Source organism: Rattus norvegicus, chromosome 1 (assembly GCF_036323735.1).
Source record: "Rattus norvegicus strain BN/NHsdMcwi chromosome 1, GRCr8, whole genome shotgun sequence".
Classification (NCBI taxonomy): domain Eukaryota; kingdom Metazoa; phylum Chordata; class Mammalia; order Rodentia; family Muridae; genus Rattus; species Rattus norvegicus.
Window position 1 is genome coordinate 77,704,407 of NC_086019.1, and position 60,948 is coordinate 77,765,354.

Genomic DNA, 60,948 nt, shown 5'->3' on the forward strand with positions numbered 1-60,948 from the left:
GAACAACAACCAGGTCTTGTACTCAGCTCTGCATCAGAACACATGCTGCAGACTCCCTATACTCCTGTACCTATCTCCAGCAGTTCACACAGATACTTCTCTATAAAATTACTTTCCCTGAAAATTTGTTTTGTATCAGCCTCTAACTCCAGGAGACACTCCTAAGATCCAGATAGGGTAACCAAAAAAGAAGAAGTTAATACCCACCCAACAAAGGTAAGATCACATTTCAATACCTAGAATTATGATTTTCTCAGTGCCAGATACTTAGGTGGCAGCATAAAAACAAATCTATAGCAACAAGGACAGTGTTCCATAGAACCTAGATACCCTACCAGAGATGGTCCCAAATATTCCAACATAACGGAAGCACAAAGAAAAGACCTTAAAAGTCATTTTGTGAATAATGTAGAGAGCCTATACAGGAAATAATTAAATCTCATAAAGAAATTTTTAAAGACACAAACAAGTAGAGGAAAGAAATAAATGAATCTGCTCAAGAACTGAAGGTGAAAATAAAACAAAGAAAATCTAAAATGAGGAAAATCTGTAACTGAAAAGTATAGAATGGAACAAGAGCAAGAGAGACAAAGTTTGCCAACAGCATACAAGGACTGAAAAAGAAAACGGAAGGCTCTGAAGACACCATACAAGAAAAGAATACACTTAGCAAAGAAAATGTTAAATCTAAATAAATACTGACACAAAACATATAGGAAATCTGGCATCCTGAGTGAGGTAACCCAATCACAGAAAGACACACATGGTATGCACTCACTGATAAGTGGCTATTAGCCCAAATGCTTGAATTACCCTAGATGCACAGAACACATGAAACTCAAGATGGATGACCAAAATGTGAATGCTTCACTCCTTCTTTAAAAGGGGAACAAGAATACCCTTGGCAGGGAAGGGAGAGGCAAAGATTAAAACAGACACAGAAGGAACACCCATTCAGAGCCTGCCCCACATGTGGCCCATACATATACAGCCACCCAATTAGACAAGATGGATGAAGCAAAGAAGTGCAGACCGACAGGAGCTGGATGGAGATCGCTCCTGAGAGACACAGCCAGAATACAGCAAATACAGAGGCGAATGCCAGCAGCAAACCACTGAACTGAGAATAGGACCCCCGTTGAAGGAATCAGAGAAAGAACTCGAAGAGCTTGAAGGAGCTCAAGACCCCTTATGAACAACAATGCCAAGCAACCAGAGCTTCCAGGGACTAAGCCACTACCTAAAGACTATACATGGACTGACCCTGGACTCTGACCTCATAGGTAGCAATGAATATCCTAGTATGATCACCAGTGGAAGGGGAAGCCCTTGGTCCTGCTAAGACTGAACCCCCAGTGAACTTGATTGTTGGGGGGAGGGCGGCAATGGGGGGAGGATGGGGAGGGGAACACCCATAAAGAAGGGGAGGGGGAGGGATTAGGGGGATGTTGGCCCGGAAACCGGGAAAAGGAATAACACTCAAAATGTAAATAAGAAACACTCAAGTTAATTAAAAAAAAAAAACTCAGATGACAGAAAATGCTGGCAAGGATGTGGAGAAAGAGGAACACTCCTCCATTGTTGGTGGGATTGCAGACTGGTACAACCATTCTGGAAATCAGTCTGGAGGTTCCTCAAAAAATTGGACATTGGACTGCCTGAGGATCCAGCTATACCTCTCTTGGGCATATACCCAAAAGATGCCCAAACATATAAAAAAGACACGTGCTCCACTATGTTCATAGCAGCCTTATTTATAAAAAAAAGACAAAATGTAAAAATTTTAAGAAAGGAGTAAGATTAGAGATAGAAATCCAAAGGTTCCTGTTGCAGGACATTTGATCACACTGTGAACCCTGGGATCGTGTTTCTAATTGTGGTGTATCTCAGCTCTGAGCATACACCTTTAGTCCCTCTGGCTGTAATACAGACAAAACCTTAGATCACACCTTTAGTACCTAACAATGAAGGTAAATTTATTTTGTAGAAGGAAGCATTCATGCTTAAAAGTGATTTTTAATTGAGTGGCAAGCAAAGTGGCAAATCAGAGAAAGATCTAACATATTAGGATATGCCTGACAAGGATGGGACGCTACTTGAGGGACACTGCAGAGAAAAAGAAGAGGCAGTTTTGCTGGAATGGTCTTACAAAAAGAGGTTTCAGAGATAGAACAAACTAGATACAGGTGAAGACAAAATGAGACAGAGGCGGAGAAGGAGCCAGAAGTTTAGAACATATTGCCAAAGTTTGTATGAGGACAAACAGAGCAATTTAGGAGAGACTGGGAGAGAAACCAGTTTGAATCAGGAACTTTGGAGGAGAGGTTGAGCTAGAATAGCTGAGTTGAATCAGTCATCCAGAGATGAGAAGAAATAACACAGGGTGAGTGTGTAGTAAGAGAAGCTAAAAATATCTAGACCTCCATCAGATTGTACGGAGGCTTGAAGCTTAAAGAACAGGCCTATGTTAGCATAAGGAGACAGTAAGCTCCCAACATGACAATAAATTCTAAAATAATAAAAGTAATTTTTACAGACCCTGAAAGTGTTTTTTATTAAAAAATTACATAACCTAAAGAAAAATATCCCTATCGAGGTACAATAAACATATAGAACACTAAATGAACTAAACCAGAGAAGAAATTTTCCACTATACATAATAATCAAAAACTAAATATAGAGACACCGCCCAGACCTGAAGGGACCCAATCAACAGTTCTCTGGACCCAAATCCTGTGGGAGGGAGAGCTAAACCTTCAGAGGGGCAGACACACATGGAAAACCGGAAGAGACTACACTCTGCCCATATTTCTGACTCCAGAGGAAAACACCTAACATCATCGGGGACCCTGGTGGGCGGGGGCTCCGGGAAAAGGATGTGCAGGCCCTCTTGATTGCATTCTGCTGCCTACAAGAAACACACCTCAGACAAAGACAGACACTACCTCAGAGTGAAAGCCTGGAAAAAAACTTTCCAAGCAAATGGTCTGAAGAAGCAAGCTGGAGTAGCAATTCTAATATCGAATAAAATCCATTTTCAACTAAAAGTCATCAAAAAAGATAAGGAAGGACACTTCATATTCATCAAAGGAAAAATCCACGAAGATGAACTCTCAATCCTAAGTATCTATGCCCCAAATACAAGGGCACCTACATACGAAAAAAAAAAAAAAAACCTTACTAAAGCTCAAAACACACATTGCACCTCAATAATAGTAAGAGATTCCAACACCCCACTCTCATTAATGCACAGATCATGGAAACAGAAATTAAACAGAGACGTAGACAGACTAAGAGAACCATGAGCCAAATGGACTTACCAGATATTCATAGAACATTCTATCCTAAAACAAAAGGATATACCTTCTTCTCAGCTCCTCATGGTACTTTCTCCAAAAGTGACCATATAATTGGTCAAAAAACGGGCCTCAACAGGTACAGAAAGATAGAAATAATCCCATGCGTGCTATCGGACCACCACGGCCTAAAACTGGTCTTCAATAACAATAAGGGAAGAATGCCCACATATACGTGGAAATTGAACAATGCTCTACTCAATGATAACCTGGTCAAGGAAGTAATAAAGAAAGAAATTAAAGACTTTTTAGAATTTAATGAAAATGAAGGTACAACATACCCAAACTTATGGGACACAATGAAAGCTGTGCTAAGAGGAAAACTCATAGCGCTGAGTGCCTGCAGAAAGAAACAGGAAAGAGCATATGTCAACAGCTTGACAGCACACCTAAGCTCTAGAACAAAAAGAAGCAAATACACCCAGGAGGAGTAGAAGGCAGGAAATAATCAAACTCAGAGCTGAAATCAACCAAGTAGAAACAAAAAGGACCATAGAAAGAATCAACAGAACCAAAAGTTGGTTCTTTGAGAAAATCAACAAGATAGATAAACCCTTAGCCAGACTAACAAGAGGACACAGAGAGTGTGTCCAAATTAACAAAATCAGAAATGAAAAGGGAGACATAACTACAGATTCAGAGGAAATTCAAAAAATCATCAGATCTTACGATAAAAGCCTATATTCAACAAAACTTGAAAATCTGCAAGAAATGGACAATTTCCTAGACAGATCCCAGGTACCGAAGTTAAATAAGGAACAGATAAACCAGTTAAAAAACCCCATAACTCCTAAGGAAATAGAAGCAGTCATTAAAGGTCTCCCAACCAAAAAGAGCCCAGGTCCAGACGGGTTTAGTGCAGAATTCTATCAGACCTTCATAGAAGACCTCATACCAATATTATCCAAACTATTCCACAAAATTGAAACAGATGGAGCACTACCGAATTCCTTCTATGAAGCCACAATTACTCTTATACCTAAACCACACAAAGACTCAACAAAGAAAGAGAACTTCAGACCAATTTCCCTTATGAATATTGACGCAAAAATACTCAATAAAATTCTGGCAAACCGAAACCAAGAGCACATCAAAACAATCATCCACCATGATCAAGTAGGCTTCATCCCAGGCATGCAGGGATGGTTTAATTTACGGAAAACCATCAACGTGATCCATTATATTAACAAAATGAAAGAACAAAACCACATGATCATTTCATTAGATGCTGACAAAGCATTTGACAAAATTCAACACCCCTTCATGATAAAAGTCCTGGACAGAATAGGAATTCAAGGCCCATACCTAAATATAGTAAAAGCCATATACAGCAAACCAGTTGCTAACATTAAACTAAATGGAGAGAAACTTGAAGCAATCCCACTAAAATCAGGGACTAGACAAGGCTGCCCACTCTCTCCCTACTTATTCAATATAGTTCTTGAAGTTCTAGCCAGAGCAATCAGACAACAAAAGGAGGTCAAGGGGATACAGATTGGAAAAGAAGAAGCCAAAATATCACTATTTGCAGATGATATGATAGTATATTTAAGTGATCCCAAAAGTCCCACCAGAGGACTACTAAAGCTGATGAACAACTTCAGCAAAATGGCTTGGTATAAAATTACCTCAAATAAATCAGTAGCCTTCCTCTACACAAAAGAGAAACAAGCCGAGAAAGAAATTAGGGAAACGAAACCCTTCATAATAGACCCAAATAATATAAAGTACCTCGGTGTGACTTTAACCAAGCAAGTAAAAGATTTGTACAATAAGAACTTCAAGCCTCTGAAGAAAGAAATTGAAGAAGACCTCAGAAGATGGGAAGATCTCCCATGCTCATGGATTGGCAGGATTAATATAGTAAAAATGGCCATTTTACCAAAAGCGATCTACAGATTCAATGCAATCCCCATCAAAATACCAATCCAATTCTTCAAAGAGTTAGACAGAACAATTTGCAAATTCATCTGGAATAACAAAAAACCCAGGATAGCTAAAACTATCCTCAACAATAAAAGGACTTCAGGGGGAATCACTATTCCTGAACTCAAGCAGTATTACAGAGCAATAGTGATAAAAACTGCATGGTATTGGTACAGAGACAGACAGATAGACCAGTGGAATAGAATTGAAGACCCAGAAATGAACCCACACGCCTATGGGCACTTGATTTTTGACAAAGGAGCCAAAACCATCCAATGGAAAAAAGATAGCATTTTCAGGAAATGGTGCTGGTTCAACTGGAGGTCTGCATGTAGAAGAATGCAGATCGATCCATGCTTATCACCCTGTACAAAGCTTAAGTCCAAGTGGATCAAGGACCTCCACATCAAACCAGATACACTCAAACTAATAGAAGAAAAGGTGGGGAAGCATCTCGAACACATGGGCACTGGAGAAAATTTCCTGAACAAAACACCAGTGGCTTATGCTCTAAGATCAAGAATCAACAAATGGGATCTCATAAAACTACAAAGTTTCTGTAAGGCAAAGGACACTGTTTTTAGGACAAAACGGCAACCAACAGATTGGGAAAAGATCTTTACCAATCCTACAAGAGATAGAGGGCTTATATCCAAAATATACAAAGAACTCAAGAAGTTAGACCACAGGGAGACAAATAACCCCATTGAAAAATGGGGTTCACAGGATAGCTAAAGCTATCCTCAACAATAAAAGGACTTCAGGGGGAATCACTATCCCTGAACTCAAGCAGTATTACAGAGCAATAGTGATAAAAACTGCATGGTATTGGTACAGAGACAGACAGATAGACCAATGGAATAGAATTGAAGACCCAGAAATGAACCCACACACCTATGGTCACTTGATTTTTGACAAAGGAGCCAAAACCATCCAATGGAAAAAAGATAGCATTTTCAGCAAATGGTGCTGGTTCAACTGGAGGGCAACATGTAGAAGAATGCAGATCGATCCATGCTTATCACCCTGAACAAAGCTTAAGTCCAAGTGGATCAAGGACCTCCACATCAAACCAGACACACTCAAACTAATAGAAGAAAAACTAGGGAAGCATCTGGAACACATGGGCACTGGAAAAAATTTCCTGAACAAAACACCAATGGCTTATGCTCTAAGATCAAGAATCGACAAATGGGATCTCATAAAACTGCAAAGCTTCTGTAAGGCAAAGGACACTGTAGTTAGGACAAAACGGCAACCAACAGATTGGGAAAAGATCTTTACCAATCCTACAACAGATAGAGGCCTTATATCCAAAATATACAAAGAACTCAAGAAGTTAGACCGCAGGGAAACAAATAACCCTATTAAAAATGGGGTTCAGTCTGTGGATGTAAAATAGCTTGTACCTGCTTTATGATACGTAGTAGTGACCGTGCTTTATCAGAGCTGTTTTTAATGATGTTGCTCAGAATGTTTTCTTTCCAGATGATGATTGAGAAGCTAATTTAAAAAAAAATGGTGCCAGGTACCACAAGAGTAACAGAACTGTGCTGTTTTCTCGGGTTTTGTTTTTTTACTTTTTTTTTTTAATGGAGTGTGCTGGATGTCTCTACAGTTTTGTTCAGATGACTGCAGAACCTGGAAAAGCTGTTGCTGCTGTTGATGCATAACACACTGCTATTATTAGTCTTTTTATATAAATATAAATATATATATATAGATATATAATTTGAATATTTTGAAACTTTACCTGTGCTGTCAACTTTCGAAAAAAGTATCCCCGTTTACTGTGTTGAGTTGGCACTGTACAGAAATTAACAGCCATATTGGTCTAGAAATGTTGAACTTAAGTTTTTTCCATTTGTACAGGGGTAACACACTGTATTAAATATGTAAGGTCTTATATACGTGGGTTTGATTACAAAAACTAATAAAGTATTCTCTAAATTAAAAAAAATGGGGTTCAGAGCTAAACAAAGAATTCACAGCTGAGGAATGCCGAATGACTGAGAAACACCTAAAGAAATGTTCAACATCTTTAGTCATAAGGGAAATGCAAATCAAAACAACCCTGAGATTTCACCTCACACCAGTAAGAATGGCTAAGATCAAAAACTCAGGTGACAGCAGATGCTGGCGAGGATGTGGAGAAAGAGGAACACTCCTCCATTGTTGGTGGGATTGCAGACTGGTAAAACCATTCTGGAAATCAGTCTGGAGGTTCCTCAGAAAATTGGACATTGAACTGCCTGAGGATCCAGCTATACCTCTCTTGGGCATATACCCAAAAGATGCCTCAACATATAAAAGAGACACGTGCTCCACTATGTTCATTGCAGCCTTATTTATAATAGCCAGAACCTGGAAAGAACCCAGATGCCCTTCAACAGAGGAATGGATACAGAAAATGTGGTACATCTACACAATGGAATATTACTCAGCTATCAAAAACAACGAGTTTATGAAATTTGTAGGCAAATGGTTGGAACTGGAAAATATCATCCTGAGTGAGCTAACCCAATCACAGAAAGACATACATGGTATGCACTCATTGATAAGTGGCTATTAGCCCAAATGCTTGAATTACCCTAGATCCCTAGAACAAACGAAACTCAAGACGGATGATCAAAATGTGAATGCTTCACTCCTTCTTTAAATGAGGAAAAAGAATACCCTTGGCAGGGAAGGGAGAGGCAAAGATTAAAACAGAGACTGAAGGAACACCCATTCAGAGCCTGCCCCACATGTGGCCCATACATATACAGCCACCCAATTAGACAAGATGGATGAAGCAAAGAAGTGCAGACCGACAGGAGCCGGATGGAGATCGCTCCTGAGAGACACAGCCAGAATACAGCAAATACAGAGGCGAATGCCAGCAGCAAACCACTGAACTGAGCATAGGTCCCCCGTTGAAGGAATCAGAGAAAGAACTGGAAGAGCTTGAAGGGGCTCGAGACCCCAAAAGTACAACAATGTCAAGCAACCAGAGCTTCCAGGGACTAAGCCACTACCTAAAGACTATACATGGACTGACCCTGGACTCTGACCCCATAAGTAGCAATGAATATCCTAGTAAGAGCAGTGGAAGGGGAAGCCCTGGGTCCTGCTAAGACTGAACCCCCAGTGAACTAGACTATGGGGGGAGGGCGGCAATGGGGGGAGGGTTGGGAGGGGAACACCCATAAGGAAGGGGAGGGGGGAGGGGGATGTTTGCCCGGAAACCGGGAAAGGGAATAACACTTGAAATGTATATAAGAAATACTCAAGTTCACAGGTCTTCCTGGTTGCTGCCGCTGCAGAGAGCCCCTGGGCAGCACCCCACGAGCAAACCTGAGCCTCGGGACTACAGGTAAGACCAAATTTTCTGCTGCAAGAAAGCTGCCTGGTGAGCTTGGGACACATGGAAGCAGAATTTCTCTAGGACCCAGCACGTTCTGTGTTTACCGGAAGTCCCACACCCGCGGATCCCGGCCCGCAGCAGCTCTCTGCTCCCAGACCCGGTGAGAGAGAAACCCAACCGCCTGGTCAGGTGGGCACTCCTGAGGCTGCAGAGCAGAAGAGACCACCAACACTGCTCACCCCTGCCCACATACCTGGCCCAAGAGGAAACTGTATAAGGCCTCTGGGCTCCCGTGGGGGAGGGCCCAGGAGCGGCAGGACCCCGCCGGACCCTGAAGGAAACAGACCGGATAAACAGTTCTCTGCACCCAAATCCCGTGGGAGGGAGAGCTAAACCTTCAGAGAGGCGGACAAGCCTGGGAAACCAGAAGAGACTGCTCCCTGCACACACATCTCGGACGCCAGAGGAAAAAGCCAAAGACCATCTGGAACCCTGGTGCACTGAAGCTCCCGGAAGGGGCGGCACAGGTCTTCCTGGTTGCTGCCGCTGCAGAGAGCCCCTGGGCAGCACCCCACGAGCAAACCTGAGCCTCGGGACCACAGGTAAGACCAAATTTTCTGCTGCAAGAAAGCTGCCTGGTGAACTCAAGACACAGGCCCACAGGAACAGCTGAAGACCTGTAGAGAGGAAAAACTACACGCCCGAGGCAGAACACTCTGGCCCCATAACTGACTGAAAGAAAGGAAAACAGGTCTACAGCACTCCTGACACACAGGCTTATAGGACAGTCTAGCCACTGTCAGAAACAGCAGAACAAAGTAACACTAGAGATAATCTGATGGCGAGAGGCAAGCGCAGGAACCCAAGCAACAGAAACCAAGACTACATGCCATCATCGGAGCCCAATTCTCCCACCAAAACAAACATGGAATATCCAAACACACCAGAAAAGCAAGATCTAGTTTCAAAATCATATTTGATCATGATGCTGGAGGACTTCAAGAAAGACATGAACACACTTAGGGAAGCACAGGAAAACATTAATAAACAAGTAAAAGCCTACAGAGAGGAATCGCAAAAATCCCTGAAAGAATTCCAGGAAAACACAATCAAACAGTTGAAGGAATTAAAAATGGAAATAGAAGCAATCAAGAAAGAACACATGGAAACAACCCTGGATATAGAAAACCAAAAGAAGAGACAAGGAGCTGTAGATACAAGCTTCACCAACAGAATACAAGAGATGGAAGAGAGAATCTCAGGAGCAGAAGATTCCATAGAAATCATTGACTCAACTGTCAAAGATAATGTAAAGCGGAAAAAGCTACTGGTCCAAAACATACAGGAAATCCAGGACTCAATGAGAAGATCAAACCTAAGGATAATAGGTATAGAAGAGAGTGAAGACTCCCAGCTCAAAGGACCAGTAAATATCTTCAACAAAATAATAGAAGAAAACTTCCCTAACCTAAAAAAAGAGATACCCATAGACATACAAGAAGCCTACAGAACTCCAAATAGATTGGACCAGAAAAGAAACACCTCCCGTCACATAATTGTCAAAACACCAAACGCACAAAATAAAGAAAGAATATTAAAAGCAGTAAGGGAAAAAGGTCAAGTAACATATAAAGGGAGACCTATCAGAATCACACCAGACTTCTCGCCAGAAACTATGAAGGCCAGAAGATCCTGGACTGATGTCATACAGACACTAAGAGAACACAAATGCCAGCCCAGGTTACTGTATCCAGCAAAACTCTCAATTAACATTGATGGAGAAACCAAGATATTCCATGACAAAACCAAATTTACACAATATCTTTCTACAAATCCAGCACTACAAAGGATAATAAATGGTAAAGCCCAACATAAGGAGGCAAGCTATACCCTAGAAGAAGCAAGAAACTAATCGTCTTGGCAACAAAACAAAGAGAATGAAAGCACACAAACATAACCTCACATCCAAATATGAATATAACGGGAAGCAATAATCACTATTCCTTAATATCTCTCAATATCAATGGCCTCAACTCCCCAATAAAAAGACATAGATTAACAAACTGGATACGCAACGAGGACCCTGCATTCTGCTGCCTACAGGAAACACACCTCAGAGACAAAGACAGACACTACCTCAGAGTGAAAGGCTGGAAAACAACTTTCCAAGCAAATGGTCAGAAGAAGCAAGCTGGAGTAGCCATTCTAATATCAAATAAAATCAATTTCCAACTAAAAGTCATCAAAAAAGATAAGGAAGGACACTTCATATTCATCAAAGGAAAAGTCAACCAAGATGAACTCTCAATCCTAAATATCTATGCCCCAAATACAAGGGCACCTACATACGTAAAAGAAACCTTACTAAAGCTCAAAACACACATTGCACCTCACACAATAATAGTGGGAGATTTCAACACCCCACTCTCATCAATGGACAGATCATGGAAACAGAAATTAAACAGTGATGTAGACAGACTAAGAGAAGTCATGAGCCAAATGGACTTAACGGATATTTATAGAACATTCTATCCTAAAGCAAAAGGATATACCTTCTTCTCAGCTCCTCATGGTACTTTCTCCAAAATTGACCATATAATTGGTCAAAAAACGGGCCTCAACAGGTACAGAAAGATCGAAATAATCCCATGCGTGCTATCGGACCACCACGGCCTAAAACTGGTCTTCAATAACAATAAGGGAAGAATGCCCACATATACGTGGAAATTGAACAATGCTCTACTCAATGATAACCTGGTCAAGGAAGAAATAAAGAAAGAAATTAAAAACTTTTTAGAATTTAATGAAAATGAAGATACAACATACTCAAACTTATGGGACACAATGAAAGCTGTGCTAAGAGGAAAACTCATAGCGCTGAGTGCCTGCAGAAAGAAACAGGAAAGAGCATATGTCAGCAGCTTGACAGCACACCTAAAAGCTCTAGAACAAAAAGAAGCAAATACACCCAGGAGGAGTAGAAGGCAGGAAATAATCAAACTCAGAGCTGAAATCAACCAAGTAGAAACAAAAAGGACCATAGAAAGAATCAACAGAACCAAAAGTTGGTTCTTTGAGAAAATCAACAAGATAGATAAACCCTTAGCCAGACTAACGAGAGGACACAGAGAGTGTGTCCAAATTAACAAAATCAGAAATGAAAAGGGAGACATAACTACAGATTCAGAGGAAATTCAAAAAATCATCAGATCTTACTATAAAAACCTATATTCAACAAAATTTGAAAATCTTCAGGAAATGGACAATTTCCTAGACAGATACCAGGTATCGAAGTTAAATCAGGAACAGATAAACCAGTTAAACAACCCCATAACTCCTAAGGAAATAGAAGCCGTCATTAAAGGTCTCCCAACCAAAAAGAGCCCAGGTCCAGACGGGTTTAGTGCAGAATTCTATCAAACCTTCATAGAAGACCTCATACCAATATTATCCAAACTATTCCACAAAATTGAAACAGATGGAGCCCTACCGAATTCCTTCTACGAAGCCACAATTACTCTTATACCTAAACCACACAAAGACACAACAAAGAAAGAGAACTTCAGACCAATTTCCCTTATGAATATCGACGCAAAAATACTCAATAAAATTCTGGCAAACCGAATTCAAGAGCACATCAAAACAATCATCCATCATGATCAAGTAGGCTTCATCCCAGGCATGCAGGGATGGTTTAATATACGGAAAACCATCAACGTGATCCATTATATAAACAAACTGAAAGAACAGAACCACATGATCATTTCATTAGATGCTGAGAAAGCATTTGACAAAATTCAACACCCCTTCATGATAAAAGTCCTAGAAAGAATAGGAATTCAAGGCCCATACCTAAATATAGTAAAAGCCATATACAGCAAACCAGTTGCTAACATTAAACTAAATGGAGAGAAACTTGAAGCAATCCCACTAAAATCAGGGACTAGACAAGGCTGCCCACTCTCTCCCTACTTATTCAATATAGTTCTTGAAGTTCTAGCCAGAGCAATCAGACAACAAAAGGAGATCAAAGGGATACAGATCGGAAAAGAAGAGGTCAAAATATCACTATTTGCAGATGACATGATAGTATATTTAAGTGATCCCAAAAGTTCCACCAGAGAACTACTAAAGCTGATAAACAACTTCAGCAAAGTGGCTGGGTATAAAATTAACTCAAATAAATCAGTTGCCTTCCTCTATACAAAAGAGAAACAAGCCGAGAAAGAAATTAGGGAAACGACACCCTTCATAATAGACCCAAATAATATAAAGTACCTCGGTGTGACTTTAACCAAGCAAGTAAAAGATCTGTACAATAAGAACTTCAAGACACTGAGGAAAGAAATTGAAGAAGACCTCAGAAGATGGAAAGATCTCCCATGCTCATGGATTGGCAGGATTAATATAGTAAAAATGGCCATTTTACCAAAAGCAATCTACAGATTCAATGCAATCCCCATCAAAATACCAATCCAATTCTTCAAAGAGTTAGACAGAACAATTTGCAAATTCATCTGGAATAACAAAAAACCCAGGATAGCTAAAGCTATCCTCAACAATAAAAGGACTTCAGGGGGAATCACTATCCCTGAACTCAAGCAGTATTACAGAGCAATAGTGATAAAAACTGCATGGTATTGGTACAGAGACAGACAGATAGACCAATGGAATAGAATTGAAGACCCAGAAATGAACCCACACACCTATGGTCACTTGATTTTTGACAAAGGAGCCAAAACCATCCAATGGAAAAAAGATAGCATTTTCAGCAAATGGTGCTGGTTCAACTGGAGGGCAACATGTAGAAGAATGCAGATCGATCCATGCTTATCACCCTGTACAAAGCTTAAGTCCAAGTGGATCAAGGACCTCCACATCAAACCAGACACACTCAAACTAATAGAAGAAAAACTAGGGAAGCATCTGGAACACATGGGCACTGGAAAAAATTTCCTGAACAAAACACCAATGGCTTATGCTCTAAGATCAAGAATCGACAAATGGGATCTCATAAAACTGCAAAGCTTCTGTAAGGCAAAGGACACGGTGGTTAGGACAAAACGGCAACCAACAGATTGGGAAAAGATCTTTACCAATCCTACAACAGATAGAGGCCTTATATCCAAAATATACAAAGAACTCAAGAAGTTAGACCGCAGGGAAACAAATAACCCTATTAAAAAATGGGGTTCAGAGCTAAACAAAGAATTCACAGCTGAGGAATCCCGAATGGCGGAGAAACACCTAAAGAAATGTTCAACATCTTTAGTCATAAGGGAAATGCAAATCAAAACAACCCTGAGATTTCACCTCACACCAGTGCGATTGGCTAAGATCAAAAACTCAGGTGACAGCAGATGCTGGCGAGGATGTGGAGAAAGAGGAACACTCCTCCATTGTTGGTGGGATTGCAGACTGGTAAAACCATTCTGGAAATCAGTCTGGAGGTTCCTCAGAAAATTGGACATTGAACTGCCTGAGGATCCAGCTATACCTCTCTTGGGCATATACCCAAAAGATGCCTCAACATATAAAAGAGACACGTGCTCCACTATGTTCATCGCAGCCTTATTTATAATAGCCAGAAAATGGAAAGAACCCAGATGCCCTTCAACAGAGGAATGGATACAGAAAATGTGGTACATCTACACAATGGAATATTACTCAGCTATCAAAAACAACGAGTTTATGAAATTCGTAGGCAAATGGTTGGAACTGGAAAATATCATCCTGAGTGAGCTAACCCAATCACAGAAAGACATACATGGTATGCACTCATTGATAAGTGGCTATTAGCCCAAATGCTTGAATTACCCTAGATCCCTAGAACAAACGAAACTCAAGACGGATGATCAAAATGTGAATGCTTCACTCCTTCTTTAAATGAGGAAAAAGAATACCCTTGGCAGGGAAGGGAGAGGCAAAGATTAAAACAGAGACTGAACGAACACCCATTCAGAGCCTGCCCCACATGTGGCCCATACATATACAGCCACCCAATTAGACAAGATGGATGAAGCAAAGAAGTGCAGGCCGACAGGAACCGGATGTAGATCTCTCCTGAGAGACACACCCAGAATGCAGCAAATACATAGATGAATGCCAGCAGCAAACCACTGAACTGAGATCGGGACCCCCGTTGAAGGAATCAGAGAAAGGTCTGGAAGAACTTGAAGGGGCTCAAGACCTCATATGAACAACAATGCCAACCAACCAGAGCTTCCAGTGACTAAGCCACTACCCAAAGACTATACATGGACTGACCCTGGGCTCCAACCTCATAGGTAGCAATAATAGCCTAGTAAGAGCACCAGTTGAAGGGGAAGCCCTTGGTCCTGCCAAGACAGAACTCCCAGTGAACATGGTTATTGGGGGGAGGGTTGTAATGGGAGGAGAATGGGGAGGGGAAGCCCATTTAGAAGGGGAAGGGGAGGGGTTAGGGGGATGTTGCCCTGGAAACCGGGAAGGGGACTAATAATCGAAATGTAAATAAGAAATACTCAAGTTAATAAAGATAAAAAAAGAAAGAAAAAGCTAAAGCACACATGAAAATATGGGAGACTTCAATGTTTCATACTCACCAATTGGCAGGTCATTCAAGCAGACATTAAACAGAAAACTAATGAAACTAAACAAGGTTATGAATCAAATGGACTTAACAGAAACTTACAGAACTTTCATCGGAACATAAAAAGAAATATTCATTCTTTTCATGACCTGATGGAATCATGTCCAAAATAGGCCCTATTGTCAGGCACATATCAACCTTCAACAGAGAGAAGAAAATTGAAATAGCTCCTAGTATCTCAACAGAACACCATGGATTAAAACTGGACTTCAAAAACAACCAAAGCTACATAAACCTTAAAACCTTATGTAAACTGACTGACTCTCTACTAAATAATAAATGGGTCATGTAAGAAATAAAAGGGAAATTAAAAACCATCTATAAACTGGTACAACCATTCTGGAAATCAGTCTGGAGGATCCTCAGAAAATTGGACATTGAACTGCCTGAGGATCCAGCTATACCTCTCTTGGGCATATACCCAAAAGATGCCCCAACATATAAAAAAGACACGTGCTCCACTATGTTCATTGCAGCCTTATTTATAACAGCCAGAAGCTGGAAAGAACCCAGATGCCCTTCAACAGAGGAATGGATACAGAAAATGTGGTACATCTACACAATGGAATATTACTCAGCTATCAAAAACAACGACTTTATGAAATTCGTAGGCAAATGGCTGGAACTGGAAAATATCATCCTGAGTGAGCTAACCCAAACACAGAAAGACATACATGGTATGTACTCACTGATAAGTGGCTATTAGCCCAAATGCTTGAATTACCCTAAATGCCTAGAACAAATGAAACTCAAGACAGATGATCAAAATGTGAATGGTTCACTCCTTCTTTAAAAGGGGAACAAGAATACCCTTGGCAGGGAAGAGAGAGGCAAAGATTAAAACAGAGACTGAAGGAACACCCATTCAGAATCTGCCCCACATGTGGCCCATGCATATACAGCCATCCAATTAGACAAGATGGATGAAGCAAAAAAGTGCAGACCGACAGGAGCCGGATGTAGATCGCTCCTGAGAGACACAGCCAGAATACAGCAAATACAGAGGCGAATACCAGCAGCAAACCACTGAACTGAGAATAGGACCCCCGTTGAAGGAATCAGAGAAAGAACTGGAAGAGCTTGAAGGGGCTCGAGACCCCATATGTACAACAATGCCAAGCAACCAGAGCTTCCAGGGACTAAGCCACTACCTAAGGACTATACATGGACTGACCCTGGACTCTGACCTCATAGGTAGCAATGAATATCCTAGTAAGAGCACCAGTGGAAGGGGAAGCCCTGGGTCCTGCTAAGACTGAACCCCCAATGAACTAAACTGTTGGGGGGAGGGGGACAATGGGGGGAGGGTGGGGAGGGGAACACCGATAAGAAAGGGGAGGGGGGAGGGGGATGTTTGCCCGGAAACTGGGAAAGGGAATAACACTCGAAATGTATATAAGAAATACTCAAGTTAATAAAAAAAAAAACCATCTATAATTTGATGAAAATTAAGGCAAAATATATCCAGCTTTATGGGATACAATGAAAAAGGACTAAGAAGTCATTGTTTTTCATAGCTGAATAGTATTCCTTGTGTAATGTACCATATTTTCTGTATCCACTCCTCTATTGAAGTATATCTGGGTTGATTCCAGCTATTATAGACAAGGCTGCTATGAACATAATGGATCATGTGCCCTAGATATATCTTGGAGCATCTTTGGGGGATATATCCAAGTATAATATAGCTGGGTAGTCAGGTAGTACTCTATCCAATTTTCTGAGGAATCACCAGACTGGTTTCCAGATTGTAGTACCAGCTTGGAATTCCACCAACAGTGGTGGGGCATTTCTCTTTCTCCACATTATCACCAGTATCTGCTGTCACCTGAGGTTTTGACCTTAACCATTCTGACTAGTGTGCTTTGCTCAGGGGCATTTTGATTTGCATTTCCCGAATGACTAAGGATGTTGAAAATTTTTGGTGCTTCTTGGCCAGTCTAGACTCCTCAGTTAAGAATTATGTTTAGCTCTGTATCACATAATCGTTTGTGTATTTACATTTCAAATGTTATCCCCTTTCCTCGTTTCCCCCTTCCCCAGCCTCTATGAGAACTCACTCCCTCCCACCCACTGACTCCCACCTCAACAAACTGGCATTCTGTTATACTGGGTAAATGGCCCTTCATAGGACCCAGAGGTTCTCCTCCTATTGATGCCAAACAATGCCATCCTCTGCTACATTTGAGACTTGAACCAGTGGTACACCCCCCATGTGTCATCATATTAAAAAGATTGACATTTAAATATACAGTAATATCCAGGGCAAAAACACTAAACTTGTTTGTGTTGTTAAAACAGAAAATAGGACTTGTCATCACCCAAAACAATGAGTTGCCTAGATATGCTCTGCTTCTGTTCAGTTCACATCCTATTGAAAGGGATTCATGCAGGTACAATCTTCAGAAAACTCTCTGATGGTCAATGTTTATTCAGGAATACAAGGAGTAATAGAAGGGTAGAAAGATTTGATAAAAGTTTACCCATTAGAACAGTCTTGCTTCAGAGTCACTATTTGCTTCCAGGATAGTAAAAAGATATTTCTAAGTAACACTTCCTCACAGGCAGTACCGCAATGGAAAATGAGCAAAAACAATATAGGAAAACAAAGATAATGTAGAATAGGTGGGTCAGCACAAGTTATTAAATTGAAAAAAAACTGAGGATCGGGAGGAAGATCATGATTTAGAATTCAAGTATTAAGATTACTTTCTCATTACTATTGAATGTTTGTAAGGTAGAGTTCCAGGGACCAAACCAACGACCACAGAGTACACATGGGGGAACCCGTGGCTCCAGCTGGATTTGCAGCAGAGGACTGGAAGGAGAACCGCTTGGTCCTATGGGGACTCAATGACCTAGGGTAGGGGAAAGCTCAGATGCTGACCAAGAGTAAGTGGGAGGATAGAAGGGTACCCTCATAGGGTAGGGGAGAAGGGAGCAGATGGGGGTTTGTGGAGGAGATACTGAAAGGAAGGATAAAATTTAAAATAAAAATAAATAATTCTAACCAATAAAAAGAAAGAAAGAAACACAGCATGGCATTTTTATGGAGCTTGTTGAACCTTTAAACCTCAATCTTTATCATATAAATTAAGTATGGATCTGTGAAGAACTGTGTAATTTGGATAGAGCTGGATTAAATATATTTCTGATTTTGTCTGTTTATTGATCCTCAAAACAACAGAAGAACAGGCTAGTTTAGATAATCCATTCATGTCACCAGTGTGAAGTAGTCCATACTGTACGTGGTCTGTGGATCTCGGTGACTACAAACATGAGCCTGCCTCTCCCTGACTTGTACTTTGTAATACAATGTCCCGTTGTCCACAGTAGCACCAGTTGTACTATTACTGGATGTCTCACTGTGAATCATCTGACACAATCCGCTGACATAATTTCAAATTATATTCACATAATCACCTTGCTGAAACATTCCAAGGAACAAATTAAGCAAAGGGGATTCCTTACAGGCATTCACAAACATGAATGATATCATGGAACATGAGAATGAGTTATCCTCCGAAGTATTTACCTACCTGTGTTTATCACATGGGCTATGACTACCAGTTGCAGAGCCCCAGGGAAGAAAGTGCTTAAGATTCCTCCAGGACTCAGGACCAATCTGAGAAAAAAAATGAATCCTGAATATGCAACAAACCTCTCCTTCGCCTACAGAAATAAAACCTGATCGAAATTTGATGTGCTGCTATGCATGGCAATTCACTGTTCACACTGCCCAGGTTTAGGGCAGGAAAAATATGTTCATTTTGATGGAAGTCGTCTTCCTCTTCAACACTGCACTTCTCGTGACAAATTCCATTGATCCCAAGTGCTTTTGGAGAATAAATTTGAATGAAGTCAAAGAACGAGACATGGATATGAGTTGTGACTTCATCCTTGGAGCAGTCCAGTTGCCTATGGAGAAAGATTATTTCAATGAGACTCTGGATATCCTGTAAGTGCATTTGTATTTTCCATGTAAATGACAACTTGAATATTTCTTTAGTGCTCTGAGGATGAAGATTAGGCAAATCCGTGAGTCTTCTGTCCTGTTTTTAAGTCTGAACACCAAGAAACAACCTTAATTCTTTCACAGATTCATTCTTATTTTCTCCTTTTAATTAATCCAGTGGAGGTTTGGGTTCTTTCCAGGTGGCCTCCAATGGACAGCCTGGAAGCCGAAGAAGAAAGGACTATCTACGTTCATCCTTCACATAACGCCCTCCTAATAGCAGTTTAGGTTGGACTGTAGGCAGTGATGACTTATTGAAATTTATCCTGTAATATTTCATTGAGCTTTATCCTAAGTACATGCAAATAAATAGCTATGAATTCTGCGGACAGTCCTTCCATCAGTGTGCTGCTCCTAGAGCATATGCTGGTTCCAGTAATATTCATGGTGCCTATAGTTACCACGGTCTTTACATTCATGCAAACTTACTCTCTCAAAGTCATTGCATGTGGTCACTTCTTGCCTCCTAAAAAGCATCATCAGTGTCGGAAAGAGATCTTTACACTCAGAAATTTGTGCTTCATATGAAGGCCTGGATAGATATTTTTGTACGTATATGAGCAAGGAATATTTTGGTCCTTAGAGCATAAGAAATCCAAATGTTTTAAAAGATAAAATCAAAATACACCTGTGGCTTTGCGCTTTACACTGCTCATGTACAATTGCTGGCTTTTATGTTTTATAAAGTTCAGTTCAGCACTCTCTCTTTACACTAAAACATATTTGGAACCTATGTAATCAAATGATATGTTTGCATTCCTTGAATATCGAGGCGATCGATAACAGTGGTAACTGCTTATGTCCCTTGTCACCAGCATGGGTGACAATCATGGTATGGGGTAGTAGGAACATGAGAATAGTGATACAGGAATTGTCTATTAGGTTTTCTTTGTTGTTTTTTTTTTAAGAAACATGTCTTCCCTTTTCAAATCTAAGTTGATAAATCTCTGATGATTGGAAGATATCTATATCTTGTGGTACTTTTTCAGTAATTTTAGTAAATATAGGTACACATGTTACCTACTTGGTGTCAACATCCATTTTTTGGACTGCTGAAACTTCTTTTAAAACAGCCTATTGACTACTCAGCTACACAGACTGCTTAAGTAACTGATGTTTCCTAAAGTTTAGTTGTAGCAAGTAGTTTGAGCATTGTACAAGGTTTACTCTCAAATTTCTTTTGTGTATTAGTGAAATTTTTAAATGAGATTTTAGTGTATGGTAATAAAGTATGTTCTAAAAGGTTCTATCTAACAGTCTATTTTTAAAGTATAGAATGAAAACACCAAAGAGGTAGAACTTGTGATGAAAACCTGATTTTATTTATATTTAATCATTAAATATATAGGTGTATATTTAGTGTTTATTGACCAGATTATGTGAAATGATAAGGATGGGACAGGAGATATTATTCTTTACATAAATATAAACACAATATGGTATTATTCCATTCCCACTGTCTTGTGGCCCACTGTTATTACAAGAAAATGAACATATTCTATATAATTTATACCAAAATCTCTATTTTATAAATATATAATACTGGCACATACAAATTTTATGGCAATTCCCTTATTTTCCAAGCTTTCAGTAATATTAGAGTGTTGTTTTAGTGTAACAGAGAAAGTTATTAAAGATTTTTCCTAGAAATTAAGTTACAATGATGACAAGTACCCAGAGTGACTATATCACATTCTTTTGTAAATATAAAGTAGGTGAATGATAATTGGGTGGCGGGAAAATTCCTTAATGTAAACACTATGTACTGGGCACAAATGTATATCTGCACATTAGAAATAAGGATAGTCAAAAGTAAATTATCTTATAAAACACTTGGATGTATTGCCCTCTTGTGGTGTAAATAATCTTTGCTCAAATACATGTTAACATATCCACAGACACTAATTATGTACAAAATGCATGCTTGACATTTGAGTTTCTTTTAAAGTAAGTCTTTAGAAAATATTTTGTTTAAGCAAAAGATTTAAAGAAAAAAAACAATAAATAAATATGAGGGGAGGTGATAGGCATAGTGGCCTCTAAGCAGAAGTTATTTTAAGTACTGGGAGCAAATGTTGCTACAGAAAAACTATTATGAACCGATAAATCGTGTTTTCACTTGCTTAATCAATTTAGTTAATTTCACAAGAAAATATCATGAACTCAATGGCTCTCATAACAGATGTATTTTTATATTGTTCAGTAATTTCAAAATGAAAACATGGTCAAAATTACTATTTTGCCCATATTTGTGGTTTTCTCTTTATATTCTGATCAGGCACTCAAAATAAAAGATGAAAGCCTCTTTGTGGAAGAGATCAATAATATATCTTTTTTATGGGCGACACACTGTCATGAACTATTAAAGTGTTTGCTATTTTCTAGTATCTCATGCCAACCCAGTCTCACAACAAAAGCCATTTATTTTCATCTTTAGAGGTCAGATGCAGAAACTTCTAGTGCAGAATAGTGCTTTTATAGAGTACAAATGATCATGTATAGACATCTGACCATAATAAACACTCTACTTACTCTTTTACAGAAAAACAACTAGAAACCACAAATATGATTTGGCATTGGCCTTTTCAATGGATGAAATCAACAGGAATCCTGATCTTTCACCAAATATGTCTTTGATTATAAAATACCCTTTTGACTATTGTACAAGAAAAACTGAAATACTTAAGATTTTTATCATGAAAAACATTATGACGCTATCCCTAATTATTTCTGTAATGAAGACACTATATGTTCGTTTCTGCTTACAGGACCCTATTGGAGGACATCTTTAAGGATTCTTGAACTCATGGAACTGTGCTTATTTCCACGTGTAAGTTATCAAAGGCCAGGAATTCTTAACATCATATCTCTTTGGGAGACTTTGACAGATTCTAAGAAAGTTCACAGATGAAATTTGCCTTAAGCTAATGTCAATCTATGCTGTGGTTCCAGGGTACTTCCAAATCAGAGACATGATAGGCCTTCAGCTAGGGCCCACCTCCAGAAGCTGACAGCTTCCAGAGAAGAGGAATAGAGACCATAAAGAATTGAGTCTGTCATGGTGGCAGAGAGAAACTTCAAGTCTTGACTGACTGGCAGTCAGAATGTTTCTTTCTTCATAAAAATCTCAGTAAGCAAAGATTGATTCACGTTGTTCAAAAACATAGAACACTTTATTTCTGCCCCCAGATATGTGTTACCTTCACCTTGATCATAGGTTTAAGTGATCATTGGTAAACTGTGAAACAGCAGTTATCATTTACCATCACGTGGTTCTATAAGTGCAGTCATCAGTGGTAAACGGTGATGGAACAGAATTATATTTTACAAACATTCTCTCTACAACCCAACTTTTAAGTATCTGGCGTATTTTTGCAAAGGCATGACAGACCATTCTTAGCCTAGCAGCTTGTGACATTTCAGTGGCACTAGACAGGAAAAAAAGCTCCCATCCAGTCCATGGAGTTAGCCATTTCACTACCAGTTATGAGCAGGCATTAAGGATCAGTGTACCAATTGCCCTTAGAACATCTGACAGAAATTTCAGCAACATACTGCTATAATTGTTATAAATCACATTCTTTAATAACCTAATGATTTAATCATGTCTTTGTGGAAATTATTGCTATGTCTTCTTTGTTTTTTCTTTTGTTTCCTCATCATAAGATACAAGAGTGGACCTTCACAAGTAAACTTGTCTAAGAAACAGGGCTTATGGGGTTCTGGTACCTCATGCTTTCATATTTTCCCACAATATTGTTTTTTCATCAATATAAGGTACTTCGTATGGAGGACATAACTCCATTCAATCTAAGTTTGCTTCTGTATAGTTTCCTTAAGAGATACAACATATGAGTTCTATATATTTTGTCACATAATTACCTGGATATTTAGTAGGATGAGCTTTTAATCTGATTGGCTGCTAACAATTTTAAGCTGCCAAATTTGTTTTAACTTTTAAATTTACTTTGTTCTGATTATCTGTTTCCTGAGGAGGCACAGAGGCATAAATCTGCATAATACTTTGGAGCCTTAGTGTAAAATATGATCTCTGGCATCTTTTCAAGTAGGGAAAGATAAGAATTTGTTCCTAAAAGCTAAAACAGTATTATGAATAGGAATTTCCTGTTAAATCATAGATGTATTTCTGGATTAAATGCATAAATTCCCTTTATAAAAATATTAGTCAAATATCTCCAAGTTGTAAATATATTAAAATCTCTCCAAACATTGAAAACATAGATATAAAGAATAAAACTGAAAGGTAGAAAGGCAGTTATTATAATATATGAATAGGTTTTGTTACATCTTTGTCAAAAAATTATTACACATTTTTTAAGTGCACTCCACCTCATGCTGCTCTCTGTGTTATAGTTCGTTCAGATTTCCTATGGACTCTTCCATTCCATCTTCAGTGATAATGAACAATTTCCATATCTCTATCAGATGACCCCAAAGGACACATCACTAGCATTGGCAATGGTCTCCTTCCTACTCTACTTCAACTGGAACTGGGTTGGCCTTGTCATCTCAGATGATAATCAAGGCAATCAATTTCTCTCAGATTTGAAAAACCAGAGCAAAATCAAGGAAATTTGCTTTGCCTTTGTGAGCATGCTCGCAATCGATGAGATTTCATTCTATCATAAAATGGAAATGTACTACAAGCAAACTGTGATGTCTTCCACAAATGTTATTATCATTTATGGGAAAACATACAGTATTACTGAATTGAGCTTCAGAATCTGGGACTCTCTAGTTAAACAGAGAATATGGATCAGCACAAAACAATGGAATTTACCTACCAGTAAGAAGGATTTAACTCATGACACATTCTATGGGACTTTTACATTTCAACACCACCATGGTAAGATTTCTAGCTTTAAAAATTTTGTACAGGCATGGTACCAACTCAGTAGCACAGATTTATATCTAGTAATGCCAGAGTGGAAGTACTTTAAATATGAAGGCTCAGCATCTAACTGTAAAATACTGAGGAACTATTGATCCAATGCCTCCTTGGAATGGCTATTGGAACAGGAGTTTGACATGGCCTTTAGTGAAGAGAGTTATAACATATACAATGCTGTGTATGCCATGGCCCATGCCCTCCATGAGATGACTCTGCAACACGTTGAAAATCAGGCAATAGACAATGGGAAAGGAGACAGTTCTCACTGCTTGAAGGTAGAGTTTTTTCTACTGGATGATGGTTGGTGTCTTCATTTTCATAGCCATTTAGAGACTTTCAGATGCCCACACTAATGAAATAGGAAATACTTTTCAAAATAGGTAAGTTTCTGAACATTTTTCCTAAAGACAAAGGACTGTCATAAATGTGAATGGAAAAAGAATGCACAGTTTATCAATGAAAATTTGTGTTTCATACAGAAGACCTAAATATCCATCAGTATACCCCTTCCATATTGGATATAAACAGTCCTTCCTCATGAAGGACTCATGATGAGAAGATGAGGGTTTTTTTTAATTTATATCTGTCAAATATTTGGAAATCATTTTAAGGAATGGATTTCATTAGGATTCTCCAGTGTTTCTGCCCCCAGTGTGGGCTCTGGGTAACCTACTTGGTTTTCCAAGAGAAGTTAAAAAAGAAATAGTGTTGGTAATCAATTCCATCTATAGAAATGTATGTATATGTGGGAATGTATCTTTCTCACTGTGTGCATATATATGTTTTACCTTTTCTGTGTCTATATTTATGTTGCTTTGTACATACATGCTGATCTCTCTGTATGACTCTGGAAGTGAGCAACAATTTTTTCTATGTATGATTTTCATTCTATAAGTGTATTTATATGTAGGTGTATGTTTCTTTGTGTATCATTGTATGTATTATTTGTTTGTGAATATACATATTTGTATATGCTTTACTGTATATGTATCTGAACATTTCTTTGTGTTTATATTGGCCTTTGCCTGCCTTTTTGTCAATAGGGGTGAGTATAAATTTCTCTGTGGTCAATATCATAAGGGGCTGGTACTTATTTATTTATACCTCTCCCCATATGTGGCTGTCATTTTTATATGCGTGTATGTGTGTGTATGTCTGTGTGTGTTTGTATGTGTGCCAGTGTATATATTTTGCATGATCTCATACCTATAGTTTTAGTTGAGTGCAAATGTATGTCTTTTGTGTGTCTGAATGTTTACATGCATGTCAACTTGTATTTATATTTGTGTGTAGATGTGTATATATCTGTATTGTAAGTGTGACTCAGAAAAGATGTGAGTCACTCTCTGTGTTATCATGTGTGTGTTCATTTGTGTCTGTGTGTGTTTGGTTGCATATCTGTGTTTGGTTCTGCAATTTTGTCTGTGTTTGGAGGTATTCTCTGAGAGAACTGAAATTCTTAGAAAATTATGATAATTTCATTTATCCTATTGCTTTTGCTTTGATTTCTGTCTTTCATTCTTTATATCAAGTTGCCTTTACTATGAAATCAGAATACATTTTGGATTGAAGGAATGGTATATATATATATATATATATATATATATATATATATATATATATACCACATATATATATGTGCAATTCTTGTCCTTTAGCTAAACTCCTTTCTGAGAAGAACCCACTTCACTAATCCTCTTGGGGACAAAGTGATTATGAACCCGAGAGAACTATGGCAGGAAGACTATGACATTTTTCACATTTGGGATTTCTCACAACACCTAGAGATTAAGGTGAAGATAGGAGAGTTCAGCCCACATTTTTCATATGGTCGACATTTACACTTATCTGTAGACATGATTGGGTTGGTCACAGGAAGTAGAAAGGTGGGTGTGTACTAACTTATTAATTTATAATAAACAGTAAAAAACACTGTTAAGTGGATATATTGCAACATATTGAAATGAAATATTTTGTCACTTCAGGAACCCATTTCTAGGCTCCTTATTATGTTTCTATTTTTCATTTTTGTCATATTTTTACTAATTCTTTGAAGATTTCATACATGCATAAAATATACTTTTGTCATATCAGAACCATTTTCTGAAATTTCACAAATATAAAACTGTTATTAACCACTGTTTGATATTCTTTCCTTTAAATTGAACAATATTCTCTTTATATAATGTTGTTATTACACAGTAGTCTACTCCCTTACCTTAAACCTCTGGAGCAGATGTTAATGAGTGAGACTAATGTTAAAGTTATGAAGCACTCCACTATGTTCATCGCAGCCTTATTTATAATAGCCAGAAGCCCTTCAACAGAGGAATGGATACAGAAAATGTGGTACATCTACACAATGGAATATTACTCAGCTATCAAAAACAATGACTTTATGAAATTCGTAGGCAAATGGTTGGAACTGGAAAATATCATCCTGAGTGAGCTAACCCAATCACAGAAAAACACACATGGTATGCACTCATTGATAAGTGGCTATTAGCCCAAATGCTTGAATTACCCTAGATGGCTAGAACAAATGAAACTCAAGACGGATGATCAAAATGTGAATGCTTCACTCCTTCTTTAAAAGGGGAACAAGAATACCCTTGGCAGGGAATAGAGAGGCAAAGATTAAAACAGAGACTGAAGGAACACCCATTCAGAGCCTGCCCCACATGTGGCCCATACATATACAGCCACCCAATTAGACAAGATGGATGAAGCAAAGAAGTGCAGGCCAACGGGAGCCGGATGTAAATTGCTCCTGAGAGACACAGCCAGAATACAGCAAACACAGAGGCAAATGCCAGCAGCAAACCACTGAACTGAGAATAGGACCCCCGTTGAAGGAATCAGAGAAAGAACTGGAAGAGCTTGAAAGGGCTCGAGACCCCATATGTACAACAATGCCAACCAACCAGAGCTTCCAGGGACTAAGCCACTACCTAAAGACTATACATGGACTGACCCTGGACTCTGACCTCATAGGTAGCAATGAATATCCTAGTAAGAGCACCAGTGGAAGGGGAAGCCCTGGGTCCTGCTAAGACTGAGCCCCCAGTGAACTAGACTGTTGGGGGGAGGGCGGCAATGGGGGAAGGATGGGGAGGGGAACACCCATAAGGAAGGGGAGGGGGGAGGGGGATGTTTGCCCGGAAACCAGGAAAGGGAATAACACTCGAAATGTATATAAGAAATACTCAAGTTAATAAAAAAAAAAAAGAAGCCATTAAAAAAAAAAAGTTATGAAGCACTAAGAGTCATAATTGCTAAGCCTTGTCATACCCAAAAAAGTTATCCCATGTAATAGAATATATATTTTATATATTTATATAATAATTTATATATTTATATATTTATATAATATATAATAGGATTTGACATGTTGACTAATGAGCACAATTACAAAAATTCATGCTCACAGATACATCACCTTTTAATAAATTTGAAGAACCCCTTCACATTTTTTAAGAAAGAAGCACAAAAGGTCAAAGGAACATGAACACAGTACTAGGACAACAGACAAAGAAATAGCTATTTAAAAATATCAAGTGCAGCATTAACAGCAAGCAGACAAAGTAACAAATAATTTTCAGTTATAATTGAATATTTTTGTTGGCATTCTCTAAATTAAATCAAAGACAACAAGCCTGTTTTATAAGACATCCCTTGGTTGTCTGCAGGGGGTGTGGAGACTCATTCACATACAAGAGGAGAATTTTCTTTTTAAAAAATGGAGGAAAACACTATAATATGTAATAAGAGGGAAAGTTAGAGAACAATACCTTTAATAGATATGTATGGAATCTTTCTTGATTAAAACACCTACCAAAAGAACACAACACACAACAGAAAGATCATTCTCTGAGAAGAGGGAGAATTTAATCCAGGATGAAAGCATCGTTTAACATATACAAATCTGGGGTTGGGGATTTAGCTCAGTGGTAGAGCGCTTGCCTAGCAACCGCAAGGCCCTGGGTTCGGTCCCCAGCTCCGAAAAATAGAAAAATAGAAAAAAAATATACAAATCTATTAAGTATAATACACCACACATTATAGAATCTCATTATTTTCCAAAAGTTTTCAGAAATAGATTTTTTAAAGACTTAATTCATTTATTATAAATAAGTACACTGTAGCTGTCTTCAGACACACCAGAAGAGGGCATCGGATCTCTTTACAGATGGTTGTGAGCCACCATGTGGTTGCTGGGAATTGAACTCAGGACCTCTGGAAGAGTAGTCAGGTGCTCTTAACCACTGAGCCATCTCTCCAGTCCTCAGAAATAGATCTTAACCAAGCCCAACATTCACTCAGAGTTAAAGCAACAAAACAAGTGATAAAAGAGAAGAAACACATATTGATAAGACAACATTTTCTTTTGCAAAACTTTTGGCAATATATGCAAAGAAACTCATTATTCACAAATATCAGAAGTATGTATGTAAAGACTTTAAATTTATGGAGAACTATGCAAGCTCAATAATTTTCTGAATTACATATCAAAAATTGCTGGATTATTTATTATTACCTTATTTTACAGAAACCTAAAAACGAAATAGAATTTGTATCTCAATGTTCAATTTATTTATTCATTCAACAAATAGCTATTGCAGAATAATTGTCCCATGAAATAGTATCATAAGCAATTTTATAGTGATAAAACCCTTGTTCTCATAAAATTTAGGTCTTAAATATCCAGTTTCTGTAAATTTTCCAAGTAATTAAGTAAAAAGTTAGATACTGAAAAGAAAGAAAGTCAGAAGTAATGTCAGGTAGTTTTTTGTTGGTTCATGTTTTTATCCAAGCACTTTACAAGCAGAAGTCTAAAAATCTCTGTTTCTTGCCAGTCTGCACCATATTGTGAGTCCAAACAAGTTATATGTGATATTGAGATATGATCTTAAAATAAATTAACATAAAGTACAGAAGTATTCCCATTTCCCTTATTCTACCTCAAAATAGTTTTTAAAATACTACAAAGTGTTAACATAAATTTTTAAAAAAATGATGAGGGACAAAAAGGAGTAAATGTACTCAGATCTTCACTGGGAGTATTAATCTACCAATACTCCATGGTAAGACCCTGTTTCAACAATATCATAAACATAGGAAGAAGTCTTCAAATCTTCAATTAAATTTAAACAATTTAATTCTTATTCAGCTTTTTTCCAGTATTGGTAGCCACTGTAGAGCATGTTGACTTCATGAAACACTCCATATTCAAGGTGACTGCACATCAATTTATCATTTCCAAACATATTAAACCTGTGTCCCCATAGTTAGCTACTTTTTGTATATACTTTCTCATGCTTTGCAATGCTAATTTATTCAAGGTCCTATATGATATCTGTGATTTAAGGACTTATTTTTCCTGTTTCAGAGGTCTTCAAATTCTTTTTTTAAAGATTTATTCATTTATTATATATAAGTACACTGTAGCTGTCTTCAGATACACCAGAAGAGGGGATCAGATCTCTTTACAGATGGTTGTGAGCCACCATGTGGTTGCTGGGAATTGAACTCAGGACCTCTGGAAGAGCAGTCAGTGCTCTTAACTGCTGAGCCATCTCTCCAGTCCCAGGTCTTCAAATTCTAACTTGCTTCCCTGTTACTTTAATTAAACTGTGATCATAAGCCATGTAAGGAGGAAGGGGTTATTTAATGTATGGCTTATAGTCATAGAAAGACAAGTGTGGGTATCTGGAGACTGAAACTAAAGCATAGATATCAAAAGAATACCACTTACTGGCTCTTCTGCCCACAGTGAGATGGGCACTCCTATATCAATTACCAATTAAGTAAATGCTTCAAAGGTATGAGGACAGGCTATTGTTGGCTGAGAAAGCATCATATGAATTACAATTTCCTCTGTCTGTTCACACTACTTAATGCCAAATTGAAAACAATTAACTAAGAAACATCAGGTTGCAATCTCTGTAGTTTTTGTACACAGCTCACTATCAGCTATTTTTCCAGATATTCAGAAACAATTCAACATTTCTTCAATGTATATCCAATATTCATAGCTGGACATAAAATAACAATGGGCAGATGGAAACATTCATCAGTCAATGTACATAAAATAAGTGTATTGAAATATTAATGTGCTAATATAAAACATAAAAGAAATAGCTAAAAGTCATCATCAGAATGTATCTAATTTTTTTTCTCAGATGCCATCCTCTTTGTGCAGTGAAGATTGCAGTCCTGGATTCAGAAGATTCTGGAAGGAGGGAATGGCAGCCTGATGCTTTGTTTGCAGACCCTGCCCTGAAAATGCAATTTCTAATGAGACAAGTGAGTGTTTGCTGCTCTGATAACTCCTGCAAATATAAATTCCTCTTCTACCACACTGGTATGATGAAATCAACTAAAAGTCAACTGCAAATATAAAATGTCTCACTTTTCTAATTTACTAGTTGTAGATATAAAAATCATTAACAAAATCCTGCCAAAAACAAACACACACACACACACACACACCCCTTGTGCTTTGACCCACATATTGACTCATTGCAAATTCATTGCATATTACATTTCCATAAAGAAATACTTGAGAAAATACTGCATTTCAGAGAATACTTCACAAGATTTTCGCAGTATTTAATCTATTGTAAAACTACTTGTACATTGGGTTTTATTCACAATTTTTAAAAGAATTAATTTAGTCATAACTCATGAATATATCTGTTATATATATGATTATACACACCATGTACATATAGAACCAAATGTTATATCAAATCCACTCGACTATGTCATGAGACTGCTAGGTACAAAATCCATGTTCTCTGTAAGATTAGTGTAGAAGACAAAAGTATTTTCAAATTTATGAGAAACTGCAAATATGTAAAATTCAAAGCCAGATATGAATGTCCCATGCTACGTCTCGCCAGCAAGAATGACGCAGGACACAAAGGATCCTTCTGCAGAAATAGCTTTAATGCATCTTGAGAGCGAGAGCACAAGCTTACAGTACGGAGACCCCGAGTGAGGGAAAGACCATCCCTTATATAGGAAACTATCCTCGCCTAGGACGTGTCACTCTCTGGCTGGTCGCTGCCAGATGTGCCAGATGACGTACCACAGCATACGTGTCCCCCTGAGTGAGGAATTTACCAGGCGCTTGCATATTGCCCTTTTATTAGGTGCATCCTGCCGGATGTCGGCGACATCTTACAATGGAGAATGTGAGGACGGCCCTCCACATATGAAGTCATGCATTCCAACATACACTATGCTTGAAAATAATTTTAAAAGTATAATGAAATTATTTTAGATGTAAAAACAAATAAGAATTAATATTTATATCAATGAACTCCACAAAAAATACACAATTTTTTATTACACTAATTTCTTATGTGTGTGTGATGGGTAACACATGTATAGGTACACATGTGAACAAATAATACCTCTAAAGTTAAATTTACATGCACTTTGAGATACCTTACATGGGTACGAAGATCTGACCTCAGGTTCTCTGGTAAAGCAAAACATTTTATTTACAGCTAATGCAACTTTTAAGGTTTTGTATAGCTTATCAAATAATAGTTCTTCACAAATGCCTTGTTCTGGACAACAATTCTGAAAGCCAAAAAAGCACATCAACGTTCTATGAAATGACATAAAAATTAAGTGCAATTAGCATCACAATTCATATTATAGCCACTATGGGAATTGCAACTTTGAAATGGGGTACTATTGCTTAAGACAAACCACCTGGGTTACCACTCTTGCTCAAGTATTCCTCTGTTATGTTGCTCTTTCTATTTGTCAATACTGACTTTATCCTTGAATACGTTCACAGACACTGAGTCAAATAGAAATGGAGATGAGGCAAGGATGAAAATGCTCAGCATTCCGAACAAAGAAGGAATAGAGGTAAAGGACTTCTAAGTACAAAGTATCTACAGAGACATTTTTCCCTTCAGTGCTAATATTAGTGCAGCTCCTGAACAATAAAACAATAATCAGAAATTTTATTTATTTATTTCCATATGAGGTCCATCTGAGGGCTTATTTCTTTAATATTTTCTACTTTTCAAACATTAATATTATATTATCTCTCATTCTCCACCTTCTTATGACATATGACGCAAATCATTTAAATTCAACATGAACAAAGACATATAAATATATACACATGAAAACAGCCTACCTGTACAATTTAGTGTTGCCTCCATGTCAATGAGTTAGAGCTAGTGAATTCTCAAGTGCCGATTACAGGTCTTGTCCCAGTAGAAGTCAGAGACTCATTGTGTCATAGGGAATGAATTCCTAAGAGAGTCAACGATCCCAGGAAACTGAGTTTTGTATTTATAAAATATAGGAAAACACATTGTGATTTACAAAAGTATCATCTCTGAATTCAATAATTTACTTGATTTCAACATAGAAATAAAAATGGTTTAGGAAACCTTTGTGAAACATTATAAATGATAAAATCAACAAAGTTAAATAAATAAACAAATAATTGCCTGGTTTTATTTTCCTTTACATCTTTATGAACATTATGAGTTGAAGGCAACCCTGTGTAGCAATGTCCTTCGAATTACATTCTCAGCTCAAAGGCAGCATTGCCAGGCTTCTTTCAACACCGTTATTTGAAATAACTTGTCTATAAAATTTTTAAAGCAGCACTCATTAAACTTTCCTTTGGACATCAGATATGGATCAGTGTGTGAATTGTCCAGAACACTAGTATGCCAACAAAAAGCAGAACAAATGCATTCAGAAAGGTGTGATCTTTCTAAGCTATGAAGACCCCTTGGGGATGGCTCTTGCCTTAATAGCCTTCAGTTTCTCTGCATTCACAGCTGTTGTACTTTGGGTCTTTGTGAAGCACCATGACACTCCTATGGTGAAGGCCAGTAACAGAATGCCCAGCTACATATTAATCATATCACTCATGCTCTGTTTTCTGTGTTCCTTTTTCTTCATTGGCCATCCTAACAGAGCAACCTGTATCTTACAGCAAGTCACATTTGGAATTGTGTTCACTGTGGCCATTTCAACAGTTCTGGCCAAAACCATCACTGTGGTTCTGGCTTTTAAAATCACAAACCCAGGAAGAAGGCTGAGAAACTTCCTCATATCGGGGACACCCAACTACATTATTCCCATATGTTCCCTATTGCAATGTATTCTGTGTGCAATTTGGCTGGCAGTTTCTCCTCCCTTTGTTGATATTGACGGACACTCGGAGCATGGTCACATCATCATCATGTGCAACAAGGGATCAGTTACTGCATTCTACTGTGTCCTGGGATACTTGGCCTGCCTGGCCCTTGGAAGCTTCACTGTGGCTTTCTTGGCAAAGAATCTGCCAGACACATTCAATGAAGCCAAGTTCTTGACCTTCAGCATGCTGGTGTTCTGCAGTGTCTGGGTCACCTTCCTCCCTGTCTACCACAGCACCAAGGGCAGGGTCATGGTTGCTGTTGAGATCTTCTCCATCTTGGCATCCAGTGCAGGGATGCTTGGATGCATCTTTGCACCCAAGATCTACATCATTTTAATGAGACCAGACAGAAATTCTATCCAAAAGATCAGGGAGAAATCATATTCCTGAACAAATATTTCAGGAATTCTGTCATTTGTAAGTTGGTACATACCCACCAAATATAGGGTTACAGTACATGTATCTAGTTTTAGAATCACTCTCACTGGTTCTTCTAGAACTTGTATGTGTATACAAGTGCAGCTGCAAGAGAAAGGCATCCAGTGACTATGGAGTTAGACAAGGAGACAGTTGTAATAAACCTGACATAGGGGGAGGAACAGAAATCAGATATTCAGCATGGGCACTACATTCTCTGCACAGTAGAACCAAATGCCCATATTCATAAAAACACTAATAATAGCTTCCTTAAATGCATTTTATAGAAAAATATAAATAAAACCCTGGAAGCACATCATCACTCTCTGCAAATATTCCGAAATTCAGTGCAATTGGAATATTTCTCCTTTTAAATTATTTTTTATTTTATTAAATTTATTTTACAGACCAGATTGTATCCACCTCCTGATCCACCCTCTGACAGTTCCCCATCTCATACCTCCTTCCCCATCTCCATGAGAATGTCTCCACCCAACCCAAACACCCCATACTTTCCCACTCCCTGGAGCCTCCAGTCTCTTGAGGGATAGGTCCATCTTTTCTAAGTGAATCAGATCCGGAAGTCCTCTGCTCTATATATGTTGTGGGCCTCAAATCAGCTGGTGTATGCTTCCTGGTTCATGACCCAGTGTCTGAGACATCTCGGGGTTCCAGGTTAGTTGAGGCTGTTTGTCCTCCTACAGGGTTGCCCAACACCTCAGCTTCTTCCAGCTTTTCCCTAAGTCAACCAAACGGGTCAGCAGCTTCTATCCATTGAATGTGTGTTAATATCTGCATCTGACTATTTCAGCTGCTTGTTGGGTCTTTTTTGGAACATTTCCTTTTTTAAAAACTTATGATTTTTCTTTATTCTCTGAGAATTTCATATCTGAATGCAACATATTTCTACCTTATACAACCCGCACTCACCACCTCAATTCCTCCTGAATCCCTATGCAACATATCTCCCCCTAATTCTATGTCCTCTTTCTTTTTCTTTGCCTTTTTAAAAACAATAACCATTGAGTCCAATTAGTGCTCCCAAATATGGATAGATGTAAGGTATCCACTGGAGCATGGGCAACCTATTAAGTGGCTGCATTTTTTTCTTATTATCATTAAACATGTAATTGTTTTTCTTTTCAATTTTAATTGATATTTTATTTACTTTTCGAATGTTATCCCCTTTTGTGGTTTCCCATCCATAAATCCCCTATCACATCCCTCCTCTCCCTTCTTCTATGAGGGTGTTCCCCCACCAATCCACCCACCCCTTACTGCCTCCCCACCATGACATTCTCCTACAATGGGGGGTCCAGCCTTGGAGCTTGGTTTCTCCTCTCATTGGTGCCCAACAAGACCATCCTCTGCTACCCATGTGTCTGGAGCCATGTTCTGTTAACTTATACACTTTGGATGGTGGATTAGTCCGTGAGAGCTCTGGATGGTTAGTACTGCTGTTCTTATGGGGTTGCAAAACCATTCAGCTCCCTCCATCCTTTCTGTAATTCCTCAAATGGGAACCCCTGTTCTCAGTTCAATGGTTGGCTGTAAGCATTCTTCTCTGTATTTGTCATGTTATTGCACAGCCCCTCAGGAGGACAGCTATATCAGGCTCTGGACAGCATGCACTTGTTGGCATCAGCAACATTGTCTGGGTTTGGTGGCACAATGTATATGGGCTGGATCCCCTTGTGGGGCAGGCTCTGAATGGCCATTCCTTAAGTCTCTGATCCAAATTTTGCCTCCATATTTCCTCCTATCAATATTTTTGTTCCCCATCCTAAGAAGGACTGAAGCATCTGCACATTGGTCGTCCTTCTTGTTGAGCTTCATGTGGTCTGTGGATTGTATCATTGGATAATCTGTGCATCCTAACTAATATACACATATCAGTGAGTGCATACCATGTGTGTTTTTTTGTAATTGCGTTATCTCACTCAGGATGGTGTATTCTAATTACATCCATAACCCTATGAATTTCATGTAGTCATTGATTTTAATAGCTGAGTAGTACTCCATTGTACAAATGAACCACATTTTCTGTATCCATTCATCTGTTGAAGGACATCTGGGTTCTTTCCAGCTTCTGGCGATTATAAATAAGGCTGCTGTGGCCAGAAGCTGGAAAGAACCCAGATGCCCTTCAACAGAGGAATAGATACAGAAAATGTGGTACATCTACACAATGGAATATTACTCAGCTATCAAAAACAATGACTTTATGAAATTCATAGGGAAATGGATGGAACTGGAAAGTATCATCCTGAGTGAGGTAACTCAATCACAGAAAAACACACATGGTATGCACTCATTGATAAGTGGCTATTAGCCCAAATGCTTGAATTACCCTAGATGCACAGAACACATGAAACTCAAGAAGGATGAGCAAAATGCAAATGCTTCACTCCTTCTTTAAAAGGGGAACAAGAATACCCTTGGCAGGGAATAGGGAGGCAAAGATTAAAACAGAGACAGAAGGAGCACCCATTCAGAGCCTGCCCTACATGTGGCCCATACATATACAGCCACCCAATTAGACAAGATGGATGAAGCAAAGACGTGCAGGCCAACAGGAGCCAGATGTAGATCTCTCCTGAGAGACACAGCCAGAATATAGCAAACACAGAGGCGAATGCCAGCAGCAAACCACTGAACTGAGAATAGGACCCCCGTTGAAGGAATCAGAGAAAGGAGTGAAAGAGCTTGAAGGGGTTCAAGACCCCATATGTACAACAATGCCAAGCAACCAGAGCTTCCAGAGACTAAGCCACTACCCAAACACTATACATGGACTGACCCTGGGCTCCAACCTCATAGGTAGCAATGAATAGCCTAGTAAGAGCACCAGTGGAAGGGGAAGCCCTTGGTCCTGCCAAGACTGAACACCTAGTGAACGTGATTGTTGGGGGGAGGGTGGTAACGGGGTGAGGGGAGGACGGGGAGGGGGAGGGGTTAGGGGGATGTTGGCCCAGAAACCGGGAAAGGGAATAACAATCGAAATGTAAATAAGAAATACTCAAGTTGGTTGGGGATTTAGCTCACTGGTAGCGCGCTTGCCTAGCAAGCGCAAGGCCCTGGGTTCGGTCCCCAGCTCCGAAAAAAAGAAAAAAAGAAATACTCAAGTTAATAAAGATATATATATATATATATATATATATATATATATCTTACAGAACACCAAATTGATTGTCCAGAAATAAAGCTTTCCTCCCCATAATCGTAAAAACACTAAACGTACAGAAAAATCAAAGGCAGACCAATCAGAAATACATTCTACTTCTCAACAGAGACTATAAATACTAGAATGCTGGAACAGATGTTTTATAGACTCTGAGAAACCACAGATGTGAACCTAGGCAACTATATCTACCAAAAATCTCAATCATACTAAATGGAGAAAAAAGTTATTTCAAGACAAAACCAAATTTAAACATTATCTGTCTACAAATCTAATACTATAGAAAATACTTGAAGAAAACTCCAAACCATGGCTATTAACTACCCACAAGAAAAGATTTGAAATAAAAATTCACACCATTGAACATCAGCTACTTCTTGGGTCTTTCAGAACATTTCTTAAGCTTGCTACAGTGGGGTTTATATGTAATAATGTTTTACCACACTTGTTTGATTGTTGTTGGCTTTTCATGGCATTGTAATTTAGGAATATCATCTTCCCTATAGTACACTAAAGTGTAGGTCTCAAAGAAATGGTGATATGTAAATGAGAAAATAGATGACTGATCCTAAAGCCAATAGAATCTGGATGTAGGGTTTTCTAATGAAAAGAGGGATTCTGTTGATGGGTGGGGGAGCACCCTCATAGAGGAAGGGGGAGTGGAATGGAATGGGGAATTTGCAGAGGGGTAATCTGAAATGAGGATAACATTTGAAATGTAAATAAACACACAGGTCCCTGCTCCCAAACCCCATGGGAGAGAGAGCTCACCTCCAAGACAGGTGGGCACTCCTGAGACTGCAGGGCAGGAGAGACGGCCAGTACTGCCCACCCCTGGTGACATCCCTGGCCCAAGAGGAAACTGTATAGGGCCTCTGGGAACAGGAAGACAGGGGCACTCAACGCTGCGATCCACTCACCACCCGGATCTGTAGAGACCCGGTCAAACAGCTCCCTGCACCCAAATCCCGTGAGAGAGAGAGCTAGACTTTCAGAGGGGCAGACACGCCCTGGGAAGCCAGAGGAGACTACTCTCTGCCCACACTTCTGACTCTACAGGAAAATGCCTAGAGCCATCTGAGCCCCCTGTGCACAGGGTCCCAAGCGAAAGCGGGGCAGGCCTTTCTGGTGGCTGCCCTCACAGAGAGCTGAAACCCAACTCTGAGAAGCAACTCCAGGCTTGAGACCAGAGATAAGACCAACTTTTCTGCTCCAAGTGACCAGCCTAGTGGACTCAGAACACACGCCCAAAGGAACACCTGAAGACCAGTAGACAGGAATGACTACATGCCTGAAAGCAGAACACTCTGTTCCCAAAACTGGCTGAAAGAGAACAGGAAAACAGGTCTACAGCACTCCTGAAACACAGGCCTATAGGACAGTCTAAACACTGTCAGAAATAGCACAACAAGGTAACACCAGAGACGTGATGGCAAGAGGCAAGCGCAGGAACCCAAGCAACAGAAACCAAGACTACATGGCATCATCGGAGCCTAACTCTCCCACCAAAGCAAAAACAGAATATCCAAACACACTAGAAAAGCAAGATCTAGATTTAAAATCACATTTGATCATAATGATGAAGGACTTCAAGAAAGACATAAAGAACTCCCTTAGAGAAACACAGGAAGACATAAATAAACAAGGAGAAGCCTACAGAGAGGAATCACAAAAATCCCTGAAAGAATTCCAGGAAAACACAATCAAACAGGTGAAGTAATTAAAAATGGAAATAGAAGCAATAAAGAAAGAACACAGGAAAACAACCCTGGATATAGAAAACCAAAAGAAAAGACAAGGAGCTGTAGATACAAGCTTCACCAACAGAATACAAGAGATAGAAGAGAGAATCTCAGGAGCAGAAGATTCCATAGAAATCATCGACACAACTGTCAAAGATAATGTAAAACACAAAAATCTCCCAGCCCAAAACATACAGGAAATCCAGGACACAAGGAGAAGAATAAATGTAAGGATAATAGGTATAGAAGAAAGTGAAGACTCCCAACTTAACGGGGCAGTAAATATCTGCAACAAAATTATAGAAGAAAACTTCCCTAACCTAAAGAAAGAGATGCCCATAAACATACAAGAAGCCTACAGAACTCCAAATACATAGGACCAGAAGAGAAATTCCTCCAGTCACATAATAGTTAAAACAGAAAATGCACAAAACAAAGAAAGAATATTAAAAGCAGTAAGGGGAAAATGTCAAGTGACATATAAAGGCAGACCTATAAGAATCACACCAGACTTCTCACCAGAGACTATGAAAGCCAGAAGATCCTGGACAGATGTCATACAGACCCTAAGAGAACACAAATGCCAGCCTGGGTTACTGTATGCAGCAAAATTCTCAATTAACATAGATGGAGAAACCAAGATATTCCATGACAAAAGCAAATTTACACAATGTCTTTCTACAAATTCAGCCCTAAAAAGGATAATAGATGGAAAACTTCAACACAAGGAGAGAAATTACAACATACAGAAAGCAAGAATATAATTTCCTTGCAATGAAACCAAAAGAGAAACAAACAAACATAATCCTCCTACAACAATGAAAATAACAGAAAGCGATAATCACTATTCCTTAATATCTCTCAACATCAACGGAATCGATTCCCCAATAAAAAGACATAGAGTAACAGACTGGATATGTAAAGAGGACCTGGCATTTTGCTGCCTACAGAGACACCTCAGAGACAAAGACAGACACTACCTCAGAGTAAATGGCTGGAAAACAATTTTCCAAGCAAATGGTCTGAAGAAACAAGCTGCAGTTGCCATTCTAACATCAAATAAAGTGGACATTCAAACAAGAGTCATTAAAAAAGATAAGGAAGGACACTTCATATTCATCAAAGGAAAAATCCACCAAGATGAATCCTCAATCCTAAATATCTATGCTCCAACTGCAAGGGCACCTACATTCATAAAAGAAACCTTACTAAAGCTCAAAGCACACATTGCACCTCACACGATAATAGTAGGAGATTTCAACACCCCATTCTCATCACTGAACAGATCACACAAACAAAAATTAAACAGAGATGTAGAGAAACTAACAGAAGTTAAAAAACAATTGGATTTAACAGATATTTACTGATCATTCCATCCTAAAACAAAAGGATATACCTTCTTCTCAGCACCTCACGGTACCTTGTCCAAAATTGACCATATAATCAGTCACAAAACAGGTCTCAAGAGATACAGGAAGATAGAAATAATCCCATGCGTGCTATCAGACCACCATGGACTAAGGCTGGTCTTCAATAGCAACAATAATGACAGAAAGCCCACATATATATGGAAGTTGAACAATGCTCTACTCAATGATAACCTGGTCAAGGAAGAAATAAAGAAAGAAATTAAAGACTTCTTAGAATTTAATGAAAATGAAGGTACAACATACCCAAACTTACGGAACACAATGAAAGCTGTGCTAAGAGGAAAACTCATAGCTCTGAGTGCCTACAGAAAGAAACAGGAGAGAGCATATGTCAGCAACTTGACAGCACACCTAAAAGCTCTAGAACAAAAAGAAATAAATAAACCCAAGAGGAGTAGGGGGCAGGAAATAATCATACTCAGAGCTGAAATCAACCAAATAGAAGTGAAAAGGACTGTACAAAGAATCAATAAAAGCAGGAGCTACTCATTGAGAAAATCAACAAGGTAGATAAATCCTTAGCCAGACTAACCACAGGGCACAGGGAGTGAATCCAAATTAACAAAATCATAAATGAAAAGGGAGACATAATAACAGAATCTGAAGAAATTAAAAAAATAATCAGATCCTACTACTATTTGAAAATCTGGAGGAAATGGACAATTTTTTAGACAGATACAAGGTCCCAAAGTTAAATCTGGAACAAATAAATCATCTAAACAACCCCATAACTCCTAAAGAAATAGAAACAGTCATTAAAAGTCTCCCAAGCAAAAAGAGCCCAGGTCCAGATGGGTTCGGTGCAGAATTCTATCAGACATTCATAGAAGACCTCGTACCAATACTGTCCAAACTATTCCACAAAATTGAAACAGACGGAGCACTACCAAATTCCTTCTATGAAGCCACAATTACTCTTATGCCAAAACCACACAAAGACCCAACAAAGAAAGAGAAATTCAGACCAATATCCCTTATGAATATTGATGCAAAAATAATAAAACTCTTCCAAACCGAATCTAAGAACACATCAAAACAATCATCCATCATAATCAAGTAGACTGCATCCCAGGGATGCAAGGATGGTTTAATATATGAAAATCCATCAACATAATCCACTATATAAACAAACTCAAAGATAAGAACCACATGATCATTTCGTTAGATGCTGAGAAAGCATTTGAGAAAATTCAACACCCCTTCATGATAAAAGTCCTAGAAAGACCAGGAATTCAAGGCCCATATCTAAACATAGTAAAAGCCATATACAGCAAACCAGTAGTTAACATTAAACTAAATGGAGAGAAACTTGAAGCAATCCCACTAAAGTCAGGGACTAGACAACGCTGCCCACTCTCTCCCTATTTATTCAATATAGTACTCGAAGTCCTAGCCAGAGCAATCAGACAGCGAAGGAGTTCAAAGGGATACAAATTGGAAGGGAAGAAATCAAAATATCACTATTTGCAGATGATATGATAGTGTTCTTTTTTTTTAAATAAGGTTGTGGTAGATACTCTATATGGACTACTTCTGGCCTGTAGACACACACACATACACACACACACACACACACGGGTGAGGGGGGATTGCTATAAATGAATATAAAAGTATGAATTAAATGTAATAAATTTTTTCTTTTTCTTCTTTTTTTTCTGCATCTTTATTAAATTGGGCATTTCTTATTTACATTACAATTATTTCCCTTTCCCGGTTTCCAGGCCAATATCACCCTATCCCTTCCACCTCCCCTTCTATATCGGTGTTCCCCTCCCCATCCTCCCCCCATTACCGCCCTCCTCCCAAAAATCCCATTCACTGGGATTCAGTCTTGGCAGGACCAAGGGCTTCCCCTTCCACTGGTGCTCTTACTAGGCTATTCATTGCTACCTATGAGGTTGGAGCCCAGGGTAAGTCCATGTATAGTCTTTGGGTAGTGGCTTAGTCCTGGAAGCTCTGGTTGGTTGGCATTGTTGTTCATATGGGGTCTCAAGCCCCTTCAAACTCTTTCAGTCCTTTCTCTGATTCCTTCAATGGGGATCCCATTCTCAGTTCAGTGGTTTGCTGCTGGCATTCGCCTCTGTATTTGCTGTATTCTGGCTGTGTCTCTCAGGAGAGATCTACATCCGGTTCCTGTTGGCCTGCACTTCTTTGCTTCATCCATCTTATCTAGTTTGGTGGCTGTATATGTATGGGCCACCTGTGGGGAAGGCTCTGAATGGGCGTTCCTTCAGTCTCTGTTCTAAACATTGCCTCACTATCCCCTCTCAAGGGTATTCTTGTTCCACTTTTTTTTTTTTTTTTGGTTCTTTTTTTCGGAGCTGGGGACCTAACCCAGGGCCTTGTGCTTCCTAGGCAAGTGCTCTACCACTGAGCTAAATCCCCAACCCCTCTTGTTCCCCTTTTAAAGTAGGAGTGAAGCATCCACATTTTAGTCATCCTTCTTGAGTTTTATGTGTTCTGTGCTAAAATTTAGTGTAATTCAAGCATTTTGGCTAATATCCATTTATCAATGAGTGCATACCATGTGTGTTTTTCTGTGATTGGGTTACCTCACTCAGGATGATATTTTCCAGTTCCATCCATTTGCCTATGAATTTCATAAAGTCATTGTTTTTGATAGCTACATAGTATTCCATTGTGTAGATGTACCCCATATTCTGTATCCATTCCTCTGTTGAAGGGCATCTGGGTTCTTTCCATCTTCTGGCTATTACAAATAAGGCTGCTATGAACATAGTGGAGCACGTGTCTTTGTTATATGTTGGGGCATCTTTTGAGTATATGCCCAAGAGAGGTATAGCTGAGTCCTCAGGTAGTTCAATGTCCAATTTTCTGAGGAACCTCCAGACTGATTTCCAGAATGGTTGTACCAGTCTGCAATCCCACCAACAATGGAGGAGTGTTGCTCTTTATCCACATCCTCGCCAGCATCTGCTGTTGCTCGAGACCCCATATGAACAACAATGCCAACCAACCAGAGGTTCCAGGGACTAAGCCACTACCCAAAGACTATACATGGACTGACCCTGGACTCTGACCTCATAGGTAGCAATGAATATCCTAGTAAGAGCACCAGTGGAAGGGGAAGCCCTTGGTCCTGCCAAGACTGAACCCCCAGTGAACATGATTGTTGGGGGGAGGGTGGTAATGGGGGGAAGATGGAGAGGGGAACACCCATATCGAAGGGGAGGGGATATGGGAATGTTGGCCCGGAAACCGGGAAAGGGAATAACAATTGAAATGTAAATAAGAAACACCCAAGTTAGTAAAGATGAAAAAAATAAAAAATAAAAAAAGAAGGAAGGCCAAAGTGTGGATGTTTCAATCCTACATAGAAGGGGGAACAAAATCATCCCTGGAGGCAGAGGAAGGGAGGTACTTGGGTGGGAGAGGGGAAAGGGAGGGGAAAAGGGAAGGCAGAATCAAGCATGAGAAGAGACAGGAGAGAAGTTCAGGGGTCTAGAAAATGAATAAAAATATGTAGCAATGGGAGTGGGGAGCGGGGCAAGTGGGGAAACTACAAGAATGTCCCAAATGCCAGGGATTTGAGAGGCTCCCAAGACCCAGTGGGAATAACATTAGCCAAAATACCCAACAGAGTAGAGATAGAACCTGAAGAGATCACCTCCAGTAGATGGATATGGCCCCCAGTCAAGGGATGGGTCCATCCACCCATCTCAAATATCTTTAACCTAGAATTGGTCCTGTCCAAAGGAAAGATGGACAAAAAATGCAGCAGAGGCTGAAGAAAAGGCCATCCAGAGATTTCCCCACCTTGGGATCCATCTCATCTGTAGACACCAAACCCAACATTATTGCTGATGCCAAGAAGGGCTTGCAGACTGGAGCCTGCTATAGCTGTCCTCTGAGAAGGTTCCGCCAACACCTGCCTAAGACAGATATAAATACTCACAGCCAGCCACTGAACTGAGCCCAGAGACCTCAATGGAAAAGTAAGGAGAAGGACTGAAGGAATTGAAGACGATTGCTTGACATTTCCAAAGAGAGAACATCCAAATTAATAAAATCGGAAATAAAAGAGGGGGACATAAGAACAGACACTGAGGAAATCCACGGAGTCATAAGAAAATACTTTTAAAGACGTACTCCACCAAAGTGGAAAATCTAAAAGAAATGGATAATTTTCTCAATAGGTACTACTTACCAAAGATAAATCAAGATCAGGAAAAACAAGTAAATAGACCTATAACCAATAGTGAAAATAGAAGCTGTTGGCATTCTGTCTAAGCTCCACCCCCACAGTTACCTGGCAACAGCCATATATGCTCCACCCCACAGTTACCTGGCAACAGCTAGGCATGCCCGACACTATAAAAGGGACAGCTTGCCCCCTCCTCATTCTCTTGCTCTTGCTCTCTTGTTCTTGCTCTCGCTCTTCCCTTCTTCCCCTGCTCTTGCCCTCTTCCCCTTTGTCCCTTCTCTCCCCATTCCCCTCACCCCTTCTTTCCACGTGTTCATGGCCGGCCTTTACTCCTCTCCTCTTCTACTCTTCTTCTTTCATTAAACCTTTCCAGGCGGAACCATGTTGGCCCATTGTGTTTTGTCTGGAGGCCAGCCTTGATTTCTACCCCAACAGAAGCAGCCATTAAATGTCTCCCAATCAGGGGGCTGGAGAGATGGCTCAGAGGTTAAGAGCACTGACTGCTCTTCCAGAGGTCCTGAGTCAATTGCCAGCAACCACAGGGTGGCTCACAACATCTGAAATGGAATATGATGCCCTCTTCTGGTGGGTCTGAAGACAACTACAGTGTACTCATAAATAAATAATAATTTTTTTTAAGTCTCCCAACCAAAAACACTCAGGGTTAGACAGTTTTAGCACAGAATTCTACCAAACTCGCAAAGATGAGCTAATGCCAATATTCCTCAAATTATTCCATAAAATAGAAACAGAGGAAACATTACCCAATTCATTTTACTTAGCCATAGTTACCTTACTACATAAACATATATCCTGATACCTAATCTCAACAAAGAAAGATTTCAGAGCAATTTCCCTTATGAACATAGATGCAGAAACACTTGCAAGCTGAATCCAAGAACTTATCAAAAAGATTAAGTAGGCTTCATCCCAGAAATGCAGGGATGGTTGAGTAAATGAAAATCCGTCCTGGAAGGTAGCTGGGAGGGCCCAGCTGAGCGCGGGCAGGGACACGAGGGTTGGTTGTCCTTCCGGTGGGCACGGGACAGTGTCGGTGAGTAGAGTCAGCCAGCTTCCCCTTCCCCCCAACCCCCACGTCTCTGCCTTCCGGCTGCTGCCTTAGTGGGTCTCAAGTGTAACAGCCGCTCTCTCAGGCAGGATCACTGCGATGGCGGGCCAGGGAAAGCCGCAGATCCAGTTCAAGCTTGTCCTTGTGGGCGATGGAGGCACCGGGAAGACAACATTCATGAAGCGCCACTTGACCGGAGAGTTTGAGAAGGAGTATGTAGCCACCCTGGGCGTGGAAGTGCACACACTAGTCTTTCATACCAACAGAGGACCCATCAAGTTCAATGTGTGGGACACAGCCGGCCAGGAGAAGTTCGGGGGCCTGCGCGATGGCTACTATATCCAAGCCCAGTGTGCCATTATAATGTTTGATGTAACATCCAGAGTTACTTACAAGAACGTACCTAGCTGGCATAAAGATCTGGTCCGTGTGTGTGAAAACATCCCCATTGTGTTGTGTGGCAACAAAGTGGATATTAAAGACATGAAAGTGAAGGCAAAGCCTATTCTCTTCCACCGAAAGAAGAATCTTCAGTACTATGACATTTCTGCCAAAAGTAACTATAACTTTGAAAAGCCTTTCTTCTGGCTTGCCCGAAAGCTCATTGGAGATCCTAACTTGGAGTTCGTTGCCATGCCTGCTCTTGCCCCACCTGAGGTGGTCATGGACCCAGCTTTGGCAGCACAGTACGAGCATGATTTAGAGGTTGCTCAGACGACTGCTCTCCCGGATGAGGAAGATGACCTGTGAGAAAGTGAAGCTGGAGCCCTGCGTCAGAAGTTTATTTTTATAGGCAACTGTCCTGTGATGCCAGCCAGCAGTGCAGCGCGTGTACCACCTTATTTCTTATTTAGCAAAAAGAGATCGTGTACTTCATTGGGATGCTGAAGGAGATGAATGGGCTTCGGAGTGAATGTGGCAGTTAAAACACACCTTTTTTTTTTTTTTTTTTTTTTTTTTTTTTTTTTTGGACTTTAGCTGGTTGGAACAACAGAGTTGTTTCCTTCCTGGATTTCAAAGATAAAGACTGTTACAGTCGCATCAAAATATTCAGTGGTGAAATCTTGTTTGTAACTGTCATTCCCATTCTTTTCATTTAGAATCAGAATAAAGTTGTATTTCAAATAATCTTTTTTAAAAAGAGAGAAAAAAATCAGTAAATATAATCTACCACGTAACAAGCTAAAAAGAAAAAAAAATACATGATTATCTCTTTAGATGCAGAGAAGGCCTTTGACAAAATCCCACACCTCTTCATCGTAAAAAGTCCTTGAGAGGTTAGGGATACAAAAGATATGCCTAAACATTACAAAGGCAATATACAGCAAGCTGATAGCAAATACCAAATTAAAAGGAGATAAATTCAAAGCGATTCTATTAAAATAAGGAGCAAGACAAGCTGTCTACTCTTTACTTATCTATTCAATATTGAAGTTTTAGCTAGAGCAATAAGACAACTGAAGGAAATCAAAGAGATACAAACTAATTTTTAAAAGTCAAAATATTGATATTTGCAGACAATATAATAACAAATTCTACTAGGGAAGTCCTACAGCTGATAAATACTTTCAACAGTAAAAGATCTGGATAAAAGATTAACTTTAAAATATAAGCAGCCCTTACAAATAGCAAATGGACTGAGAAACAAATTAGGGAAATGCCTTTTACAATAGCCTCAAATAATGTAAACTATCATGGGGTAGCTCTAACCAAGCCAGGGAAAGACCTGTATGACAAAAGCTTCAAGTCTTTGAAGAAAGAAATTGAAGAAATCAGAAAATGGAAAGATTTCCCACGATCCTGGGTCAGTAGGATTAATATAGTAAAAATGGCCACCCTATCCAAAGCAATCTGCAGATTCAATGCAATCTTCATCAAAATTCCAACACAATTCTTTAAGACCTTGAAAGGACAATTCTCAACTCCATATGGAAAAACAAAAACACAGGATAGAGAAAACAGTTCTGAACAATAAAAGAGCCGATGGAGGTATTACTATCCCGATTTCACATTGCACTACAGAGCTGTAATAAAAACTACATGGTATTGGCATAAAAACAGATGCAGTGACCAATGGAATCAAACTGAAGACTCAGTCATAAATCTACACACCTATAGATACCTGTTGGTTTTTTTTTTTTAAAAAGAAGCTAGAAATACACACTGAAAAAAAGAAAGCATCTTCATCAAATGATACTGGTCAAACCGGATGTCTGCATGTTGAAGAAGCAAATAGATCCATATTTATCACCCTGCACACAGCTCAAGTCCAATGGATTAAAGACCTCAACATAAAGCCAGACATACTGAACCTGATATAAGAGAAAGTAGGGGATGATAGCCTTGCACACATTGGCACAAGAGACAACTTCTTTAACAGAACATCAATAGTACAAGCACTAAGGCTGACAATAAAATGGGACCTCGTGAAACTGAAAAGCTTCTATAAGGCAAAGGACACTGAATATGGACAAAGAGGCAGCCTACAGAAAAAAAAAAAACTTTTACCAACTCCTCATCTGATAGAGGTATAATATCCAAAATATATAAAGAACCCAAGAAACTAGATATTAAAAAACCAAACCAAAGAACCTAATGAAAAAATAGTAATGGTATAGATCTAAATAGAAAATTCTCATTAGAGGAATCACCAATGGCTGAGAAACACTTAACAAATGTTTAACATCCTTAGCCATCAGAGAAATGCAAATCAAAATGACTCAGATTGCATTTTACACCCCTCAGAATGGCTAAGATCAAAAACACAAGTAACAGCTCCTATTGGGAAGGATGTGGAATAAGGGAATAAGGGTTGCATTCTTCAGCTGCTGGTCAGAATGCGAGCCAGAAGGCTGGGGATCAATTTACCTCAAGGCCCACTCACACCATCTTAGGTATATACCCCAGGGACCCTCCATCCTGCCACAGAGATACTTGCTTAACTGTGCTCATTGCAGCTTTGTTCATACTACCCAGAAAATGGAAACGATCTAGAGGTCTCTCAACTGAAGAATGGATAAAGACAAGGTGGTGGTTTACATAATGGAGTATTACTCAGCTGTAATAACACTTAAAATGACATAAAATTTTCATACCAACGGATGTAACTAGAAAAAGCCATCTTGAGTGAGGTGATCTTAACTCAGAAAGATAAATATGGCGTGCGCTCACTTACAAACAGATATTAAACTGTTAAATAAATGATAATCAAGCGACAATCCACAGATCCAGAGAGGTTTGATACAGAGGACTCTAGGGAATGGTTGCACAGATCTCTTTGGGAAGGAGAAATAGAATAAATGTTTTGGGTAGCCTGGGGCATAGAGGATGACAGTGGAGATAAGGGGGGTAGGAGGGATGGGATAGGGGGTTTATGGACAGGAAACCAGGAAAGGGGATGACATTTGAAATGTAAATAAAAATCTAATAAAAAAGTGAGGATAAGATAGAGGGATTGGGAGAGAGTGGGGGGAGAGAAAGCTAGAATTGGGGAGCATGGGAGCTGACCTAGTACAGTGGAAACTTCCTGGGATCTCTGAAGATGACCTAGAGAGGACTCACAGTAATGGAGCATATGAAGTCTTAACTGGCCATGTTTTGTGGCCAGACAAAGCTTCTAGTGGTAGGACTGGGTCCCTTGGGTTGAATTCTTGCCTGGGAGGTGGGTGGAATCCAATAGAAATCCCTACACAACCCAGGCTGATACTAGAACAGAAGGTGGCTCTCTAAAAACTGATACTGGGGCACCACTGTCAAGGACAATATCCACACAGCTCATTTAAACATAGAGGTGCCAGCATGGAGCCTTCATCTCCATTTTATAGCCTCTTTGACTCAAGAAAGAGAATTACAAAAAGAGAAACCTAGACACCAACCCAGCCATAAAACCCTCAACCTCTAATCTGTACTGCCCGAAAGATGTGTTGGGGCAATGGTGGTGCAGAAGTTTTGGGAGTGGCCAGGCAATGTCTAGTTTAACTTGAAGCCCACTCCATGAGAGGGAGCCAATGCCCTACACTTGCCCCCGGGCTGAACCCTTGTGGGGCCGAGTCAGCCGTTATGTTTCAGGAAGGTAGCTAGGAAACTTGCCCCCGGGCTGAACCCTTGCCACATTAGAATCCACCAATTATATCCCTGTAACCATACATCTGCTTCTGTATGCTTGCTTCTGCTCCCCAGAATCCTATAAAAACCCCATCCTTGGTTCCGTGGGGCGCGCCAGTCCCCCGAGTGACTGAAGCGCCCGCAGGTGCCTGTGCCTGTGTATCCCGACAATAAACCAAATCCTCTTGCTGATTGCATCCTGTGGTGTCTCGGTCTGGTCTTTATAGAGTTGGAGGGTCTCCATCCCGAGGGAAAGTTCTCCCTGAGAGCATTTCAGGAGGGGGCGAGTGATCAGGCTCCAGGGAAAGGTGCTGTAATTTCACGACTGCTTTCCTGAGAGCCTTTCAAGTTTAACATGCAATGGTCCTGTGGCTCTGGTTACAGATCACTCCTACTGCAAGGTAAAGGACACATAAACATCAAAGGAACATGGTGGGGTTGTGGGAAGGGGTGGCAGTAAGCAGAATATAAAGTGAATAGTAAAAATTAAAAAATAAAAAACAGGAACATGGTCCTATCTTCAAACATATTTGATAAATGACTCAGATCCACAAGCCTAGGGTGTAGCCCAGTTAACAGAGTGTTGGCCTAGTATGAGCCCCTGTTCTGTCCTGAAACACCACATAAAACTGTGTGCGGGAGCCAGGCAGGGGCGGTGCATGTGTTTAACCCCAGCACTCAGGAGGCAGAGGCAAGAGGATCAACATGAGTTTGAGGCCAGCCTGGTGAGAATCTGTCTTGAGAAAAACCAAAAATATATAATCAACAACAAGAAGAAGAAAAACTACATGTGGGAACTGGAGAAATAAATGTTCAGTGGTTAAGAGCTGTGTGCTGAGCAATGGTGGGGCACACCTCTAATCCCAGCACTCAAGAGGCAGAGGCAGGCAGACAGCTGAGTTCAAGGCCAGTCTGGTCTAAAGAATGACTTCCTGGACAGCCAAGGCTACATGGAGAAACCCTATCTTAAAGCAAAACAAAAGCAAACAAAAAACAACAATAGCAAAAAATCAACTGCACTTCCAGACCTAAGTGTCATTCCCAGTACCCACATGGCAGTTCATAACAGTCTGTAACTTCAAAACCGGGAGATCTGAAGCCCTCTCCAGGCCTCAGCGGACACTGTGTTCACATGCAAGCAAAACACGCGTACACATAAAATAAAAACAAATAAAATCTCAAGATAACTTTTTTTAACTGCATGCCAGTAATCCCAGCACTCATGAGGCACAGGCAGGAGGATGAGAAAGTCAAAGTCACTCTAAGCTACGTAGCAGAGTCAAATCTAAACTATACCACACCCCGTCTCACAGTAATGGGAAGGAAGGGGAGCAACTCAGAAGTTCTAGCTAACCCAGGAGAAAGGTTCAGATTCATCAGGGCCGCTGCTCTCCTTCAGATTGACCCTAAGACACTTGCCCACAGCAGAGAGAGTTAGGCCCAGGCTAGCAGAGATGAAATATCTCCATAGATGACCCCCGCACCTTCCTCCCATCAAAGCCTACTGGTAATCGGGGTGCAATGCTGCATGGTGGTAGTCCCAACTCAGCTAGCTGGGACAAAGGATGACTTGGGCTCAGAAATTCAAGATCAGCCTGGCCAACGTATGGAAGCCCTTTCTCCAAAACATGAAGAACCTGGGTGGGGCAAGAAGTTGCCCCTCTTGTTGATTTCAAATCTCTAGAGATAACCACCCATCCACTTACCTCTTTTGTTCTTGTTCTGGTGACAGCTAGGACACAATTACTCTGTGGAGGTCCAAGTTGTCAGTTTTCATCCAGCTCTTAGGGCTTCGTCTTATGCAAATAAGTCACCCTGACATTAGCGGGCTCAACTCAGTTATCCCATCTGCTCAGCCTGTCTTGAGAAAGCCCGGTACATGAAACGGGAGTAAATCTTTCTGCCTTTAATGCCAAGAATTCACTGCAGAAGGGGACCCTATGAGAAGGGTTCTCTGTGTCCCTTCCCTCTGATCTCTCTGGAAAACATTCACGCATCAGGCCCACTCGGCAGCTACGCTGAGAGTTCCCAGTACCAAGGTTCAGCTGAATAGTGCCAGGCTAGATCTGCAATAATTGATTGTGCAGAGGAATAATCATCAATGAAAGCCTCACCCTCTCCACACTAAGAATTGAGGGGGAAAGAAATCAACTGGAAAAAAACAAACCATTTTGGGGTTGGGGATTTAGCTCAGTGGTAGAGCGCTTGCCTAGGAAGCGCAAGGCCCTGGGTTCGGTCCCCAGCTCCGAAAAAAAAAGAAAAAAAAAAAAAAAACCATTTTGTCTCCATTTACCATGGGACACAGCTACCCTGTGTTAAGGAGTCAGCCCCCACACCCCCACCCCCAGACTCCTGGGTACCTTGAACACACCTTGCTGACTCCAACTTCCTGCCCTCACTGCAGATGTCTGTCTCAAGCTGGAGGCTATTTTGGCTGTGCTAAAACTCAGGGATCCCACAATCTCCCGCTATGGTTGAAAACAAAATTTGCTCGGATGACTCACATAACTTTGGGGGATAATGATATTTGTTGGTTTATTGGGAAGGATGCAAAGGGGAATTCAGACAAACAGATGTATAGAGCAATCTTATGGAAGAGCGGAAGACTGCCTTTGCTGTCTTCAGACACCCCACTCCCTGGAAACCCCCATATCCTAACTATCCAGAAACTCACTTACCCCTCTCATCATGCTTTGTTTGTCTGGCTGGTCAATTGACTAGTGAGTTGGTTGGTTTTGTTTTTCTGAAGTAGGGTCTCATGTAGCCCAGGATGACCTCAAACTCCCAGTTTAAGGATAACCTTGAACTCCTGATCCTCTAGCCTTCGCCTCCCAAGTGCTGGGTTGGATATTGGACATACACTACCAAACTGTTCCCAATAGAACCTTTTCTTTTGGCTTTGCTTGTGCCTTAATGACACAGGAATTATGGAGAGTAAAGCAGACATTTGTGATCCAGCCTTGCCCTCCCATAACAGATTGAATCATGGAACCAAAAAAAGCCCCTATCCACTAATCCTGTGCTGCTCTCTTTCATGAACACCCTCTATCTTTTTTTTTTTTTTTTTTGGTTCTTTTTTTCGGAGCTGGGGAACGAACCCAGGGCCTTGCGCTTCCTAGGTAAGCGCTCTACCACTGAGCTAAATCCCCAGCCCCCAACACCCTCTATCTTTAAGTTGCCTACAGCCTACTGACCATCAGCTCAGTCCCAGACAAAAGGTCAAAGGTCAAAGGCATAACTCAGTGATAGAACCCTTGTCTCACAAGGTGAGACGTGCACAAGGTCTGGTGTTTGTCACCAGCACTGAGAACAAGCATTATTACCTCAGAGAGTCCAAGGATTTTTTTGAAATTGCTTCAGGCTGGACTTGGTGGCAAATTCATGAAACTGCAACACTAGGGAAGCTGATACAGGAGGATCTTAAGTTGAGAGCCAGACTGAGTTATAGAGACAAGACTGCCATCGAGCCTGAGAAGCTGAGCTCCATCCCAGGACTCTCATGATAGAAAGGACCACTTCCCAAAAACCTGTCTTCCAACCTCCACAGCCATGCGGTGACAAGCATCCACACTCATTAAATAAGCAAGCAAGCGTGAACATATCATTTACAATGGATGTGTTTGTCTTGGTTTTTTTTTTTCAAGTGCTCAGCACATACCAGCAAGTGATTATTGTAGAAATGATTAAATGGACAACTGAATGTAATCTAAACCTCTCCCACCCATCAGGTCCCTCAAAACCCAATTACCCATCAGCCATCTAGCTGATGAGAGAACATGCCTGGATTTCACTGTATAAAAATCTCCCTTAAGCCAAACTTTAAATCTGATTGGATTAAGAGAAAACAGGTGGGGAGTAAGCCAGGCAGCGGTATCACCAATAAATACCTCACGGAGGTGGATACCACTCTAGAACTCAGCTGGGACCCAGAAGAGAGAGCAGCAGAGGAGAGGTGAGCACAAATAGGCAGTTTCTTCTTCACTTAGCTCTCCACTGGGGACAGAGCAAAAACTTACTTCTCTGCAAGTGTTACCTGAAGCTAGCCCACGCCAGGCAGTGTAGGCACACAGGGCTCCTCACTTAAGCAGCACAAGGTGGGACAGAGACTTTCAACACACAGCATGGAGAAGTAATGGTCCTCATTCTCTTGAGTCCAACCAGGGCTTGACTGACTAAATGAGGTGGGAGATGTATGACTCCCATGGACTCCCTCAATATCCATGTGGGACAAGGGAGTTGAAATGTTCCTGAGTCAAGGTCGGCACTGTCCAATAGAAATAGGACATGACCCACATATGTAAAGACAAACATTCTAATTATCAAGGTAAGGAAGGTAAAATGAAATAATTGACCTCAATTTATTTCAATATCAAAAATTAAGGAGCTGGAGAGATAGAGATGGCTTAGGGGTTAAGAGCACCGGCCGCTCATTCAGAGGCACTACAGTCAATACCCACCTACATGGCAATTTACAACTATTTGTAACTGCAGCTCCAGGAGCTCCAATACCTCTGGCCTACCTGGGGGCCAGCACTCAGGTGCACACACCCGCATGTAGACACATAGAAGTATTCATAACTAAAAATAAGAAAAATAAATCTTAATCTATATAATATACCATGCAATTAGTTTAACAATGTTAATGAAATAGTTTGTGTTCTTTTTCTCACCTTTCAAGCTGAGTGTGTGTCTTATACTCACAGCACATTGCAATTCAGATAAGCCCCACTGGACCAGTGAGATAGTTCTGTGAGTAAAGGTGCTTGACACCAAGTCTAACAACTTGAGTTCAATCCCCAGGTCCCACACGGTGGAGAGAGAGGGCTGACTCTACAAGGCTGTCCTTTGACCATCATACATGCACCACCACGGCCCACACACCTCTCCACACATATACTCACAAAAATAAGTATCAAGATGTTAAATAAAGGGCTGGAGTGGTGGCTCAGAGGATAAGAGCATTGACTGCTCTTCCAGAGGTCCTGAGTTCAATTCCCAGCAACCACATGGTGGCTCACAACCATCTGTAATGGGATCCGATGCCCTCTTCTGGTGTGTGTAAAGACAGCTGTAGTGTACTCATATAAATAAAATAAATCTTAAAAAAAAAAGATGTTAAATAAAGTCAGATACATCCCTTTCCAGGTACTCCACAGTCCCATGTGGGCTAGTGGCTGCCACACTGGATAATCCAGGTAAAGACCCTTTCACCCCTTCAACTGAAAGGTCAGGGAAGAATCTTACCTGTTCAGCTAGCCTTTCAAGCAATAGAAATTCAAGGTTCTGAGTCCGATCTGCATCTTGTTTTCTTTATAACCTGTTACTAATGACTGTGAGAGTCCCATGCAAAGATGACACTCTTCCAAGATCTAACAGTCATTCAGCTCGAAACAATTTCAGTAACGCCTATGTTTTCCCCTCAGGCACTGACCATGGCTCACTTCTTTAAAGAGAACAGCAGCTGTTATTTCTGCTTTCGTTATCTGGAAAACCCTGTGTACCTGAACTGCGGCTACATCTGCTGCTTCCAGTGCCTTGACTCACTAGAGAAAAGTCCTGAGGGGGACGGTGTACTGTGCCCCAATTGCTCTGTTGTCTCTTTGAAAGAAGACATTAGACATGCCAAACAGTTAAGGAACCTGGTTACCACGGTCAAAGACCTAGAGCCACAGCTGAATTTTATTCTGACAATGGACCCAAGTATGAAGATATTTCAAGGTAAGATGTCTTCAAACATCTCCAAAGCTACACGGTGCCCTGGGAAAACCAACTTCCCAACATCTCCCTGCTTAATTCTGAACATTAGCTGAAGTCGGGAACCTTAAATTTCATTCTTCCCAACGCACAGCAGCTCTCAATTCCCCAAGTCTGGATTGGGAGTTTCTGGGGGAAATCGTCAGCCTCTGCCTCCCAAGCGCTGAGATTTGGTGTTATATGCCATCACACACCACCAACCTGAGATTTTTTTTATTTGTTTATTTTGGGAGTATGAGGGTTTGCCTCCATGTATGTATATATGCTCAGCACATGCACATGTGGGTGTGCGTGGAGGCTAGAAGAAGGGATCAGATCCCCTGAAAATGGAGTTACAGGTGGTTGTGAGCTGCCATGTGAGTGCACAAAACTAAATCCAAGTCCTCCCTATGAGCAGCAAGTGATCTTTACCACTGAGCCATCTCTCCGGCCCCATCCTCCTGAAAAATTTTAAGGGCATACAATAATTAGGTCATGCCCTAGTCCTCTACTATCCAGAATGGTAGCTACCAGTAGCTACTGAACACTTGAAATAATAGTATATTATTATGTATAATGATTATATATTATATGTAATAATTACAAATAAATTATAATAAAATTATATATAATTAATATATATTATTAAAGTATAATACTTTGAATAATCTTAAGTAAAATATACTGTCATAATACTAATTGTTCATCTTGCTTTTTTTTTTTTTTTTTGGTTCTTTTTTTTCGGAGCTGGGGATCAAACCCAGGGCCTTGCGCTTCCTAGGCAAGCGCTCTACCACTGAGCTAAATCCCCAACCCCCATTTTGCTTTTTAAATTTTTTTCAATTACATTTGGCACACACACACAGGCCACAGCATATGCATGTAGAGGTTAGTGGACAACTTGCAAGAGTCAATGCTCTTGTCCCACTGTCAGGGTCCATGGGCTCAAACTTGGATCATGCAGCTTGCAGAGCAAGATTTTACTCACGAAGCCGTGAAACTAGACCTCATATCACTTCTGATGTATTTATGAGAAAATCTAAACTTCGGGTCCACACTGAGTTTATTTTGATGACAGTACCCCCAGAAGATAACTCTTCGAATTTGGTAACACCTCAATTACCTGACAACCTGCTTTGAGGTAGATTTTGATTCCGTAGTGCAAGGTTTTCCCGTCACAGCCCAGGCAGTGCTGATACTGTTGACTCACAGTGCACATGTTGATTAGCAGTGGTGAACATGGTCTGTGTCTGACAGTGAGACCCAGGATCTGAAGTGCTCAAAAGTTCCCAGGTGATTCTGATGTGCAGAGAGCATAGGGAACCGCTGTGATGGATGAAATCATTCAGGTGCTCAGGGCCCCCAGGTAGAGTGGTGGAAGTCCTCTGATGATCACGTAGAGTTAGGTCTAGTTACAGACTCAGGACCTAATGGCTACACCATGTGCTTTCTACTCCTGTGTTGCAGAAAATAAGGTCTGGTTCTGCATGTGCATGTGTATGTACGTGCATGTATGTGCGTGCGTGTGCGTGTGTGTGCGTGCGTGTGCGTGTGTTTTCGAGGTAATGTAGAGGTCAGAGGACTCAAGAGAATAACTTTGTGGCATCTGCTTTCTCCCTCCATCTTTCTTTGTGTTTGTATATCCTGGGACTCGAACCCAGGCTTTTCAAGGCAAGGGCCTTTACCCACTGAGCCATCTCACCATCTCCTATATCACATTCATTCTGCACTGCAGTTATGGCTTAGAGAAAGGTATGCAACTAAAATGAATTATCATAGCCCAGCGGTATATAAAATGAGCTGAGGTCAAGAGGCCAGTCTAGACCTATTGGCATCCTAAACCCCAGGTTCAAGGGAATGTGCACAGTCCTTTCTCGTTCTCTTTATTCTTGGCAGCTGCATGAACTGTGGATGAAATGGGTGGGCTTTTTACATACTCCATCTAAAATATCAGCTGTGGAGAGGGAAAAAAACTAATTTATCTTTCTGTTATTTACTTTGTTTTTGGTTTGTTGTTGAGACAAGGTCTCACAGTGTAGACCTAGCTGTCCTGGAACTCAAATAAATCCACCTGCTTCTGCCTCTGAATGCTGGAATTAAAGACAGGCAGCAACATACCCTGCCCAGTTCTTGCTCCATCCAAACTTGTACTTACGATGCTGAAATGCATTCCAGGATATTCTTTGTCTCCAATAACTCCTTCTCCAATTAGTAAACAGTATAGTTTTCCCTGCACTGAGCCAAGTAAAATAGGAAGCTCTCCTCCTCACAGTCTGCTGCTATGCTAAAACACTGACCAGAGGCATCGCGGGAAGGAAGAAGAGCTTTACTTAGCTTACACTTCCAGGTCACAGTCCCATCATTGACAGAAGGTAAGGTAGGAAATCAAGGAGGAACGCTGCTTGCTGACTTTTCTGGCAGGATAATCTTTCTCGTGCTTAGCCAGCTCCCTCATATAGCCTAGGACCACCTGCCTACATCTAGGCCAGCCTATATCAACTATGTCAGGTTGGCAGATAATGAAAACTAGGACAAGAGCCAGATGAAACACTGGGCTTTAGTCAAAGGGTCCAAGGTTTATGTGGGTCCCACTCTCACTTCAATAGGATAAGTGGTACTTCTCCTAGGTCCTGGTATCTAAGGGCTACTTTGAAGGCCACCAAGTTTTTCCTTTCCAAGCTTATCAGACCCTCTGAACCCATGTGTTTCCCTTAGAGAACACACTCAAGATTTAAACCATGACACCGTGTAACTCCTGGTCTGAATCGTTGCCAGGAACCCAACTTCTACACCAAGTGTATGTTTTTAATCCCAACACTTGCGAGGCAGAATCAGGTGGACCTCTGCATGTTCATGGCTACCCTGGTCTATATGAGTTCCAAGCCAGCCTCCACCATACACATCCACGGGCACAGGAACTCCTTCCTGTATCTTGACTTCCCCAAAAATTAACCTGCCCCTACTCAGGACTCCAAGCAATAACTCTTTGTTTTTTATGTGTATGTTTGTATACATTGTAGAGGCCAGAGGACAACCTCAGCTGTCATTCCTTAACTGCCATGCACACTGGGGACTTTTTGGGGGGGTAGGGGGTCCAGGGGACTAGGCTAGGCAAATTGGCCAGCAAGCCCAGACATCTACCTGTCTCCATCTATCGATTGCCAAGTGTACACCTAATACCACACCTAACATTTCTATATAAGTTCTGGGGCTTGAATTCAAGTCCCAAAGCTGGTGAGGTAGCTCAGCCAATAGAAGGTCTTGTGACAAGCCTGACAACCTGGATTTGATTCCCCAGGAAGTACATGGTAGAAAGAGAGAACCAACCTTCAAGCTGTCTTCTGATCTCCATATTAATAGTGGTGTACTCACACATGTATAAATAACGCAAAACACTTTTTAAAGAATCCAATTACCTGATAGACAGGATTAAATAGGTGACTACAAAAACAAAATTTCCTACTGAAGTACTGTATCTTTTGCCCTTCAGATATTAAGGATTGTATATGTCAAAAACTCAATGGTATTGAAATTTCCTACTGTAGTTTGGAGAAACATTTTTTGGCAACCACTTTTATTGTATATGTGTTACCTAACTAGGAAGATCTAGAAATTGTCCACAAATTTTGCCTTAGAAAAAGAGTAGAATTAAATAAAAGTGAGGTATAAATAGCCCTAACAGTAAATATGAAAGGCAAAGTCCATTTTGGCTTCTTATCTTTGCTGAAATATTGGATTTTACTTTTTTTTATTACACAGTGAACATGATCTTGGATGTGGACACAGCCCAAAACAACCTCATCATCTCTGAGGACCTGAGGAGTGTCTACCACACGTCGCAGACGCAAGACCGAAAGAAATGTGCAGAAAGATTCGATCCCTCCCCTTGTGTCCTGGGCTCTTCCCGGTTCACTTCAGGCTGCCATTACTGGGAGGTAGTGGTGGGAACCAGCAAAGAATGGGACATAGGCATTTGCAAAGAATCCATTAATCGACAAGAGGTTGTTTATTTGTCCGAGAAAAAAGGCTTCTGGACTGTGGGTGTGAGAAATGAAGAGGTCTATGCTGCCAGCACTGATCCCTTAACTGTGCTACTTGTGAACCCTCGGCTGCATAGAGTGGGTATTTTCCTTGACCTGCTAGAGAAGAGCGTCTCTTTCTGGGACCTTGGCGATGGCTCCCACATCTATACATTCCTTGAAATTCCTGACACGGAGCCATTTCGCCCATTCTTTTCACCAGCAAATACTTATCCAGATGAAGAACAAGTCATCAGTATCTGTCCCGTGATGAATCCAAGCATTTTCGGGCTTCCAGTTAACCCCGTATAAGGGAAATAACCCCTGATTATGAAAGCTGCAATGGAAGTTGCTGTGTACTCATAACCATGGCTACGAATTCTTGAGTTTGGTGCACATAGGGTACAAAAAGCATTACAGAAATATAGAGAGACGGCCTCACCAATACTAACTAGCTACAGGAAATTGCATTTTTTTAATATAAAGTATTATAGTTGTTTTCTTTGGAATTTGTTTAAATTTCTGCTCCCATTCATATATTGTGAACTTTTACTTTGAATGATTTCCTTTTTAGTTGCTAAACAACCGTGCATGGTGTTGTGGAATAAATAAACTAAACTAAAATTTTAGATACGACTAAGCAGGGTGATTGATTTTCTAAATGACTAGAAAATAAGACCTATATATCAATAGGAAAAAAGAGAAATGTGTGCATATATGCGGTCTCAACCAATTACTTCTACCATCACAAGTCACTCCTCCTGGTCCCTGTTGTTGACACGCTGAGGCTGAGGCCTGGCTGTTTCTGCTAGACAGTGCCACCACTGCTGATCCGTAACTCTACCGAACTGGACTGCTGGTATATCCATGGAGTGTTTGAAAAATGGATCAAGCTGCCACCACTGACCTGTGAACTAAACTGCCGATTTCCAGAAAACACATATGGGAGATGTTCCAAAGAACCTTTCTAAACAGGTCCACGTCCCCTGGATCCTTGCTTTCCCACTACCTCTGATGGGTGGTACACTAAAAGGGAGGGTAAGCTTTTAAGAACCATCATTAAAAATAGGTTTTGAAAGAATTAAAGTTACATAACTTTAATCCCAGCACTTAGGAGGCAGAGACAGGTGAATCTCCATGGGTTTGAGGCCAACCTGGTCTACAGAGTGAGTTCCTGGACAGCCAGGGCTCAACAAATAAAAGTCAGAGGGCCAATGATATGGCTCAGCAGGTAAAGATGTTTGTTCCTAAGCCTGATAATCTAAGTTTGATTCCTGGAGTCCACGTGGTAGAAGAAAACCAATTCCTTCAAGGTGCCTTCTGAATTATACACACACACACACACACACACGCAAAGAAAGAGACAGAGACAGACACACACATACATTCAAAATAAATGTGATTGAACTTTTCATTTCATGCCATCAAATTTCTAGCCCCATAACTTCTACCTGACTTTTTTGTTTGCTTGCTTTTTGTGTTTTGATAGGAAGGGAAACATGTCATAGTACACAAAGAAAACCTTTGGGAATCAGTTTTCTCCAACCACCATGTAGTTCCCAAATTGAACTCAGGTTGTCAGGCTTCGCAGCAAGTGCCTTTACCCACTGACAGGCCACCAAGAAATGGAATAAGGTTGATGATAGTCCAAAGACTTGGGAGAGGGACAAACCTGAGCTGGGTAATGGAGAGTGAGGTGTGGGAGTGTGACT

At 40.3% G+C, this 60,948-nt stretch overlaps 2 protein-coding genes and 1 pseudogene across 2 annotated transcripts; all 3 read left to right on the plus strand.

The window, feature by feature from the left end:
- Nucleotides 19,021-33,763, plus strand: Vom2r-ps47 (vomeronasal 2 receptor, pseudogene 47; annotated as a pseudogene).
- On the plus strand, nucleotides 45,322-46,499 carry Rasl2-9 (RAS-like, family 2, locus 9). The gene is given in 1 exon segment (NM_001166675.1): nucleotides 45,322-46,499. A coding segment is annotated over 1 exon segment (651 nt). The 5' UTR covers nucleotides 45,322-45,479; the 3' UTR covers nucleotides 46,131-46,499.
- A 6,905-nt stretch (nucleotides 46,500-53,404) lies between these two features.
- Rfpl4a (ret finger protein-like 4A) lies at nucleotides 53,405-59,864 on the plus strand. Its single transcript, NM_001106222.1, has 3 exons — nucleotides 53,405-53,665; nucleotides 54,908-55,202; nucleotides 58,977-59,864. Exons 2-3 carry the CDS (start codon nucleotides 54,917-54,919, stop codon nucleotides 59,546-59,548), a joined length of 858 nt encoding a protein of 285 aa, NP_001099692.1. The 5' UTR covers nucleotides 53,405-53,665; nucleotides 54,908-54,916; the 3' UTR covers nucleotides 59,549-59,864.
- The last annotated feature ends 1,084 nt before the right edge of the window (nucleotides 59,865-60,948 follow it).

Excerpts from the sequence above, each read along its gene's own strand:
- Rfpl4a (NM_001106222.1), top strand. The coding sequence starts at position 54,917 with ATGGCTCACTTCTTTAAAGAGAACAGCAGCTGTTATTTCTGCTTTCGT. Across the intron at positions 55,203-58,976 it reads AAGTATGAAGATATTTCAAG|TGAACATGATCTTGGATGTG; the intron begins GTAAGATGTCTT and ends TTTATTACACAG.